The sequence below is a fragment of the Bombina bombina genome, chromosome 4, assembly GCF_027579735.1.
Source record: "Bombina bombina isolate aBomBom1 chromosome 4, aBomBom1.pri, whole genome shotgun sequence".
Classification (NCBI taxonomy): Eukaryota; Metazoa; Chordata; class Amphibia; order Anura; family Bombinatoridae; genus Bombina; species Bombina bombina.
In genome coordinates, this window is record NC_069502.1 from 614,730,810 (window position 1) to 614,802,898 (window position 72,089).

The following is a 72,089-nucleotide window of genomic DNA, read 5'->3' on the forward strand; positions in this document are numbered from 1 at the left end:
TGAAGGGGACACCTAACAATGCGGCAGTCCTAAGACCCAACATTTCCATGCATAAGGCTACCAAAGGGAATGATTGTGACTGAAGGTTTTGACAAGCTGATATCAATGTTAAACTTCTCTTGTCTGACAAGGACAGAGTCATAGACACTGAATCTATTCTAGAAACCTAAAAAGGTTACACTTGTCTGAGGAATCAATGAACTGATTGGTAAATTGATCCTCCAACCATGAACTTGAAGAAACAACACAAGTCGATTCGTATGAGATTCTTCGAAAATGAGAAGACTGAGCAAGTACCCAGATATTGTCCAATAAGGAAATACCAAAAAACCCTTTTCTCTGATTACAGAAAGAAGGGCACCGAGAACCTTTGAAAGAAATTCTTGGAACTGAGGCTAGGCCAAACGGTAGAGCCACAAAACTGGTAATGCTTGTCTAAAAAGAGAATCTCAGACACAAAAAGTGATCTGGATGAATCGGAATATGTAGATACACATCCTGTAAATCTATTGTAGACATATAATGCCCTTGCTAAACAAAAGGCAGGACAGTCCTACAGTAACCATCTTGAATGTTGGTATCCTTACATAACGATTCAATATTGATAGATCCGAAACTGGTCTGAAGGAATTGACCTTCTTTAGTACAATGGAGAGATAAAATAAAACCCCAGCCCCTGTTCCAGAACTGGAACTGGCATAATTACTCCAGCCAACTCTAAATCTGAAACATATTTCAGAAATGCTGAGCCTTTGCTGTGTTAACTGGGACACGGGAAAGAAAAAAATCTCTTAGCAGGAGGCCTTAACTGAAGCCAATTCTGTACCTTTCTGAAACAATGTTCTGAAACCAGAAATTGAGAACGGAATTGATCAAAATTTCTTTGAAGAAAACGTAATCTGCCTCATACCAGCTGAGCTGGAATAAGGTCCGCACCTTCATGGGTACTTAGGAGCTGGCTATAGGTTTTCTAAAAGGCTTGGATATATTCCAAACTGGAAATAGTTTCCAAACTGATACCGCTCCTGAGAATGAAGGATCAGGCTTTTGTTCCTTATTGTGAAGAAAGGAACGAAATGATCATTAGACCTAAATTTACCTTAGATTTTTTATCCTTTGGTAAAAAAGTTCCCTTCCTTCCAGAAACAGTTGAAATAATAATTTATTACCCTGAAAAGAAAGGGAAAGCAAAGTTGACTTAGAAGACATATCAGTATTCCAAGTTTAATCCATAAAGCTGTTCTAGCTAAAATAGCTAGAGACATATACCTGACATCAACTCTAATGATATCAAAAGATGGTATCACCAATAAAATTATTAGCATGTTATAGAATAATAATAATGCTATAAAATTATGATCTGTTACTTGTTGCGCTAAAGCTTCTAACCAAAAAGTTGAAGCTGCAGCAACATCCGCTAAAAATATAGCAAGTCTAAGAAGATTACCTGAACATAAGTAAGCTTTTCTTAGAAAGGATTCAATTTTTCCTATCTAAAGGATCCCTAAATGAATTACTATCTGCCGTAGGAATAGTAGCACATTTAGCAGGAGTAGAGACAGCCCCATAACCTTAGGGATTTTGTCCCAAAAAAACTCTAATCTGTCAGATGGCACAGGATATAATTGCTTAAACGTTTAGAAGGAGTAAAAGAATTACCCAAATTATTCCATTCCCTGGAAATTACTTCAGAAATAGCATCAGGGAGATTAAACACTTCTGGAATAACTACAGGAGATTTAAAAACCTTATTTAAACGTTTAGATTTAGAATCAAGAGGACCAGAATCCTCTATTTCTAATGCAATTAATAATTCTTTAAATAAAGAACGAATAAATTCCATCTTGAACAAATACAAAGATTTATCAGCATCAACCTCTGAGACAGAAACCTCTGAACCAGAAGAACCATTATCAGTATCAGAATGATGATGTTCATTTAAAAATTCATCTGAAAAAAGAGAAGTTTTAAAAGACTTTTATGTAAACTAGAAGGAGAAATAACAGACATAGCCTTCTTAATGGATTTAAAAAATAAAATCTCTTATGTTTATCAGGAACACTCTGAAAATTAGATGTTGACGGAACAGCAACAGGTAATGTAACAGTACTAAAGGAAATTTTATCTGCATTAATAAGTTTGTCATGACATGCAATACAAACAACAGCTGGAGAAACAGATACCAAAAATTATAGCAGATACACTTAGCTTGGTAGCTCCAGCAGTAGATTTTCCTGTAGTATCTTCTGACTTAGATGCAACGTGAGACATCTTGCAATATGTAAGAGAAAAAAACAACATATAAAGCAAAATTGATCAAATTCCTTAAATGACAGTTTCAGGAATGGGAAAAAATGCCAAAGAACAAGCTTCTAGCAACCAGAAGCACTGAAAAAATAAGACTTAAATAATGTGGAGACAAAAGCGACGCCCTTATTTTTTAGCGCCAAATAAGACGCCCACATTATTTGGCGCCTAAATGCTTTTGGCGCCAAAAATGACGCCACATCCGGAACGCCGACATTTTTGGCGCAAAATAACGTCAAAAAATGACGCAACTTCCGGCGACACGTATGACGCCGGAAACGGAAAAGAATTTTTGCGCCAAAAAAGTCCGCGCCAAGAATGACGCAATAAAATGAAGCATTTTCAGCCCCCGCGAGCCTAACAGCCCACAGGAAAAACAGAGTCAAATTTTTGAAGGTAAGAAAAAAATGATTAATTCAAATGCATTATCCCAAATATGAAACTGACTGTCTGAAAATAAGGAAAGTTGAACATTCTGAGTCAAGGCAAATAAATGTTTGAATACATATATTTAGAACTTTATAAACAAAGTGCCCAACCATAGCTTAGAGTGTCACAGAAAATAAGATTTACTTACCCCAGGACACTCATCTACATGTTTGTAGAAAGCCAAACCAGTACTGAAACGAGAATCAGCAGAGGTAATGGTATATATAAGAGTATATCGTCGATCTGAAAAGGGAGGTAAGAGATGAATCTCTACGACCGATAACAGAGAACCTATGAAATAGACCCCGTAGAAGGAGATCACTGCATTCAAATAGGCAATACTCTCCTCACATCCCTCTGACATTCACTGCACGCTGAGAGGAAAACCGGGCTCCAACTTGCTGCGGAGCGCATATCAACGTAGAATCTAGCACAAACTTACTTCACCACCTCCATCGGAGGCAAAGTTTGTAAAACTGAATTGTGGGTGTCGTGAGGGGTGTATTTATAGGCATTTTAAGGTTTGGGAAACTTTGCCCCTCCTGGTAGGAATGTATATCCCATACGTCACTAGCTCATGGACTCTTGCTAATTACATGAAAGAAAATAAAAATATTGCATGCTCCATTTGAATTAAAAACATTTTTTTACTGTCCCTTTAAGAGTAGAGGAAAGGGGATTTTACCTTCAAAGATTTTTTCTAAATAAGACCAGCCAAGTTGTGGAACTCAATGCCTGAAGATTAATTGTATAATGTTAAAAGGCTATTTGTATATGTTTACACATGAACATTTTATAAATATACATACAGTATTACTTAAATAAAGTACATGATTATGACATGAGAGTCAAATTATCAAAGTTCCATCAATTCTCTTGACAAAAAAAAACAACAGGTTTTTCCAAAAACAGAAAATGCTGGGAAGAAACTATACGACGTTCATAATACAAATAAATCATTATACAAGCAGACTATTTGTTATTTGAAAACATTATCAGTTTCCCCATCTATGACATTGCTTTTAATATTGAACTTAAAACCAAGATGTGTCTAATGTAGAGCATTTTTTTAGGCACTTTTAAAAGAAAACAAACCAATGTAGTCATATTTGTATTTATTTATTCAAAACAAAAAAAAATTAACTTTGTATCGTATGAAATTATACGTCTTTGATAAGTTAAAGGCATTTCGATTTAGAAGAGGAATAAAGCATGTCAGTTTCTCAAAAAGCTTAATGAAGTGCTGAATCGGGACTTCAAAAAGGCATAGCAAAGTGCAATCTCAAAGGAAGGCCACATAAGATCATACTTCAATACATTTGGCACAAGAGTTCCTAATCAGAATTAACATGGAATAATAACAATACAATAAATTGCAGGAGGTTATGCAGGAGGTTACACCACATCTAGTCTTTGTAGTATGTGCACCTCATTTACTGATACAACCTGGAGCAGTAGTGTTTCTGTGCAAAATGTAAACATTTTATAAATATTTTAACCTATCTATGATTGTACAAGCTGTGTGAATGCAGTTTATAGTAGGCTTGGCACTTTATGAAAAAATAAAGCAGTTGTGCATGTGTATTAAGAAAATAGTCAGTTGAATTGTGTTTTTTATAATTAGAATATTGTAATACATTTATAACTGGAACAATTTAGATATCTTAACCTACATGTCATTTTTTTGAGAGCATGGAAGGCACCAATGCACTCCAAGAGTGCGTCTACATTTGAAGGGCAGTAGTGTCTCCCATGAGTCCTTTATTCTGCTCTGTTCGATGCCCAGCAAGCTGATTGTGGACTTGTATCCATTCAAATAAAGAAAGTCACTGAAAAGTTTATTAAACAACTCAATATGCATGCAACAAAATAACTGGTTTTAAATCTACATAAGCAAGTTTAAAATTTGTATACGTCATGAAATACAATAAATAAGAACATAATTTGACCTTGCTGTTTGGAGTGTCTTCCTGTACTTTAGCCTGCTAATCTGCAAGTAGAATAAACAACATACTCATGCACAGATCTATTACTTATTTGTATAATAGAATGTCCTATTCCACCACTTACTCATGTCTGAAGGCACTTAGAATTTGCAGATATATTGCATATTGGTGCAAATTCTATTTTTTATTCTACAATCCAGATTACTGCCGAAGAAAATCTAAACTAAAAACATCACAGGCTTTGACTTGAAGGATTCAACAGTACTTTCTTATATTATGTGATAACTTTATCTGGAGGTAACCGGAGGTAGAGTGGATTGATTCAGAAGAATTAAATATAACCTTATTTTACCATGACATTGGTTGTTACACAGTTCACTACAACACAGTATCTGTAATTCAAGACAAATCTATTCACATTTGGACAACTTGCTTTAAAATAAAAACAGAATTACCCCTGGGTAACCAGAAGGAGGAGGAAAAATTCACCAATTAAAAAAGGGAAAAAGAGGAAAGAAAGAAAATGGCATTTTGCCAAAGTAAGTTTAAAAGTCTTCAGTAGACAACTATTTTTGTCTGCATCCTTTTTTGGCTCCTTCATATATTTATATACACTAATGGCTAAAGCAAAGTTTCAGTCAGAAACTTTAAAGAATACTTAATTCATTAAGGTAGCAGATATTGAGAATAAAAACAGGTTCATATTTGGGAAAGACAAAGCAAGTTATATCTGTTCCTGATTATTAGAATAAATTTACGGTTACATTAATTGAAATGAGTATAAGAGCACATAAACTATACACAAAACATAGGAAGGTGAAGGACTTTCGGGGCAGAAGGTCATTTAGTATTGCATAATCAAACTAGGTGCCCCTACAGATCTACAGAATATGAAATCCGAAAAAACAACATTATACTTTAATGTTTCTAAGGCACAATATTTCCACCTTCACCTTTAAGAAAGGAGAATCACTTTTAGAAAGGGCAGCACTGTTTGTAATTATCAGGTGTATACGTAAGATTTTATGAACAGGGCGGGGAGGGGACACAAAGGAAATAGAAACTTCATTCAGGCCCATAATGCTACGATATGCCTAGATGCAACATTGTTCTTAAATTACGTTTCATATCCAGTCTAGAAGATCAACTCCTGGCATATTAGTTTCTCTGTATTACAATCGGGTATGGGAAAGCAAAAATTCCAGATCAGTTTTAAAAAACTTTAGGAAGCTGTTGAGATACATGCAGCCGATTGCAAATACAGAGGAGTTTACTTTCTTTTTAAGTATGATGGCACATCATTTGCTAGATTCAGATGAGAAGAAAATCCATTTTTCTTGGAAAGTCTTCCATTAGAAATCTCAAGGCAAAACATTTTGGTTTGAGCAAGGTAGGCGAGCAGTCTGGGAGCAGTGTCAGTTTTTAAAGAGTATGATAATTCCTGTCCTTGGCTTTACAGAACTTGTAGATGAAAAATATGACTGCCTGTAAACCCAAAACAAGGACTATGCCACCGATGAAACTTGCAGCATCAAATGTGCCTTTTTTTGGAGAGGGTGTTGTTGGAATCACAGGCGTGGTGTTTGTAGAGTCTAAAAAGAAAACAAACAAAAAAATTTTTACAGCTACACACAAACAGAATATATTCTATGTAGACTTAAAAAAAGGATATCAAAACACACGGAAAAAAAAAATCTGTTGCATTGCAATAGAATCTCAAGATATCAACCAAGTCTAAACATTTTATAACAAACTTCTTATTTGCTGCAACTGTTTTTTTAACAGCCAAAATCCACCTACAACTTGTCTTATTTGGAGGAACAAATCCTGGCTTGAGTCTGCAGATAGCAAAGCTAGGCACAGTCATTATCTTAGTATAACATCCTCTGCTTTTCAGTTGCAATCTGCCAAAACCAGTAAGGGAAAGATATGTAGCAGGGTTTGTCTAAGTATTATGTAGGCCTATCTGTAGATAGTAGAACAAGCACACTGTCAAAAGGTATTTTTCAGGAAAGGCAGACTAAACAAATATATATTGCAATCTTGTTTTATTCTCTTTGAATAAACTTTTTCTGGGGAGATTAAAGGGACAGTCTAGTCCAAAACAAACTTTCATGGTTCAGATGTGGCTTGTGATTTTAAAAGAATACTAAACCCAATTTTTTTATTTCATGAATCAGATAGAGCATGATATTTTAAGCACCTTTCTAATTTACTCCTATTATCAATTTTTCTTTGTTCTCATGCTATCTTGATTTGAAAAAGCAGTACTGTAAGCTTTTGAGCCAGACCATTTTTTGTTCAGCACCTGGGTAGCACTTGCTGATTTGTGGCTAAATGTAGGAAACCAATCAGCAGCTCTACCAAGGTGCTGAACTAAAAAACTGGGCCGGTTCCTAACCTTTTATTACTGCTTTTTCAAATCAAGATAACATGAGAACAAAGCAAAATTGATAATAGGAGTAAATTAGAAAGTTGCTTAAAATTGCATGCTCTATCTGAATCATGAAAGAAAGAATGAGGGGTTAGTATCCCTTTAAACAATTTTCCAATGTACTTCTATCACCAATTTTGCTTTGTTCTCTTGGTATTATAAGTTGAAAGCTAAAGCTAGGAGGTTCATATGCTAATTTCTAAGCCCTTGAAGGCCGCCTCTTATCTCAGGGCATTTTGACAGTTTTTCACCACTAGAGGGTGTTAGTTCATGTATTTCATATAGATAACACTGTGCTCACGCACATGAAGTTCCTAGGAGCCAGCACTGATTGGCTAAAATGCAAGTCTGTAAAAAGAACTGAAATAAGGGGCAGTTTGCAGAGGCTTAGATACAAGATAATCACAAAGGTAAAAAGTGTATTATTATAACTGTTGGTTATGCAAAACTAGGGAATGGGTAATAAAAGGGATTATCTATCTTTTAAAACAAAAATTCTGGTGTAGACTGTCCCTTTAACTGTTGCATTTAATGTCCCTTTAAGTATCTTTAAATTATCACTCCAGAAAATCTGAGCAAAATTTCAACTTTGAAACACTTATAAGTGAACTATCTTCAGATGTGAAGTTACTATATTTCAGGTTCACTGTAAAAGCAATCCCTGTACCAGAATTCTGCATGGCAGCCAATTGTTACTGCAGAACATAGATAGAAAGGTCAAAATGTAAATGTGCATGGGTGCATTTTAGGTTTGTATAGAAGCATTTTTAAAATATACTTCCATTAACAAAGATGTTTCTAATAAAAACAAAATGTATGCTTACCTGATAAATGTATTTCTTTCTTAACACGATGAGTCCACGGATCATCTATTATTACTATTGGGAATATCACTCCTGCCCAGCAGGAGGCGGCAAAGAGCACCACAGCAAAGCTGTTCAATATCACCTCCCTTCCATCCAACCCCAGTCATTCGACCGAAGTAAAGGAGAGAAAGGAAGCAACAATGTCCAGAGGTGTCTGAAGTTTATAACATAACCACAACCTGTCTAAAGAACAGGGCGGGCCGTGGACTCATCGTGTCAAGAAATAAATAAATTTATTAGGTAAGCAGAAATTTTGTTATCTTTCTAATGACACATTGAGTCCATGGATCATCTAATTACTATTGGGAATCAATACCCAAGCTAGAGTACACAGATAAGGGAGGGACAAGACAGGGAACCTAAACGGAAGGCACCACTGCTTGAAGAACTTCTCTCTCAAAGGAGGCCTCAGCTGAGGCAAGTGTGTCAAATTTATAGAATTTTGAAAAAGTGTGAAGAGAGGACCAAGTTGCAGCCTTGCAAATCTGTTCCCCAGAAGATTCATTTTTAAATGCCCAGGAAGAGGAAACAGCCCTTGTAGAATGAGCCGTAACTCGCTCAGAAGGCTGCTGTCCACCAGTTTTATAGGCAAAGCGAATGATACTCTTCCGCCACAAAGAAAGAAGTAGCTTTCTGCCCCTTACGTTTCCCAGAGAAAACCACAAACAGAGCAGAAGACTGACGAATATCTGCTCTGAAGGATTAGGACACAAGGAAGGAACAACCATCTCCTGATTAATGTTCTGTTCTGAAACTACTTTAGGGAGAAACCCTAACTTAGTACGCAAAACTACCTTATCTGAATGAAAAATAAGGTAAGGAGACTCATACTAGAATGCCGAGAGCTCTGACACTCTACGAGCAGATGAAATAGCAACAAGATAACAACTTAATATCTAAGGAATGCATAGGCTCAAACAGAGCCCCTTGAAGAACCTTAAGAACTAAATTAAGACTCCAGGGAGGAGTAACTGGTTTGAACACAGATGCAACAAAATAGACAAGGCAGATATTTGACCCTTTAGGGAACTTGCCGATAAACCCTTCTCCAAACCTTCTTATAGATTGGACAGAATTCTAGGAATCCCAACTACTCCAAGAGTAGCCCTTGGATTCACACCAATATAGATATTTACGCCATATGTTGTGGTAAATCGTTCTAGTTGGAGGTTTACGAGCCTGAATCATGGTCTCAATGACCGATTCTGAAAATCCACGCTTGGATAAAATTAAGTGTTCAATCTCCAAGCTGTCCGCTTCAGAGAAACTAGATTTGGATGAAGGAAGGGCCTTTGAAGTAGAAGGTCCTTCCTCAACGGAAGTCTCCAAGGTGGAAGACATGTCCACCAGGTCTGCATACCAAAATCCTGCGAGGCCACGCCGGTGCAATGAGGATCACCGACGCCCTCTCCTGCTTGATTCGAGCAACGACCTGAGGTAGAAGAGCGAACGAAGGAAATAGGTATGCGAGACTGAAATGCCAAGGTACCGCCAGGGCGTCTATCAGTACAGCCTGAGGGTCCCTTGACCTCGACCCGTACTTCTGAAGCTTGGCATTCTGCCTAGATGCCATGAGATCCAATTCCGGCTGACCCCATTTGAGAATCAGGCTGCAAAACACTTCTGGATGGAGTTCCCACTCACCCGGGTGAAAAGTCTGCCTGCTCAGGAAGTCCGCCTCCCAGTTGTCCACTCCTGGGATGTGGATCGCCGACAGACAGCAATTGTGGGTCTCTGCCCACTGAATTATCTTAGCTACCTCTGTCATAGCTAAGGAACTCCGCGTTCCTGCCTGATGGTTGATGTAAGCCACTGAAGTTATGTTGTCCGACTAGAACCTGATGAACCGGGCCGAGGCTAACTTAGGCCAGGCCAGAAGAGCATTGAAGATTGCTCTCAGCTCCAGAATGTTTATGGGTAGAACAGACTTTGATCGAGTCCATGTTCCCTGAGCCTTTAGAGAGCCCCAGACTGCTCCCCATCCCAGAAAGCTGGCATCTGTTGTCACAATCACCCAAGAGTGTGCGAAAGCAGGTTCCCTGGGAGAGATGATCCTGAGACAACCACCAAAGAAGAGAATCCCTTGTCTCCTGCTCCAGCTGTAATCGCGGAGACCGATCCGCATAATCTCCGTTCCACTGACTGAGCATGTTTAACTGCAGAGGTCTGAGGTGGAAACGGGCAAACGGGATGATGTCCATTGCCGCTACCATCAGACCGATTACCTCCATGCACTGAGCCACTGATGACCGAGGAGAGGACTAAAGCACTAGGCAAGAATTGAAAATCTTTGATTTCCTGACTTCAGTCAGAAAAATCTTCATTGATAAGGATGTCTAAAATAAAGAATGAACAAGGGGCGCCAACATAGTGTAAATCGCATACACAACAAAAATATAAATGTGATGTGCAGTGAACTACTCACAAAAGAAGTGGCACCTTACGTGAATAAGGTGCAAGGAAGCAGGCTGACGTTCAATAACCAGCAGTCAGTACGCTGGAGGTCTCACCCAGGGGACCTATGGAATCTGGACGGGCGTCTGGAGGGTAGCATTAACGATCCTAGGGGCCAATAGCCGGAAAAGTGCTCTGGAAGCTGGTATGTTCTCCCCCACTCTGCTCACACAGCCGAGATACGTCTCCAAAACTGACAATGTCAGTGCGCAAAAGTTCAGTAGCAATTGTCCTGTCAAAAGGACAAAAACAGCAGAAAAACCGGGTTGTGGTTTAAAACAAGCAGTGTTTTATTTGCAACGCGTTTCTCAGTCTATTCCAGACCGTTTCATCAGGCATGATAAGGAATCTATTATGGTTCCCAAGAGAATTACCCTTGTGTCTAGAACTAAGGAACTCTTTTCCAAATTTACCTTCCATTCGTGATAAAATATCGCAGGAAAGATAACATTTCCGTGTAGGATCTTGCTTGTTGAAAGGATGGCGCCTGAACCAGAATGTTGTCCAGATAAGGCGCCACTGCAATGCCCCGCAATCAGAGCACCGCCAACAGGGATCCCAGAACCTTTGAGAAAATTCTGGGAGCTGTGGCAAGGCAGAATGGAAGAGCCACGAACTGGAAGTGTTTGTCTAGAAATGCAAACCTTAGAAACTTGTGATGGTCCCTGTGGATGGGAACATGCAGGTACGCGTCCTTTAAATCCACCATTGTCATAAATTGACCCTCTTGGACCAAAGAAAGAATGGAACGAATAGTTTCCATCTTGAAGGACGGAGACTCTTGAGATCTAAAATTGGTCTGAAGGTTCCCTCCTTTTTGGGAACCATGAACAGATTGGAATAGAACCCCAGACCCCGTTCCTGCATCGGTACAGGAACTATCACTCCCAGGTCGGAGAGGTCCCGAACACAGTGTAAGAACGCCTCTCTTTTTGTCTGGTCTACAGATAGTCTTGAAAGCAGAAACCTGCCCCTGGGAGGAAAGGTCTTTAACTCTAGTTTGTATCCCTGGGACACGATGTCCACCGCCCAGGGGTCCTGAACATCTCAAACCCAAGTCTGCCCCCCCACAAGATCCGGTCCTGGATCGGGCCCTTCAAGGGACACTGAACCCAAATTTTTTCTTTCATGATTCAGATAAACTTTCTAATGTACTCCTATTATCAAATTTTCTTTATTATCTTGGTATCTTTATTTGAAATGCAAGAATGTAAGTTTAGATGCCGGCCCATTTTTGGTGAACAACCTAGGTTGTCCTTGCTGATTTGTGGATAAATTCATCCACCAATAAAAAAGTGCTGTCCAGAGTGCTAAACCAAAAAAAAACCTTAGATGCCTTCTTTTTTAAATAAAGATATCAAGAGAACAAATAAAAATTAATAGGAGTAAATTCGAAAGTTGCTTAAAATTGCATGCTCTATCTGAATCACGAAAGAAAAAATGTGGGTTCAGTGTCCCCTTCCATGCTGTTTTTGATTCAATAGCAGGCTTTTTGGATTGTTTTCCCTTGTTCCAAGACTGATTGGGCCTCCAGGAAGGCATGGATTGCTCCTGCTTGGAAGAGGGAGTGGAAGGATTTCCCTTGAAATTTCGAAAGGAACGAAAATTACTCAAACGTTGCTTTTGTTTATTTCGCTTATCCTGAGGGAGGAAATGACCCTTTCCTCCCGTAATGTCAGAAATTATTTCTGTCAAACCCGGCCCAAACAAGGTCTTTCCCTTGTAAGGAATCGCCAAAAGTTTAGACTTAGATGACACATCCGCAGACCAAGATTTTAACCATAAAGCTCTGTAGGCCAGTATGGCAAAACCAGAAATCTTAGCTCCCAGCTTAATAACCTGAAGGGAAGCATCCGTGATAAAGGAGTTGGCCAACTTAAGGGCCTTTATCCTACCCTGGATTTCTTCGAGGGGAGTGTCTGTCCGAATAGAATCAGACAATGCATCAAACCAGTATGCTGCCGCACTAGTGACAGTAGCAATACAAACAGCGGGTTGCCATTGTAAACCCTGGTGTACATACATTTTCTTGAGTAACCCCTCTAACTTCTTATCCAGAGGATCCTTAAAGGAACAACTATCCTCAATGGGAATCTTAGTTCTCTTAGCTAGTTTGGAAATTGCCCCTTCCACCTTGGGTACCGTCTCCCAAGACTCCTTGATAGAGTCTGCTATAGGAAACATCTTTTTAAACATAGGGGATGGAGAAAAAGGGATACCCGGTCTCTCCCCTTCCTTAGCAATAATCTCTGTAGCCCTATCTGGTACAGGTAATACCTCCACCATGGAGGGCACATCAAAATACTTGTTTAGTTTACTGGACTTCTTAGGATTGACTACGACGGTAGTGTCAGAGTCGTCCAAGGTAGCTAAAACCTAATTAAAGGGCCACTGTAAGTAAATATTTTCTATGCCTGTTACTAACTAACTACCCCAAATACGCTTTTTATCAATAGCATTTCATTAACATATCTCTACCGTATATCAGAAATCTTGTCTGCAAATTTAATAGTTTTCCAAACCCACTCCGTGGGTATCCTTTGCTCTGTACCAATCCGTTTACAATACCTAGGTTTCAAAATGGCGCTTTAAACACAAAGTTATTGGTTTAAGTATTTTGAACATACAGTGCTGAAAATAGTGGGCAGGATAACATTACATCATCGGCGAATAAAAGATATAACTTTTAGAATGTTATGAAACTTCGTTTTGGAGAAAATATAGGTCAGTAGGTTTTAATTAATGTTTATTAACTTTAATATGTTAGTTGTTTAGCTTAAAAATTATAACAGAAAGTAATCCTTTAAGTAACAAACGGAGGTGTTCGAGCTTAAACCTGAAAGAAACAACTTCAGTATCAGCTAAAAGGTATTACACTGTCTGAATCTGAGATTTCTGCTGATGCAGATTGGCTGCTGTTCATTTCTTCATTTTTTTTTTATTTTTTTACACAGAACTTACTCTGCTGAGCTGAGGAAATTGTGAGGAGCTCACAGTGATTGGTTGTATCACGGACTTTCTGTCTCCCTGACGCTCCTACCATCTGTCGCTGTGGATTGGTCTCTGGAGTTCCGGTTACTTACTCCTATTGGTTCGTCTGGTGGGCGACTAAGGTTCCGTCCTGCTCAGTTAGGCATACGTTTATGCCACAACTCTTGTGAGTACCCTGTCATTCAGTGTGTGCTATCCTCTGTATCTCTGATGCTGTACAACAATACTGTCCCATAAGGCGCCTCTCTTTTTTCTGCTTCTACAGATTTATATAACAGTCTACACCTTAGTCATTTTAAAGTCTTACCTTAGATGAAGCTGCAAATAGCCTCCTGCACCTTTTTTTATATCATGCAGCAGGAATAGTAAAAAAAGTTATTTTAAAATGAATATTGTTCTGCCCACTTTGAAATGGCTGCCAAGCTCAGCCCACTGATGACATCACAATCTGGGATGCAAATGGCGTCCAATCACAAAAGGTTCACTAGTTGGATTCAACAGACTGTCAAAGCTATTCAGCAGAGTGCCTAGAGGTAGCCCAGATTGTGATGTCATCAGTGGGTGAAGCTCGGCATCCATTTCATAGTGGCCAGAACAAATATTGAGAGAGAAGAGAGAAAAAAGGTGCAGGAGTCTATTTGCAGTTTAATCTAAGGTAAGACTTTAAGATGACTAAGGTGTATGATGCAATACACACCACCGCCAGCTCTAAGAGGAGACATGGTGTTTTAATATTGATCTTTTAGTCACACACAGCACATGGGCATATGCTGCCAAAAAAATATAAAATTACATTTCCAAGAAGCATTACTAATGGAAGTATATTGCAAAAATGTTTCTATCTAAATATTTATGCATAGCGACATGTATGCTAAGTAATCCACCACACAAGAAATCTATTTCATATATTGATATCATGTATGGAGGTATATAACTTTTGAATATTCTGCTTTAAAACATTTGCCATTTCCCTTGCTTTGCTTTTTAAAACAAACCTCTATAATAGATAACTATGAACACAAGGTGGTATATCACAATGAAAAATAGCAGAAAGCCAAAGGTAGGATCACTAAAAACATCTGAAGAGGACTTACTGGTAGTTGAAGCAGTTGCAGTAGAATTGGCTGTGGGTGGTGGTGGAGTATCTGTGGTGTTTTGTCCTGTCGCATTAGCTGTGGGAAATAACACAATTTTTTTATATATATATATATATATATATATATATATAGAGATATAGATATATATACACACACACGATTTGTTTGGTACCCACACAGCAATAGTAAAGAGAAGGCAGTGAGAAGGAATACAAGATGCACTCTAAGCACAATAGTAGCCTATGTGGGACTGTAGATGAGTGTTTTAACAGATTGCACACAATAGGGTATGTTTGTGTTTAAAATTAAACTGTTGGGAGGTGGAGTCTAGCCACGGAGCCGAATGGTTGCACACTAATAGTGCTCTTAGGCCCGGTGGCACAAAAAAAGGCTGAAAAAAAGCATGTAATTGCTAACAATCGTACCACATCCTTGAATAAACCTAAGGGACCAATATTTGCATTGGATAAATGAGGCACGGGGAGTTTGGCAAAAATACACTACAGGTTTGAAGAGACTGGAGCGCACCTCACACAATACCTATAAATACCGGGATCGATCACATGTGAAGAAGTTATCATCTGGACTGCTCGATCTCATGCTTGAGATCACCGTACCAGGACCCGGAGCCTGCATCCACCCTGAGCTGAGCACCGCACTTGTAAGTGCAAGGCCCTATGCCGCCATAACACGTGGGTGACCTCCATCACTCTACAGTACATAACGCAGTCCAAGGAGCCACATGATGGACAGAATGTTGTGCAGAGCCAGCACTAAGACAGCAGGGGATCTCTGGCACCACAAATAGCACACACAACCCCAGAAGGCCCGGGACTTTAACAGTTATAGGGGCAAGGTGAGGGTGACACACCTAATTAACTAACGGTCGTGGCCTAACACGCACCCAACTAAACAGATTGGGAGCGCTTGGCAATACTGCTAATGCACACATAATAAAAACATTACAAACGTGTCCCTCATCCCTCAGACATAAGTACCCCTCTCCTTTAAACTATACGCCATAGGGCAGGACAGGCCTAAAACCGACACCTAATCCACAGCTCTTGGCCCAATCCGCAAGGGACTTTTTTCACCCAGCACAACTGGGCATCCAAACTAGATATGCCAAACAAGAAACTTCAGAAAATTGAGAAAAGTTCTGCCACTAAAACTATGGGACATTACCTAAAATATACTGAGCCACAAATACCCCCACCATCCAATACTGCAGAAAGCAGGCAGCAAACAGTAGTAGCGCAAGCGTATACCCCTGACCAGCTACCCAGTGACTGTTACCAAAGCTGATCTGAGTTTGTTGTCGTCCAAAGAAGATAAAAGTGGCCATGCACGAAGTAAGAACTCTATATAAAGAACTCCATAGAGATGTCTCCTCACTTAAAGACAAGGTCACCTTAACAGAAGAACACAATTCTTCCACGACAACTAACATAAACCAGTTAACTACTAAAATAACCTCACAGGAAAACATCATTCACTCGCTCAATGAAAAAATTGAGGATTTGGATAACCGCAGTCGCCGTAATAACCTGCGGGTTTAGGGGGTGCCAGAAAGAGTTGCACCAGCTGCTATTGCAGGATATCTACAGGACCTTTTTAGAACAGTCAGAGGTACACCTAACGCACCTGATATCCCCATAGGGCCTTACGGGCCAAGCCCCCCCCGCCAAAGGCCCCACCCAGAGATATCATCCTAAAACTGCTCAACTTTCCCGACAATGAAGTTATGAGGAATGCCAGAGCAAAGCAACCGATATGGCATGCAGGAATTGCCATTCAGATCTTCAGAGATATCAGCCCCATGACCCTGCAAAAACGCAGGTCCCTGTCATATATCACATCTGTGCTGCAAGATACCCTACAGATGGGGCTTCCCTGTCTCAATTATAGCATCTAAGGACAACAAAACGGCAACTTATAAAACAGAAGAAGACTTAGCACAATTCTGCTCACAATTCTCCATCGAGGTATCTGCATCACCACCAATCTCACAGGCCCACCTGCCCAACGGGCAGACCATGGAACAAGATGAATCCACTCAACGAGTAACATCGCCTACTGGGTGAAGGATGACTACAGCTACAAGCACACCTGAGAGACTGGTAACAAAATTCCTGACACTGACAGCTGGTCTACGACTAGTAGGCAAATGTAGCTGCTCTGATTAATGTACTGCATGGTTATTTGTTAATGATAATACCTCTTTTACCAAAGTATAACTACCAAGGTATCCACAGGGCTGGCCTAATCTCAGTGACCTGCCCTAAACATATATATGTATAACCGTATTGTATGTTGTATTACACTGTTATGAATTAATGCTGTTACCTCTCTCCTACCTTAATGAGACAGATGGTATAAGTTTGCAGCACATCTTTAGAGCACCGTTATAGTTGCACTGAATTTACCTTTTTGACCTTAACTGCCCAACAGGAAAAAGATTTAGCGGCCTTGGAGTAGGTATACTTGCCATACATATCTTGCCCTATATAAAGTGTATCAGTATAGTTATTAAGTGTGCGAGGCCCCCATTCACAGGGCATCTTTATAATTGCAATAACTCACTTGGCCTACCTCAATTGTCCTATATAGGATGGACTATCTACATGACCTGCCCCACAATGCCACCCCAATTGCTTTGCTGGTGATATATGCTAAAAAGATTGGTAATAGGAATCCTCAACTAGATATCCAACAGGCGAACTATCGGCAGATTTAAGTGCTCTAAATACAGCACTGTAGAGATATATTCTAGAATAAAGGCCGCTTTAACCTAGTTCTCATTCACTTATCCCTGCAGTTCTACCGAATAATATTTAGACAGACTTGCTTTTCACCTATGTCATATAGGAAGGACACTGAGAACTTCCACTTAAACCGCCCACCCCTGGTTAGATTGCAGAAACTAAAGCTTGTTTGTCATTTAACCAAGTTACAGCACAAATGTCACGTAAACCCAGAATCACCCAAAAAGGTCCTAAGGGAATTGTACTGATTTTTACTGTATGTTCAGTTCTGTTTAGATAAACGTGTTTGAATTTTATATGTTATGTATCAAAAATTCATACAAACAGCAGAAGAGCAGTTATCTTCTCTTTTTTCAGGAACTTATGTAACCATCATAATGATGGAACCAATAACACTCTCTACTCCTCTTTAAAACCACTTCATGCCCATAAGCCCCAAGTAACACATCCTTACAAATAGGAACTATTCCTGCTCATATATCCCCTCACCTATAGGTTTCCCAGCTTCAGCAACTCATGCCATTCAGAAGCGAGTTAACACACTTTCTTGCCTCTAAATACATAACACTATATGGTGGACATGCCCAGTGATTGTCAACTTTTGGAAAAAAGTATTCACAGCCAAGTCAGAAATAATCGAAGTAGATCTCGCATTCAAAATCCAAGTCCTCATGTTACAGGATCTTCCCAAAACAAAATTGCAAATTCCCTACCGTTATTGGATGATAAACAGCGCAAAAAAAACGATTCTGAGACATTGGAAATCCACTAAAACCCCAACTTTGACAGACTGGCATTCACAAACGACAGAGCTCCTCACCTTGGAACGTTACCATTTCATGAAAATTGATAAACTTGATGTACACCATCTTATGGTGGAACTTTATACTCTCCCAACTTAACTGAATAAATATAGATAGACAGACAACATCACAATTCGAATAATTCCTACACCATCCTCTTGAATAAACCCTGGATGATGCCAGGCATCTTACCTATCCCGCCTCATACTCCCCACCTCCCCTTACATGAGGTCCCCCCCAACGATCCCCTCCCCCCCCTTTTTTCCCCATTCCCCTCATCCCCTTTATCTTCCCCCTTTTCTCAAAATATGTCTCCCTGTTCTTCTATTTTTCTTGAACCTAGATAAATCAAACCCTATAATCACTCTACAAGACACATGGCCATACCCTTCTTTTGGCACTCTTCACTTTCTCTTCTAAATTAAAACCTTTATTTAATAAATAATTACTTCAATTGAGAATTACTTTATATACAGAATGTTAATTGTTTTTGACCACAATCTGTATTACTTTAACTGAAATCAATGGACTTTGTAACTCAGCACCTGAATGAAAGAGGAACCAAAACATCTTTACGTTAAAATATTCGTCCTCTCTCACATTGGACTGAAGCATGCAAAGAACATTCTATGTGGATCTGAGCTTTTGTAGTAATAAGTCCTCTTCTCCTCTGTTATTCAAATGTTATTGGCAAGGCTATCTTGTTCAAAGTCAATGTGTTTTGAAATTAACAATGTTATACTGAAAATTACCAATAAAATATTTAAAAACGCAAAAAAATAATAAAAAAAAATTAAAAAAAATTAAACTATTGGGAAGCTCCTAGCACTTTCATAACAATTGTATTACTTAAAGTATGGAAAGCTAAATATTAGTCCATCCTACTGAAACAGAAAATCCAAAATATTTGTACTAAGAGGGGAAAAACAAACAAAAAAAACCAGGAAATTCTTTTTGTTAATGTAAAACATTTTCAATAAAAATAGCTTCACTCAAAAGAGAACAGGGAATATTACTCACCTGTGGTTGATACAACAGTGGTTATAGTTTGAGTTGTGGTGCTGGCAGCTACAATAAGGGAAACATTAGCATTAATTGTAGAATCAAAAATTACCTTTATGCAGTATACAGCTAGGTAAATACTACATTCCCAAGACTATGCAGAAATAATTAAAAATGTTAGTCAATTATTTTTTTTTTAAATTCAGTCAGCAAAATACCTTAAAAAGTATTGAATTTGAAATGAGCAGTAGAATATTTTCTGGCAAATTTCAAAGTTTATCTAATTTTACCTCCCCCTGTATTATGCGACAGCCATCAGCCAATTACAAAATGCTGCATTTTTAGTTTAAACTTCCTTAGATACGTGCAAGAGGGCCAAGCAGCGCTAACTAATGTGTAAGGACAAGAAGGTAAAGCAAATAGAATACAAAGGCCCCAGAACATAAATATATTATATAAAAAATATTTCTACATAGAGAAGCTTAAAGGGATAGGAAAGTCAAAATTAAACATGCACGATTTAGATAGAGCATGTAATTTTAACACACTTTCAAATTCACTTTATTCTTAAATAAGCTTTGTTCTCTTGGTATTCCTTGTTGAAAAAAGTAAATGTATGCTTACCTGATAAATTTATTTCTTTTACGATATGAGGAGTCCACGGATTTCATCCTTACTTATGGGATTACGCCTCCTGGTTAGCAGGAAGTGGCAAAGAGCACCACAGCAGAGCTGTATATATAGCTCCTCCCTTCCCTCCCACTCCAGTCATTCGACCGAAGTTAGGAAGAGAAAGGAAAAGCCAAAAAGGTGCAGAGGTGACTAAAGTGTTTTTTTGTTACAAGTAAATACCCGTCTTAAAAATGACAGGGTGGGCCGTGGACTCGTCATATCGTAAAAGAAATAAATTCATCAGGTAAGCATAAATTTCCTTTTCTTTTACAAGATATGACGAGTCCACTGATTTCATCCTTACTTATGGGATACAATACCAAAGCTATAGGACACAGATGAAAGGGAGGGACAAGACAGGAACTGCTGCTTGAAGAACTTATCTCCCAAAACCAGCCTCAGATGAAGCAAAAGTATCAAATTTGGAAAAAGTGTGAAGACACGACCAAGTTGAAGCCTTGCAAATCTGTTCAACAGAAGCATTATTTTTAAATGCCCATGAGGAAGCCACCGCCCTAGTAGAATGGGCCGTAATTCTTTCAGGAGGCTGCTGTCCAGCAGTCTCATATGCCAGACGGATGATACTCTTCAGCCAAAAAGAAAGAGGTGGCGTAGCTTTCTGGCCCCTACGCTTTCCAGAAAAAACAACAAATAGAGCTGCAACAACTAATCGTCATAATCGATTATGAAAATAGTTGTCAACGAATCTCATAATCGATTAGTTGGTTTGCAATTAGTTGGTCTGTGCACAACACCAGCTGCTTCACTCCAATGAACTCCTGCATATGGTATTGTGTTTTATGGTTATGTCCTTAGCCTAAAGGACGTCTACTTTTCACTTTTTCAGGACAGTATACGTTTACAACTACCCCTGGCTTATGTGCAACCCAGATATAATAGTCATAATTTGGATTGTTTATATTAAATCTGGTGATTTAGAACTATGCTTTTCATGATATAGTGCCAAGCTTGTTGTTTACACCTTGCCTCTAGATTGATGGGAGTTATTTAAATTGATGTGCACTATTATCTGTTTGTACAATTATTAGCGTATTGCTTGCTATTGCTGATTATATGTACTGTATAAATAAATAAGTAAGGCTTTGTCCTGTTATTTATATACAGTCCTTAGCGCTTTTGATTTTGTTTTTTTATATTTTTAATAAATTGTGATAATATGTACCAGATTCAACCTTTATAAGTATATATCCGTTATTTTTAGAGCGGACTAGATATTTTCCCTAACCTTATAGCTGGTTATTTACCATTGCATATAGATATTCAAGATATTTTTATGTTAGAATGAAGTCAAGGGTTACTTTATTGAGAGGCCCTTGCCAAGGTAGAAAACACTTAGCATTGGTGAAGAGCTAACAAAGATAAGATATCCCACTTTGGTGAAACTGGCAAAACCCTACTTAAACACCTCAACAGCCTTTTCTCTGCTGCATGAAATATAGCTGCAAACAGAGAACCAGCCTTAGCCAGAAGCATATGGACATGTTGAGATTTTTGCATTTCAATGCAAGTTTCTGAAAGAGTGAATAACAGAATGTTATTAACAGTGATAGTCTAACTCTTTCTAGTTCTACCTCTTTTCAAACAGTTTGTGGTTTTGTTTTGTTTGATTATAAAACTGTGCTCTGCTGCTTAAAAATTGAAGAAACAGTTGTGTTAATGTAAAGTTTTAATCTGAAGTTTATATTTGTAACACTCATTATGTGGATTTTATTTAAAACATAGAAAACTATTATTGAGTCTCTTTTTATCCGATTAGTCGATTAATCGAAAAAATAATCGGCCGATTAATCGATTATGAAAATAATAGTTAGTTGCAGCCCTACAAATAATGAAGATGATTGACGAAAGTCTTTAGTCGCCTGCAAGTAAAACTTCAGGGCACGGACCACATACAAGTTATGCAACAGACATAATCTTGGAAGAAGGATTAGGACATAATGAACGAACAACAATTTCCTGATTAATATTCTTATTAGAAACAACCTTAGGAAGGAAACCAGGTTTGGTACGTAAAACCACCTTATCAGAATGGAAAATAAGATAAGGCGAGTCACATTGTAACGCTGAAAGCTCAGAAACTCTACGAGCAGAAGAAATAGCAACCAAAAATTAAAGCTTCCAAGATAACAACTTAATAGCTATGGAATGCATGGGTTCAAACGGAACCCCTTGAAGAACATTAAGAACTAAATTCAAACTCCAATGTGGAGCAATTGGTCTAAACACAGGCTTGATTCTGGTCAGAGCCTGACAAAAAGACTGAACGTCTGGAACATCTGCCAAACGGTTGTGTAGTAAGATCGACAAAGCAGAGATCTGTCCCTTTAAGGAACTTGCTGATAACCCTTTCTCCAATCCCTCTTGGAGAAAAGAAAATCCTGGGAATCCTAACTCTATTCCATGAATAGCCCTTGGATTCGCACCAATAAAAGATATTTACGCCATATCTTATGGTAGCTCTTTCTAGTGACAGGATAATGTGCCTGAATCAAAGTATCAATGACCGAATCAGAGAACCACCGCTTAGATAAAATCAAGCGTTCAATCTCCAGGCAGTCAGCTGCAGAGAAACTAGATTCGGATGTTGGAAGGGTCCCTGAATGAGAAGGTCCTGCCTCAATCGAAGCTTCCACGGTGGCAGAGAGGACATGTCCACTAGATCGGCATACCATGTCCTGCGAGGCCACGCAGGCGCGATTAGAATTACCGAAGCCCTCTCCTGTTTGATCCGTGCAATCACCCGGGGAAGGAGAGCAAACGATGGAAACACATAAGCTAGGTTGAACGACCAAGGAATCTATCAGTTCGGCCTGAGGATCCCTTGACCTGGATCTGTATCTTGGGAGCTTGGCATTCTGACAAGACGCCATCAGATCCAATTCCATCTGAGAATCAGGGTGGCAAAGACCTCCGGATGAAGTTCCCACTCCCTCGGATGAAACGTCTGTCTGCTTAAAAAGTCCGCCTCCCAGTTGTCCACTCCTGGGATGTAGATTGCTGACAGATAAGAGTGAGCCTCCGCCCACCGAATTGGATACTTCTGTCATCGCTAAGGAACTCCTTGTTCCTCCCTGATGATTGATGTAAGCCACAGTCGTGATGTTGTCCGACTGAAAACGGATGCATTTGGCCGAAGCCAACTGAGGCCAAGCCTGAAGCGCATTGAATATTGCTCTCAATTCCAGAATATTGATTGGAAGTAGAGACTCTGACCGAGTCCACACACCCTGAGCCTTCAGGGAATTCCAGACTGCACCCCAACCTAGCAGACTGGCGTCCGTTGTCACTATCACCCATGAGGGTCTGTGGAAGCACGTCCCTTGGGACAGATGATCCGGCGACAACCAAGAAGAGAGTCTCTTGTCTCCTGATCCAGATCTATCTGAGGAGACAAATTTGCGTAATCTCCATTCCACTGCCTGAGCATGCTCAGTTGTAGCAGTCTGAGATGAAAACGAGCAAATGGAATGATGTCCATTGCCACCACCATCAATCCTATTACCTCCATGCACTGAGCCACTGATGGTCAAGGATTGGACTGAAGGGATCGGCAAGTATTCAGAATCTTTAACTTTCTGACCTCTGTCCAGAAAATTTTCATGGATATGGAATCAGAGTTACCAAGAAGGGGACCCTTGTTTGTGGAATTAGTGAACTCTTTTCTAGATTCACCTTCCACCCGTGAGTCCTCAGAAAGGACAGAACCATGTCTGTATGAGACTTTGTCAGATGATAAGACGCCTGGATCAGAATATTGTCTAGATAAGGCGCCACTGTAATACCCCGCGGCCTGAGAACCGCCAGAAGGGACCCTAGAACCTTCGTGAAGATCCTGGGTGCTGTGGCCAACCCGAAGGGAAGAGCCACAAACTGAAAATGTTTGTCCAGGAAGGCAAACCTTAGGAACTGATGATGATACTTGTGGATAGGAATATGAAGGTATGCATCCTTCAAGTCCACGGTAGTCATATATTGACCCTCCTGGATCAATGGTAGAATTGTTTGAATAGTCTCCATCTGGAAGGATGGGACTCTGAGAAACTTGTTTAGACTCTTGAGATCTAAAATGGGTCTGAACGTTCCCTCTTTTTTAGGAACCATGAAAAGATTTGAGTAAAACCCCTGCCCCTGTCAAAGTATTGGAACGGGACGAATTACTCCCATAGTAGAGAGGTCTTTTACACAACGTAAGAACGCCTCTCTTTTTATCTTGTCTACAGACAATCGTGAAAGAAGAAACCTCCCCTTTGGGAGAGAATTTTTGAATTCCAGTTGATACCCTTGGGACACGATTTCCAGTGTCCAGGGGTCCTGAACATCTCTTATCCAAGCCTGGGTAAAGAGAGAAAGTCTGCCCCCTACTAGATCTGGTCCCGGATCGGGGGCCGCCCCTTCATGCTGTCTTGGGAACAGCAGTGGGCTTCTTGGGTTGTTTACCTTTGTTCCAAGCCTGGTTGGGTCTCCAGACGGCCTTGGCTTGAGCAAAATTCCCTTCCTGTTTAGCGGAAGAAGAAGCGGGGACTCCTTTGAAGTTCCGAAAGGAACAAAAATTATTTTGTTTACCCCTCAGTTTAGCCGCTTTATCCTGAGGTAGGAGATGACTCTTACCTCCCGTAATGTCAGAAATTATTTCTTTCAAATAAGGCCCGAATAGGGTTTTCCCTTTGAAAGGAATAGCCAAAAGCTTTGACTTAGACGACACATCAGCAGACCAAGACTTTAACCATAACGCTCTACGCACTAGAATGGCAAATCCGGCATTCTTAGCCGCCAACTTGGCAATCTGAAAGGCGGCGTCCGTAATAAAAGAATTAGCCAGCTTAAGAGCCCTAATTCTATCTAAAATTTCCTCTAATGGAGTCTCAGTCTTAAGAGACTCTAAGGCGTCAAACCAGAAGGCTGCCGCAGTTGTAACTGGCACAATGCAGGCCGTCTGTTGTAAAAGAGAACCCTGATGAATAAATAGCTTTTTTAGAAGACCCTACAATTTCTTATCCATAGGGTCTTTGAAAGCACAACTGTCCTCAATAGGAATAGTTGTACGCTTAGCCAGGGTAGATATAGCTCCCTCCACCTTAGGGACTGTTTGCCAAGAGTCCCGAACAGTGTCAGATATGGGATACATTTTCTTAAAATTAGGAGAAGGTGAGAACGGGATACCCGGTCTTTCCCATTCCCACGTAATAATTTCAGAGATTCTCTTAGGAACCGGAAAGACATCAGAGTAAGCAGGCACTTCTAAGTATTTGTCCATCTTACACAATTTCTCTGGTGGTACCACAATAGAGTCACAGTCATCCAGAGTCGCTAAAACCTCCCGAAGTAACAAGTGGAGGTGTTCAAGCTTAAATCTAAAGGACATGACGTCAGAGTATGTCTGAGGTAAAACACTTCCCGAATCAGAAAGTTCCCCTTCAGACAGAATGTCCCTGACCCCCAATTCAGATCCCTGTGAGGGTACATCGGAAATAGCCAACAAAGCATCAGAGGTTGCAGTATTCAAGTTGACTTCTGTCCTACTGCGTTTGTCCTGTAACACTGGCAACTTAGATAAAACCTCTGTAAGGGTAGATGACATAACTGCAGCCATATCCTGCAGAGTAAATGAAGTAGTTGAAGAACCCTGCGTTGCTTGGGTGGGCGTTAAAGGTTGTGACGCTTGGGGAGAAAGTAGCGGCATACCCTGATTCTCATCAGACTGGGAAGCATCCTTAGACACACTTTCATTAAAGAAAATCTGCCCTTTACATTGTAAGGCCCTTTCAGTACATGACGGACAAAAAGTAAGAGGGGGTTCCACAATGGCATCTGAACACATAGAACAAGTAATTTCCTCAAGTTCAGACATGTTAAACAGACTAGCAATAATAGGCGTTCTTTACTTGATATATTGAGCTCTGAAGTCAAATTACATAGACAAAAGCTTTGAACTAAGAAGTGTACCGCGCCTTTAAATAATAAAGCGCAACAATTTTTCTGTTATCAGCAAAACAATGTTTGTGGCAATAAAAAAAATGCCCTTATGTGACCAAATAGACTTGACAATATTGCACCGCTTGTTTGGTAATGTTATTTATCAACTTTTATGAAGTTTATCGAATTTATCAACACTTTAGGTCCCTGCACCTCGCCACAGCTCTGCTGTGGCGCCTACCTGCCCCCAGAGCACACTGCTTCGGCTTAGATAGCATTCCTAAGTCTCTCTGTACCCTTCGAGTACAAAACAACTTAGGCCCCACCGGAGCCCAGGACCTTGCTGCTTGATCCAGATGAATACTGCGCGGCTGAGTGTGCAAAATTAGGCCCCGCCCACCGTGGGCATACTCGAGACGTACTGAGGCCCGCATGGGCCGAAAAACATGTTGGTTATCCCAACTCAATGTTAAAAACGCCATGTGCCCCTCATAATACTCACTTTAAATAATAAAAGCGCAACCACCATAAAATATTGCTCTCTCCCAGGCCTGTTATTTCTTGACATAACGCCAGCCCACAGCAAACCGCATCTCCCAGCGTCAGCCCACATATGAATAAGTGAAAAATCAAACACACTGATAAATATCAAGATAAAAGGAAATTCCAGGTACACCCTTTTTCCTATAGTACCTACTGAATATCCCTTCCCAGTTAGGGAAAAATGTCAGCCTGTTCTGATGTATCAAGTCTCCCCAGAAACAAATGACTGAACATACCTCAATGCTGCTTGTAGCATGACACGGTTCTCCACACTGAAGATGTTTCTTTACACTACCTTCAACTGCTCAGTGGAAAACCAACCGGATCTTAGATAATGTTTGCTAAGATCATTAACATCAGGGCAGAAAAATAAGATGTCTCACCTCCTCTTAGGGGTTAAGTGACTTATGATTTCTCCCTGAGAAAAATAGTACTCACTGGCACCATTTTAAAATAAAAAAAAAAACTTCTTGATTGAAGAATCTAAACTAACACCTCACTTTACCTCTTCCTATCACTAACACAGGCAAAGAGAATAACTGGAGTGGGAGGGAAGGGAGGAGCTATATATACAGCTCTGCTGTGGTGCTCTTTGCCACTTCCTGCTAACCAGGAGACGTAATCCCATAAGCAAGGATGAAATCTGTGGACTGGTCATATCTTGTAAAAGAAATAATATGCATATATACTACACTAGTGGAAGCTAGCTGCTGATTGGTGCCTGCTCACATTTGTCTCTTGTGATTGACTGTGTGTGTTCAGCTAGCTGCCATTAATGCAATGTTGTTCCTTTAGCAATAGATAACAAGAGAATGAAGCAATTTTGGTAATAGAAGTAAATTGGGAAGTTGTTTGAAATTGTTGTTTGGTGTATCCGAATCACAAAATAAATTGTTGGGGTTTCCTGTCCCTTTAACAATATAATATTTTAAAAAGGATGTCATAATTTAGTCCGCACTTCCTTCTCATCTGCTTAGTTATAAATGTACTCACCAGAGCACACTATTCTGGAGCTATAAAAGCTACTTACCCCCCTTTTGAAAAAGAAAAAACTTCCAAGATCTGCACTAGATGCTGACTAAGCTAATAATTGCTATGCAGAATTTTGTAATGAAATGTTTTAGCTACTGTGCTTAGTAAACTATCCTGCCCCCAAATAGTTTTATGTATATTTTCTAGTTGAAAAGACATTAGAAAGTTTTACATGATCTTTCAAGTAGAAAGGTCACAACAACTTTTAACTAAAGTTATCACTATCAAAACTAGTAAAGGAGACAGAATTTTCAACTTTTAATACATTTGTGTGTACTTCCCACTTTGACATAATTAAAGGGACAGTGTACTATAAAATGACTTTCCACTTAATATGCTTCCGAGGACTTGTTAAACCAGTTGCAGAGTATAAAATGTTGGGAAATTGCTCCTTTAGCTTTATTTTTGTATAGGAGGTATGTGTTTTTGCTAGATGAAACCACAACCTAGTCAGATGGATTGAGCCTACAGAGATCGTCTGGGGTTGTCATGTTCCTTGTTCATAGGAGGATTGCCTGGTATTTCAGTGCTGAACTGACCTTGCTAGATGGGATCAGACTGATATACATAAAGGGCCACTAAACCCAAAATCTTTCTTTCATGATTCAGATAGAGAATAGAAATTTAAACAACGTTACAATTTACTTCCATTATTTATTTTGCTTCATTTTTTAGATATCCTTAGTTGAAGAAAAAGCAATGCACATGGTGAGCCAATCACACGAGGCTTCTATGTGCAGCAACCAAGCAGCAGCTAGTGAGCATATCTAGATATGCTTTTTTATCAAAGAATATCAAGAGAATAAAACAAATTAGATAATATAAGTAAATTAGAAAGATGTTTAAAATTGCATTCTCTTTCTAAATCATAAAAGAAAAAATGTGGGTGGCATGTGCCTTTAAGGAAAGTTCTCCTCTGTGAGAAGCACAATTGGGCTAAAAGAGGCTGCTCCTATATGGTAACTTGCCATAGAATACATTACTGAGCTGTTGTTCATTCCTAGTAATGTGCTTCTTTTTCTGTATGAGCTTACAGGGGGAGCAAACATCCTAATTGTTCGTTTCTCTATATTCACAATTGCCTCGTATCTCCAATTGCACAAAAGCAATTAAAAATCAACATTTTAGTACAAGTATCGAATTGAAGAACTGGGAGTGTAAATTCTTCTGCAGCTTCTTGTTTATATAGAATGAATATATCTAATACTTAAAGTGACATTAAACACGGGATAAATGCTAGAAAGAACGATCCATTCAAAGAAAAGATTAGTATGAGAATAATAAGTAGATGTATGTTTTTAAAGTTTCATTAGTTGTTTAAATATTGACAAAATAAGTAAAGTTTTAGTGTCTATAAAACAATGAGAGCTGCCATGTTGTAACTTAGGTTACCTTCTCTGCAGTGGCCAATTAGGGACAGCTATAAATAAGTCACTAGAGTGTGCAGCCAATGACTGTGTGGAATATAACAGTGTTCTGCCCTTCCATTTCTAACAGAAACTGAAAAGCTCACAATTTCAGAATGGATTTACAGGAAAAGGGGACAAAATAAATAAAGAAAGTATATTGTAGAGTTTTTTTTTTTATGTATACCATTTATCATTTTATATTACTAAAGTGTTTAATGTCCCTTTAAGAACTGAAAGTTTCAGTCAAAAGTAGCTATTTTAAATATCAAAATAAAGGCAAAGGAGCTATTTGTAAAGAATGCAATACACTCCAAAATGTAAAATGCATCATTGAGAACACATTAAAGGGGAGAAATTTTTATGTTATACTGTCCTTTTAAGGTAATCCAATCATGTTTAAAGATTTATTTTTTGTCTGTTTTTGTTTTTTTAAAGAACTATACATAGATATAGTACAATGTCTTCCCAATTAAATGATTCTTGAGATAAGCAGATCTTCGTTCTAAGCTGCCTTACAACTTTTGACCATGTTCAAAAAGAGAAAGTACCTGGAAAAAGACCCGACAACAAGCTCTTTAATACAACACATCCAAACCTGTAGATCTGGAAAATATTAAAGGGATTTCCTAATCTCTCTTTTGTAAATTGCTGCATGTAAAGAAACATGGGGGGGGGGGGGAGAAGCAGCATTCTTCATAATGAGGAATATGACACATACATATTACAAGCATTTAAGGGGTCAGATTACTGTATGCATACTTTCTGAAAGTCAAGGGGTCAAATCAGAGCAAATGTCACTTTCAGCTAAGACATTTACCAAGCATTGAATTCTGTGTTTAAACGTTTTAAATATTTGCCTTCAAAGGCTATATTATATCCTTAAAGGGAAAGAAAAAGTAAACTTTCATGATTCAGACAGAACATGCAGTTTTAAACACTTAAATAAAATTCTATTATCTTATTTGCTTTGTTCTCTTGGTACCCTTTGCTGGAAAAGTAGGCTTTGCAGCAGCAATGCAGCAACTACTGGAAAAGGATATTGGTGGCTGCACATATAGACTCACTGGCCACTTTATTAGGTGTACCTTGCTAGTACTGGGTTTTACCCCCTTTTGCCTTCAGAACTTCCTTAATTCTTTGTGGCATAGATTTAACAAGGTTTTGGAAACATAACCCAGATTTTGGTCCATATTGACATGATAGCATCATGCAGTTGCTGCAGATTTGTGGGCTGCACATTGATGCAAATCTCCCGTTCCACCACATCCCAAAGGTGCTCTATTGGATTGAGATCTGGTGACTGTGGAGGCCATTGGAATACAGTGAACTCATTGTCATGTTCAAGAAACCAGTTTGAGATGATTTGAGCTTTGTGACATGGTGCATTATCCTGCTGGAAGTAGCCATCAGAAGATGGGTACACTGTAGTCATAAAGGGATAGACATGGTCAGCAACAATACTCAGGTAGGCCGAGGTGTTTAAACAATACTTAATTGGTACTAAGGGGCCAAAAGTGTGCCAAGAAAATATCCCCCACACCATTACACCACCAGCCGAAACTGTTGATACAAAGCAGGATGGATCCATGCTTTCATGTTGTTTACGCCAAATTCTGACCCTACCATTTGAATTTTGCTGCTGAAATCAAGACTCAGCAGACCAAGCAATGTTTTAACAATCTTCTATTGTCCAATTTTGGTGAGCCTGTGCGAATTGTAGCCTCAGTTTCCTGTTCTTAGCTGACAGGAGTGGCACCCGGTGTGCTCTTCTGCTGCTGTAGCCCATCTGCTTCAAGGTTCGACATGTTGTGCATTTAGAGATGGTATTCTGCATACCTTGGTTGTAACAAGTGGTTATTTGATTTACTGTTGCCTTTTTATCATCTCGAACCAGTCTGCCTATTTTCCTATGACACCAACAAGGCATTTTCGTCCACACAACTGCCGCTCACTGGATATTTTCTCTTTTTCGGGCCATTCTCTGTAAATCCTAAAGATGGTTGTGCGTGAAAATCCCAGTACATCAGCAGTTTTTTAAATACTCAGACCAGCCTGTCTGGAACTAACAACCACGCCACATTCAAAGTCACTTAAATCCCCTTTCTTCCGCATTCTGATGCTCGGTTTGAACTTCATCAAGTCGTCTTCACCACGTCTAGATGCCTAAATGCATTGAGTTGCTGCCATGTGATTGGCTAAATTAGCAATTTGTGTTACCAAGCAATTGAACAGGTGTACCTAATAAAGTGGCCGATGAGTGTATGCCTAGTAGTGAACTGCTATATGTTCTATCTGAATCATGAAAGAAAAATTGTGGGTTTCATGCCCCTTTAAATAGGGGAAAGGTAATCTTAGAGAGAGGAAAAAAAAAAAAACTTGCAAATTATTCAAAATATGATGGAGAACTAGCAAACTTTGGTCTCATGATTTATGAGGTCTTTAGTACTCAATGATGATATTTTATTTGCATCCTCTGTTGTATTTATACAGCTCTATTTATAAACACAGAACAGAAGCCAACATTTGGATAATAGAAATAAAAAGTGCAATACATTAAAAAAAAAAAAGCATTACCTGAACAGTTTACTTTAGTGCAGTTACTTTCACTTATTAAAGTTTCATTTATACAGGAAGGTCCACTTGCTGAAAAGACAAATAAAAAACATATGACATTAGCCTCTGAACAATATATGTACACATGTAAAATAATGTAAAAGAATCCAAGCAATTAGGATCCAAGCGACATTTGTCAGAGTCTTTCACACACCGTGGTTTTAACTGCGCAGTCTAGATAACATTAAAATTATGTTTGCATGGACAAATAATTTTTAAATAAATATACCTATTTGAAGGGCTACATTTTAACAAATGTAATAGAAGCATGCACTGTGAGGGGCACGAAGGATACAATTATCATATACAATTCATATTTTTTATTCCACTTATGTTCCATTACAACGGCTTTGAAACATACATACATCTACTGTAATTGCTGGGAATATGGGTGATAGTTCATATTCTTTCCCATGAGTCTACAGAATACTTGGAGTAAAAAATTACTAAAAAAAAAACAGAATTTATGTTTACCTGATAAATTTCTTTCTCCTACGGTGTGTCCGGTCCACGGCTTCATCCTTACTTGTGGGATATTCTCTTCCCCTACAGGAAATGGCAAAGAGAGCACACAGCAAGAGCTGTCCATATAGTCCCCCCTCTGGCTCCGCCCCCCAGTCATTCGACCGACGGTTAGGAGAAAAAGGAGAAACTATAGGGTTCTGTGGTGACTGTAGTGTATGGAATAAAATTTTCAAACCTGACTAAAAGCCAGGGCGGGCCGTGGACCGGACACACCGTAGGAGAAAGAAATTTATCAGGTAAACATAAATTCTGTTTTCTCCTACATTGGTGTGTCCGGTCCACAGCTACATCCTTACTTGTGGGAACCAATACCAAAGCTTTAGGACACGGATGAAGGGAGGGAGCAAGTCAGGTTACCTAAACAGAAGGCACCACGGCTTGCAAAACCTTTCTCCCAAAAACAGCCTCCGAAGAAGCATAAAGTATCGAATTTGTAAAATTTGGCAAAAGTATGCAGAGAAGACCAAGTCGCTGCCTTACAGATCTGATCAACAGAAGCCTCGTTCCTGAAGGCCCATGTGGAAGCCACAGCTCTAGTAGAGTGAGCTGTAATTCGTTCAGGAGGCTGCCGTCCGACAGTCCATTAGCCAATCGGATGATGCTTTTCAGCCAAAAAGAAAGAGGTAGCAGTAGCTTTCTGCCCTCTCCTCTTACCAGAATAAACGACAAACAAAGATGATGTTTGTCTGAAATCCTTTGTTGCTTCTAAATAGAATTTTAAAGAACGGACCACATCTAGGTTGTGTAACAAACGTTCCTTCTTTGAAACAGGATTCGGACATAGGGAAGGAACAACTATTTCCTGGTTAATATTCCTGTTGGAAACTACTTTTGGAAGAAAACCAGGTTTGGTATGTAAAACTACCTTATCTGCATGAAATACCAGATAGGGAGAAGTACACTGCAAAGCAGGTAATTCAGAAACTCTTCTAGCAGAAGAAATAGCAACTAAAAACAGAACTTTCCAAGATAGTAACTTAATATCTATGGAATGCAAAGGTTCAAACGGAACCCCTTGAAGAACTGAAAGAACTAAGTTTAGACTCCATGGAGGAGTCATAGGTCTGTAAACAGGCTTGATTCTGATAAATTTCAGAGCAGGCAAAGAGAATGACTGGGGGGCGGAGCCAGAGGGGAGACTATATGGACAGCTCTTGCTGTGTGCTCTCTTTGCCATTTCCTGTAGGGGAAGAGAATATCCCACAAGTAAGGATGAAGCCGTGGACCGGACACACCAATGTAGGAGAAAAAGTGTGAGCGCGCGTGCTAGAACATAACATTGCATTGCATGGGATGGAGGGAGAGGGTAATTAAATGTAAAGAAAGGGATCTGGGAGGGGGTAGGCAATTGAGGGGGGGCAGCTACACTACAGAAACACATAATTTATGTAAGAACTTACCTGATAAATTAATTTCCTTTCATAATGACAAGAGTCCATGAGCTAGTGACGTATGGGATATACATTTCTACCAGGAGGGGGCAAAGTTTCCCAAACCTCAAAATGCCTATAAATACACCTCCCACCTCACTCATACCTTAGTTTAACGTATAGCCAAGAAGTGAGGTGTATAAAAAGCATACAAAAAGAAACTGGAAAAAATAATGTAAGTTCTTATATAAATTATGTTTTCTTTCATGTAAGTGGCAAGAGTCCATGAGCTAGTGACGTATGGGATATAATACCCAAGATGTGGAAGTCCACGAGTCACTAGAGAGGGAGGGATAAAATAAAAACGGCTATTTCCGCTGAGAAATTAAATCCCAAAAAAATTAAGTTTTCTTAAAAATTTCAACAACAAAAAAAAAAAAAACTCAAATCAAAAAGGCATTATAATTAACCTGAGACAACTGCCTGAAGAACCTTTCTACAAAAGGATGCTTCCGAAGAAGCAAAACATCAAAATGGTAACATTTTGTAAAAAGTATGCAAAGACCACCAAGTTGCTGCTTTGCAAATTTGATCAACTGAAGCTTCATTCTTAAAAGCCCAAGAAGTGGAAACTGATCTAGTAGAATGAGCTGTAATTCCTTGAGGTGGAGACTGCCCCGCCTCTAAATAAGCTTTGTGAATCAAAAGTTTCAACCAAGAAGCCAGAGAAATGGCAGAGGCTTTCTGACCTTTCCTGGAGCCAGAAAGAATAACAAATAGACTAGAAGTCTCTCTGAAATCTTTAGTAGCCTCAACATAATATTTCAAAGCTCTTACCACATCCAAAGAATGTAAAGACCTTTCAAGAGTATTCTTAGGATTGGGACACAAATAAGGAACAACAATTTCCTTATTGATGTTAGAATTCACAACTTTAGGCAAAAAGTTAAATGAAGTTTGCAGAACAGCTTTATCTTGATGGAAAATCAGATAAGGAGACTCACAAGAGAGCCGACAATTCAGAAACTCATCTAGAAGCGAAAGCCAAAAGAAATAACACTCCCAAGAAAGTAATTTAATGTCCAGAGAATGCATATGCTCAAAAAGGAGGAGCCTGTAAAATCTTCAAAACCAAAATTTAAACTCCAAGGAGGAGAAATAGATTTAATAACAGGTTTAATATGAATCAAAGCATGAACAAAACAGTGAATATCAAGAAGTTTAGCAATCTTTCTATGAAATAAGACACAAAGAGCAGAAATTTGTCCTTTTAAAGTATTTGCAGAAAAAACCTTTATCCAAACCATCCTGAAGAAACTAAAATCCTAGGAATTCTGAAAGAATGCCAATAATAATGAGTTGAACACCATGAAATATAGATTTTCCAAACCCGATAATAAATTGTCCTTGAAACAGACTTACAAGCCTGTATCAAAGTGCTAATAACAGAGTCAATGAAACCACTATGACTAAGCGTTCAATTTCCATGCCTTCAAATTTAGAGATTTGAGATCCTGATGGAAACACGGCCCTTGAAACAGAAGGTCTGGCCTTAAAGGAAGTGGTCAAGTCTGGCAACTGGACTTCCTGACAAGGTCCGCATACCAAAACCTGAGAGGCCAAGCTGGTGCTATCAGAAATACATCAGGTCGTTCCATTATGATCTTGGAGATCACCCTTGGAAGAAGAACCAGAGGCGGAAAAATAAAAACCAAGAAACTGCTAGAGCATCCACCATCTTCGCCTGAGGATACTTGGACCTGGAAAGGTATCTGAAAAACTTCTTGTTTAGACGAGAGACCATCAGATCTATTTCTGGAATTTTGAAACAAAGCTCCTAAAAAAGGAAGCCGAACTGATATATACCATGAAAACACTGCACCCATTAGGCTTAAACTCAGAACTTGATGTAGCTCCTTTTATGTTTGACTAAAACTTCCCCTAAGGGTCTCTATTAGATATGCCTTTTAAAAACAATCGGAACCTCCTTTCATTATTTGCCCAAGTATGCAACCACCAAATGCAAAACTTTGGAATAGTCTGTCTACATTTTTTATGTCATATACACATGTGTTTAATTTTTACCTATGTGTTTAATTTTACCCCTAATACACTAAGAACCGTTTTTCATAACTAACTTCCGTTTGCAAGTACCAAATGTAAAACTTTGGAATAGTCTGTCAATGTCATATACACATATGTGTTTAACTTTTACCTATGTGTTTAACTTTACCCCTAATACACTAAGAACCGTTTTTTCATAATTAACTTCCGTTTGCAAGTACCAAATGTAAGATTTTATAATATTTATCAAAAAGAGAACAAATATCGACATATGTGTTTAACCTTTAACTATGTGTTTAATCATACTATCATCCCCCAAACAATACTGACTCTTGATCAGATAAGTATGCCCCAATATGCAACCACCAAACGTGAAATATCTAGAATGTCTGTCTATTTTCTGTATCATATACACATATGGGAAAAATTCTTTACCTATGTGTTTAACTTTAACTCTAAGACAATGAGAACCCCCAGTTCTCTCTTTTTGTCCCTAATTTACTTCTGTTTGTAACTATCAAATGTAAAACTCTGTAAAAACTTTATATTCCCTGTACAATGCTGACATATGTCTTTTACCTCTACCTATGTGTTTAATCAAATTGAGGACTCCAAAAAATACTAACTCTTGAACAGACTTTACTCATAATTTAAAGTTGATTTCACTTGACACCATGGATGTGACCATATTACACGTATGGTTGTTCCTTTCCGGAGCAATATGTACTTTTAGTATACTAGTTGTTAAACTAAAATTAACAACGGGACATTTCCAAAAAACTACAAGAGACAATAAGGGATATAACTCAAATTCCACCTTAACTGGGATCACACACCCCTTTGAACTAACCAATAAGGATGCAGGATAGCCCTATAAAGGAATACCTGCCGGCAATGAGAACACATCTTGAAAAAGCCCCAAGTGAGGGGAGAAACCGGTTGATGACTGTGTCTCATTTCCTACAAGAACTACTGCTAAGCTGAACTCCTTTAAGGCTTGTGAACTTGATACAGCCGCCGAAAGGATAGCTATTGTGTTGAAAAAGCACACAGGACAACTACCAACACCTGGCTCACTACCCCCAAGGCCTGTGAATTTGAATACAGCCCTCTGAGGGAGCGCACCAGTCTACAAATTGAATATACTGCCAGATGATCTAGTACCTGCACTAAGCACCACAGAATAAGAGTGCCTTGAAGTTACTATCTACCATCATCTAAAGGATTGCTATTACCCCAGAGATCGTTTACATTCTGTTCCTCCCAAAATCAACTGGACATTTTCAGAAAGGGTGATGTAAGTGAACTACGCTAGGAGTACACACCCACCTCAGGAGGAGGTACAGGACGAACAATATTCAATCTGTGCTCCACAGATTAGCGCAAGGTACCTCACTCGCCCATTAGTATGATCATCTAGTCACGAGTGTTTTTGTTCACTATAGTGCACTTTCAGGTTAATACTGTTTTAACCCCAGATTATTACTGTTTTAACCCCTGGTTTTTACGCTGGACGTCCAGTTATTAAGTCTGTTTGTATTGCTATTTGTTTTTATTTATACTGTTTGAATATCTCTGCCATCTTTATACTTATATTTATTTGAGTATAGTTTTCTTCTATCCTCAATCACAGTGTATATATATATATATATATATATATATATATATATATATATAGATATATATAGATATATATAGATATATATATAGATATATAGAGATATATATATATAGATATATAGAGAGAGAGAGAGAGAGAGAGAGAGAGAGAGAGAGAGAGAGAGAGAGAGAGAGAGAGAGAGAGAGAGAGAGAGAGAGAGAGAGAGAGAGAGAGAGAGAGAGAGAGAGAGAGAGAGAGAGAGAGAGAGAGAGAGAGAGAGAGAGAGAGAGAGAGAGAGAGAGAGATTTGTGGTTAATCTTTCCCCTTTCTGTATGTTTTTTCAAACTAATTTAAAGGGCCCCATTAATTACTTTTTAGTATATATGTACTGATTTTATTAACACTGATTTTTTAATCTTGATTGTATTGTAATTTTACACTATTAAATATATTTTCTTAGATATATATTAGGCTATAACCATTTATTAACTTTTATAACGATTATATTCCTGCTAAGGTAGACCCTTTTAGGTTACCCGTATATTGTATTTGTGTACTACCCTGCTTTCAGCGCCAGTATTTCCGCTTAAATTATTCTACTATCCTCCTCAGGGTTCTTAGAGAGAGACCCTTCTATACTTGGCATTAGGGTTGATATAAGCGCCAATTCTCACCTATCCTCCTTACACTATTTCTGGAAGACTCCACATCTGTACAAGATGGAAAAAACACATCTGGATGGAGACCACTCCCCTGGATATAAAGTCTGACAGATGAGATAATCCCCTTCCCAATTGTCTACACCTGGGATATGAATCGCAGAAATAAGACAAGAGTTGGATTCCATCCAAGAAAGTATCCGAGATACTTCCTCCATAACTGAAGGACTGAGAGTCCCTCCTTGATGATCGACATATGCCACTGTGTTGATATTGTCTGTTTGAAAACAAATGTAAAATTTCTCTCTTCAATAGAGGCCACACCTGAAGAGCCCTGAAAACAGCATGGAGTTCTAAAATATTGATTGGTAACCTCGCCTCCTGAGGTTTCCAAACCCCTAGTGCTGTCAGAGACTCTCAGACAGCTCTCCAACCTGAAAAACTTGCGTCTGTTGAGAATACAGTCCAGGTAGGATGAAAAAATGAGGCCCCCTGAACAATAAGGTTATAGTCCAACCACCAAATCAGAGACAAAAGAGTGTTGGGATTTAAGTATATCAGTTGTGATATCTGAAAATAATCCCTGCACCTTTGGTGCAACATGCAAAGCTAGAGAGGCCTCAAACGAAAACAAGCAAAGAGGATCGCACCTGATGCTGCAGTCATGAGACATAAAACTTTCATGCACATAAGCACTGAAGGAAAGAATAGAGACTGAAGTTTTAGACAAACTAAAATTAACTTCATTCGTCTCTAGTATGTCAGAAAAAGAATCGGATACTAATATCTGGAAACCAAAAAAGGTGACCCTTGTCTAAGGAATCAAGAAACTCTATTGTAAATTGATCCTCCAACCATGTCTTGAAGAAATCACACTAGTTGTTTCAAGTGAGATTCTGCTAAATGAAAAGATTAGAGCTAGTACCAAGATATCGTCCAAATAAGGAAACACTGCAATACCCTGCTCCCTGAATACAGATAGAAGGGCACCGAGTATCTTTGAAAAGAATCTCTGAGCTGCCGCTAGCCCAAAAGGATGAGCGACAAATTGGTAATGCTTATCTAGAAAACAGAATCTCAGAAAACAATAGTGGTCTGAATGAATTGGAATGTCAAAATAAGCATCCTGTAAGTCTATTGTGGAAATGAAATGACCTTGCTGAAATAAAAGGCAGATTAGTCCCTATAGTCACCATCTTGAAAGTTGGGACTCTTACAAAACAATTAAAAAATTTCAGATCCAGAATTAGTCTGAACTAATCTTCGTTCTTTGGGACAATGAATAGATTTGAATAGAAACCCAAACTCCATTCCTGCAGAGGAACTGGAACCATCACCCCTGAAAACTCTAGATCTGAAACACATTTCTGAAAAACCTGAGCTTTCACAGGGTTTGTTGTAACATGGGAAAAAAGAAAGAATCTTCCCATGAGGTTTTATTCTGAAATCTATTTGATACCCCTGAGAAAACAATATTCTGAATCCAGTGATTTGGAACAGAAAAACTGTCCAAATGTGTAGAAATAAATTCCATCTGCCCCCCCACCAGTTGAAATGGTTTAAGGGCCTCACCTTCATGCAGTCTTAGGGGCTGAAATTAGTTTAATTTATAATGCTTGGATTTATCCAAATTTGGAGTAAATCTCAAATTAGAGCCAGAGGCCCTAGGGGAATGAAAAAACAATTGGGAGCTAAAAAAAAAAAAAAAATTACCCTTAGATTTCTTATCTTGGGACAGAAAAAACTCCCTTTTCCCAGTAATAGAGGAGATAATAAAATCCAATAGAAAACCTAAAAAATTGCTATCCTAAATAATAAGATAGTAATCTAAATTTAGACACCATATCAGAGAATTAAGCCATAAAACCTTTCTAGTAAAAATGGCTAAAAACAAAGATTTAATAACAATTAAAATTACATAAAATATAACATCACAAATTAAATGTTAAAGTGAAAGAACAATGCTTAGACAGTTCAGGATCTGATAATTAAACTGTCCAACCAAAAAGTTGAAACAGCAGCAACATCAGCCATAGAAATGACAGGTTTAAAAATATAGCCAATATGTAAACATGCTTCTCTAAGACAGGAAACAAACTTCCTATCTAAAGGATCCTTAAAAGAAGAAATATCTTCCATAGATAGAAGTACGTTCGGCAAGAGTAGAAATAGCCCCACTTTAGGGACTTTTACCCAAAAACTCTAAAATAGCCATAGGTAAAAGGATATAGCTTTTTAATCCTAGAAGAAATGTAAAAAGAAGCACTAAGTTTAGATTCCTTATTAAACATATGATAAATAGCATCTGGAAAAAGAAAAAACTTCAAGGAGTAACCTCGGAAGCTTTAAAAAAACAGAATTCAAACATTTGCTATTCTTGTTATCAAGAGGACTAGATTCCTCAATACCCAAAGTAAACAATACTTCCTTAATAAAGAATGAATACATTCAATAGAAAGGTTGATTTATCAATATCAGTCTCTGAAGTAGGATCCTCTGAGTCAGAGAAAACCTCAAAAGCAGAAATACTTCAGTATGCTGTCGATCAATACAAACTTCATTAGATTTATGAGGAGTTAGGAGAGATTGTTTACGTTAATTTGAAGGCGGAATAGCAGTCATAGCCTTCTCTTTTTCTGTAGCAATATAATCCTTTATACAGTATCTAAAGGAATATCATGTACATTAGACAATGAAGGTTTAACAGTAGATGTATTTGTACTATAGAAACATCAGTATGAAATAATATAACATAACAAGTGCCACATATTTGAGCTTAAGAAATAAAATCAGCTGATTAGCAATATACACACGTAGCTTTGGTAGATTGTGTACAGGCAGCTTAGTTCCTACAGTAACATCAGGCAGGATCAGTTTGAGACATCTTGCAAAATGTAACAAAAAAAGAAAAAACAACATTTAAACAAAATACCCAATTTCCTCAAAATAGTTTCAGGAATGGGAAAAAATGATTATGCTAAAATACTTAAATAAAAATAAAATCAAAAGCAAACATCATAACCCTCTGTAAACAAATGAGAGCAGAGATCAAAAGAGGGAGAGACTTAATATAACACATTTTTGGCGCCAACAATGACGCAAACAAAGATGACGCAAATGCAGAGAAAAAAAACTTGCCGCCAAAGTTAAGAAATTACACCACTCGCGTCATAACAGGCGCAACTTTGCGGCAAAAAAATCTGCGTCTTTGTTGACAATAAACGCAACCTCCACGCCAAAAGTATTCATGCCAAGAATGATGCAATAAATAGAAGCATTTTGCGTCATTGCGAGCCTAATTTGCCCGCAAACTGCAGGTAAGAAAAAAATTACTACATTTCTCCCAAAAACATAATTTCCATGCTGAAACGGTTAGACCTGACTCATGGAAAATATATGCAATATATATTAAAACTTTAAAACATAAAGTGCCGAACATAACAGAGTGTCTTAAAAAATTATATATACTTACCTGAAGACACCCATCCACATATAGCAGACAGCCAAACCAGTACTGAAACATATCAGCAGAGGTAATGGTAGAAGAGTATAATGTCGATCTGTAAAGGGAGGTGGCAGATGAATCCCCACAACCGAATTTACAGAGAGCCTTAGAATAGATTTCCCAAAGGTGAAAACATGGCATCATCAGGCAATACTCCCTTCACATCCCTCAGACAAACACTGTACTTTGCGACGAATTGGGCTTCAAAATGCCTTGAAGCGTCTTTCACAGAAGAAATCAAGCACGACTTTCTTCACCATCCTCCAACGAAGGCAAAGTTTGTAAAACTGAAGTAGGAGTAAGGTGGGAGGTGTATTTATAGGCATTTTGAGGTTTGTGAAACTTTGCCCCCTCCTGGTAGGAATGTATATCCCATATGTCACTAGCTCATGGACTCTTGCCACTTACATGAAAGAAATTGGCTTTTTTGGCAATATATATATATATATATATATATATTTTTTTTTTTTTTTTTTTTTTTTTTTTTTTTTTTTTTTTTTAGCAAACTGCAGGCAGACAGCTGCCAGTACCCAAGATGGCAGCAAATAGGTAGAGGAGGGAGGGTTAGAGATGTTTTTGGGGGGGATCCAACACTGCAGAATAATATATATATATATATATTTTTTTTTAAAGTGTTTTATTTTAGTACTGGCAGACTTTCTGCCAGCACTTAAGATGGCGGTCACAATTGTGAGTTGGGGAGGGAAGAGAGCTGTTTGAGGGGGGTCAAGGAGGGTTCAGGGGGTGGGATATGTCAGGTGGGAGGCTGATCTCTACACTAAAGCTAAAATTAACCTTATAAGCTACCTAATTAACCCCTTAACTGCTGGGCATAATACAAGTGTGGTGCGCAACGGAATTTAGCGGCCTTTTAAAATTACCACACAAAAAAAAAATAAAGCCATATATATGTTTGCTATTTCTGAACAAAGGGGACCCCAAAGAAGAATATTTTTTTTTTTTTTTAATTTCATCGCATTTGACGGTTAAATGGTGGCATGAAATATACCAAAATGGGCCTAGATCAATACTTTGGGTTGTCTACTAAAAAATAAAAATCTATACATGAAGGGTTATTCAGGGATTCCTGACAGATATCAGTGTTACAATGTAACTAGCGGTAATTTTGAAGAAAATAAATATGGTCTGGAAATAGCAAAGTGCTACTTGTATTTATTGCCCTATAACTTGCAAAGAACATGTAAACATTGGGTATTTCTAAACTCAGGACAGAATTTAGAAACTATTTAGCATGGGCGTTTTTTGGTGGTTGGAGATGTGTAAGATTTTGGGGGTGAAATTCAGAAAGTGTTTTTTTCCATTATATATTTTTTTAGTAAATTATAAGATATGTTGAAAATAATGGTATCATTAGAAAGTCAATTTAATGGCGAGAAAAACAGTATATAAATGTGTGGGTACAGTAAATGAGTAAGAGGAAAATTACAGCTAAACACAAACACAGCAGAAATGTAAAAATAGCCCTGGTCCCAAACAATAAGAAAAAATTGAAAAATGGTCTGGTCACTAAGGGGTTAATTAAAACTTTATGATGCTTTCATTTTAAAATATTTACCTTTGCATTATTGAAAACAGACCGCTGATCCTCTGCCCGCATCTCCTATTGTAGTTAGCATATCGGTGACAAACCCGACTCCCTCCAATTGTTGTGTTCCCCCATATGGAGTCCAGCTCGTGGGGCACGCAACGATTGGAGGGAGCCGGATTCTTCATCAATATGATTACTACAGTAGGAGATGCGGGCGGAGGATCGGTGGTCTTACTCCATAACGCAAAGGTTTTTTTTTTTAAAAAAAAAAAGCGTCATTGTAAAGTTTAATTAATTAAAGTGCCCCTGCTTAAGATTACTTTTAGATACCAGGCACTAATTCCTTAATACTTTACAATCACTTTAAAGTGATTATAATCACTTCTTACATAACTACAGCATAATAACAAACAATGAGGTTTTTTTTCTGAATAGGAATCAGACTATGCATGCATCCATCCAATACAAGAGAATGTTTTCCAATAAGATATACAGTAGATACAAACTAACAAATGACAATACTGCTGTGAGTGGAACTCTCTTCTTATATTTTTTGTCACATAAAAGCAGTGGGTTTTATTTTATTTTTTTTTTTTTTACTTTCTCAGCTTTTTGACTAACATTTTCTGAAACAGATCATCAGGCTTGTCTTAAAACATTTTTAAAAGGGAGATGAAGCACAAAATTGCAATGATCACATTAAAACATAGGAGAGTCCAAATGCAATGCTGTATCTTATTTGGCTTCTTCTTTAAACTTTTTACAGCAGAACTCTCCCTTATCTACAGTCCTTTTTATGAGGCTCAATATTGCAAGCCAATCACGGAAGTCATATCTATATCCCCATCAGGAATGCGCACAAACAATCCACATGCAGGACAACATACCATAATAGAGTGTAATGCATCCAGGGTTTCGTCAAAGCAGCGCATATGCATTACAAAGCGGACACTGGGCATATAAAAAGTATCGAGCCCTGACACTCATCAATATGCAAATTGATCATTATAATAGGAGCCGATATTGCTGGATTTGTTTAGGGCAACAAGTTGGATTCTAAAAAGGGGCGAATAGAGAACTATGCTGGATGATTGTTTTGCTGTGAATTAGGAAAAAACATGCTTATTCATTTAAATAAAAATACATTTGCTGCAATAATGCTTTCTGCATAACTAGGGAAAAATCTGATGCTTTTACTATAAACATTGTTTTATGTCTCTTTACATCTGTGAGTTAACTGAAATTAACCTAAATTCCCTTATGCGCATCAACATAACTGTCACACACATCTCACTTAGGCCCTGATATTCAAAGATTCTCCAGCTTGGAGAGAAATTGTAGTTCAGACTTCAAAGGCTAAACTCACTGAATTTTTAAACGAAAAACTCTCCAGCATGGTGAGATTTCTCTTATTTATGTATGTGAAGCAGAGACAAGCCCAGTGCAATATAGCACGGCATGATATGAGAGTTTTGTTACACTTACACTTTGTGCAATGCATTTTATATTACTATACATTTCAGATTGGGTCCTTTCTGTATTATTGCATTTAAGCTTTGCACTCTCTCATTTGCAATTTTATACATTTCAATTTTGATCTAGCAGTGATTTTACACATTCCGATTATGCTTTGGTGAAAGTGTCTGTGTTACTTTAATAATTTAGGATCATACTTTGTATAAAAATTACATTGCACTTTGTATTTTCTCCATTGAAAACTGACAGCTTTAAAAAGTGGGAGGGACAGAGCAGTTCCCAGGGTATGTCTGAAGCACTTACAAGTCTTGTGAAATTTTCTAAGCATTTTAAACAAGCTGGTCTCACTGATTTGTCTCCCCAGCTGTATGCAGATGAAGTTTGTTCAAAAATTCCCAATACACTTATTTTAACAAACAGAAAAGTAATATATAGTAAAATATAGACAAAAACAAGTTGAATTGTAGTGAAAACATTTCAGTTTAATTTGCAATTGCAAATGGAAACTCTATTTCAGTCCCAGGGGATCTCCAGTTAGCTTCTCTCTCCCATGTGAAATGTTGAATCCCAGAGAGCTTCATTACTTTCTATAGAAGGCAGCTCTATGGGATTTCCAGGATCCTCCCCTTTTCTTAGAAAATTCAGTGAGTTCTACCCCTGTGAAGTCAGAACTATAATCTCTCTCCAAACTAGAGAACGTTTGATTATCTGGCTCATAGATGTAAATGACACTCTGGTAAACTGAATCTGACAGTTTTTCAGTTCTAATTTAAATAAAAACATGCAAAGTGCAATCTAATTTATAAATGCTACAAAATACTATAAAATTATACAAAATAGAAAGTGAAATAGTTTACATGTAATAAAATGTTATCTGAAGTAAATCAGAACTGTCAGGTCATGCAGTTTTATATTGCACTGGGCTTGTCTCTCCTTCACATACAGAAATGCAGGGAAAGCCCCTTTGAGAAGTAAAGCAAAATCTGCCTTTTGAAAATATCACTAGGGATCTCGCAGTGCTGGAGGATCATTTTAGATTATCTGACCTGAGCAGAGAGGTTTTGTATATCAGGGGCTTAAATTAATGATCATCAATGCAAGATACACTTTTGCTCAAGATAAAATTACAGATAAATACCATAACTATAACAGTCTTATCTCAAAAGAAAGAAGTGAATTTATGGCATAGGCAAAAAGTCTCAGCTGTATTCCCTGGAAGTGTAAGAGTGCAGGTTATGGAGTGGAAACGCAATTAATGTGCACTTTTCCAGTTAAAAGGGACATTAAACACTTTAAGTTGGTAATATAAAATGATAAACAGAATAAATAAAAAAAACAGCAATATACTTTCATTATTTATTTTGTCCCCTTTTCGTGTGATTCCATTCTGAAATTGTGAGTGGAAGTGCAGAACACTGTTATATTCCCCACAGCCATTGGCTGCACACTCTAGTGACCTATTTATAACTGTCCCTAATTGGCCACAGTAAAGAAGATAACCTAAGTTACAACATGAAAGCTCCCATTGTTTTAAAGACACCAAATATTGACAAAATAAGTGTAAAGTTTTAAACGGCTAATAAATCTGTAAAAAAATGCATCCCCATGTTACTCTTGGACTAATCTTTTCTTTGAATGCATCATTCTATCTATAATGCCCCTTAAATATAAATCAAAAGATTCATTGCTTGCTATACTTTGGAGGTTCAATTTTTATTGAGGTGGGAAATACAAAATCCCAAATGATTGCAACTTCACACCTCAGAGTTCTACTGTATGGTATTTAAGAGATTTTAAAGCTGAGAAGTGAAAATTATATTTCTAAGAAGTGGAAAAACTAAAATAGAATTCATGGTCATTACTGATCTAAAATTATTCCAGTTACACTTTATTTTAAACAGATAAAGTCAGTAAATCATGGGTTTCTTTGGGGTGATCTTCCTCATTTACTGATGTATTGACTATCTAAAATGAGGTCCTTATCAGTTACTGAACTCAATCTCTCATAAGATGCCCCACCCATTGTGTCCACCAATCAGAAGCTGCTGTCTCCAAAGCATATAAAGCTTACACACACTTCTATCTTTTCTTTGTTGTGATTTCCTTTTGGGCATTTTGTTCCGCAAGCTGTATATGACAATGTTCAAGCAGCCCCATCATCTTATCTAATTAGATGCAACATTTAAAGTCAGATATATTTTATCTCCTAGGAGGGTGATTCTGAGTAAACTGCAAATTTGTGCTCTATCTACCCAGTGAGAGCACAATAGTCTTCACCGCTGTGGATTACGTTGGACTTTAGTTTGCCTGCTTCTTGATGCAAAATGACAGTTTTCTCCAGATGGATTTGTCCACCAAGTAGAACTCCATAAAGACTTGAAGTGATGGTAAATCCTAGCGTTTCAAAAACACTAGGATTTTCCAGCACTAAAAATAAATGTGACCTTCAGTGATGACTTTTAAAAAAGTTATGTTAAACATTTCTTTTGTTTGCCGCTGCCTCTTTGCTTAAACCAAGAGCCTTTGGCAAAGCTTCCCCCCACCCCAATGAGGTGACATTTTTACCTCTAAGCCAATAGCCGTGCTACCATACGGCTATTGGCTAAGAGGTGGAAACGTCAACTCACTGAATAATAATAAAAAATAAAAAAATTGTAATATACCTTTTTAATACGTTATCACTGAAGGTTCCATTTATTTTTAGGGCTGGTAAAACCTAGTGTTTTTGAAACGCTAGGATTGACCACATATCTAGATTATTATTTGAAAAGCGCATGTTTCTAGTTTGCAGTGTGCTTGAGCAAGGAACTCTAGAAATCAACTTGTTGGTGTCCCTTTACAAAAGATGTATCTAATGACTTAGAATGTAGTCCTGGGGCTGTACGGCAGGATGGATTAGTCTGCTAAAAAGGTGAAATTAGTGGGCAAGATTTGGGTGTAGTCATTTTGAGCAAAATAAACTATGGGCCATGGTGTATACACCTGCATAAGGAAATCAACAAACAAAATCTAAATATCTTTGTTAAATATTTAAGGCATGTCCAAAGTTGTCACTTTAAACAAAGACTTTGTTTTTTTTCCATGTTGAGAAGCAATACTGACACTGACTCTGGCATCCCCCACCCAAGTCTCTACCTATAGGCATTTGGCCTCAAGAAGACAAATCAGTCTTGTAAACACAGTTTCAAAATGTACAATGTAGACCGCTTTATTAAGAATATAAAATATATGACATTCTCACTGATGTGGTCTTGCCTCCTCATAAAGAAGCTTGTGGGTGAGGTATGTAACCCTATCAATAAGCTTCATTATAGGACGAGTGTCTGTTCGAACCAGATCTATATTACGGAGTGAAAAGGAGCCCCGAAATACTTAACATGTTGAGTAATATTTCGAGAACGATTCCCAATGACAGTCCGCAACCCTTTACCCATTCACAATCGAAAATTAACTGTGCCAGTAAATATCTATATGGTGGAGGGGAAGGGTTTGATTTGGAAACTCCTGTTCTAAATTAATGAGAATCTTATCATCCAATTTAGCAAGGTTTCAATAAGCTGTATTTTTTCTGAGGCCAAAGCTAATGTACAACAGGTGATCACTTGGAACAAATAAAGGAGGTTTCAGCATGACGTATTTTATACTTCATGAATGAAAATCCCCTTTATTTGTTCCAATAGTAAATCCTAGCATTTCAGAAACGCTAGGATTTACCATCTCTTTAAGGGCAGCAAATACAAACCAAGTCTCTAAAGCCCTAATAAGGAACATGCAACATACACAGGCTCATACAGGATTGGACATAAACATGCAGACATTGCATCCCGCAAAGAAGATGTGCAGAAACATTTAACACTTTCCTTACCTACTCACACTGGGGAAATGCTGACTTATTGGGTGCCCCTTAAAACCAGTGATGCACCGAAATGGAAATTCTGGACCGAAACCGAACATCCAGGATGTGCTTGGCCGAAAATGTTTTGGGGTTTTTTCAAAGTATTTTAAAATTCTTATTTTTCTTTTTTTTGCATAATTAGACAATTTAATGAATTAATCTGAATTGAAAAACTGCAAGCCAATGAATTCAAACAGCAGCTCTAGGCTAGCATCAAATTTGAAATATGCTACACAATAATTTTGCCGAAAATAATAGGCAAAAAACAGAAAACTGAAATAACCGAAAATGCAATTTTCAGCCGAAACGTTTGAGGACAAAATGTTGGTGCATCCCTACTTAAAACTAAATAGTATTAAAAACATAGCTCATGGGAATAAACACAGGGGTACTCTGATGTGCTGAGGGGCCTGAATGGTCAACCCAAACTGGATGTAATTAGCAGTAGTAAGAGGAGGTGTACCCGGTGTTTTTTCAAGCACAAAAAGCTAGCAGATGAATGTATATGAGAAAAAAAAAACTTGTAGTCTTCTAGGAAATGTTACAATTAGCACAAGGCTTCATACCTTAACATTGAATATCATAGGATATCACAAACATATTAAACACAATTTATTTTAAGGGTGTATAGAGTTCAACAAACCCATATGGGTACCCGCAAGTAGTAACTACTAGCATTCTACAGAAGTTAGCAGGCATCGATTTTAGCAGTTTTACATAAAAGTAGCATTGGAGCTTGTATAAAATTGGAGTTAGGAAATTAAGTACTCTAAACCAATAAAGCAGACTTACCATTACTACATTCCACCCAGGCACACTGTAGACCACTGCTTATATTTGTTGTACAAGTGTCACAAGTTTCAAATTCTCCACAGGTATCAGCTGAAATTAAAAAAAAAATGTCACAGTAAGAAAATATGCTCACAGTGCATGATAAAGTTTGTAGCCTTTACCAACTTGTTTCGTATTCATCACTAAAAATGCACAACCATATGATTAAAATAATAATGAATATAATATTTCCCATCAAATTAAAGCAATGCAATTCCAAGCCCCAAGTATAAAACAACTCTTTGAAGTTTTGGACAGTAGTTGTGGCTTGTAGTTTTGATTCTCCCCTCAAGAGTTTGCTACCTTTAACACTGAAACTTGTTCTTATCTAGAGGAAACTAGAAATACTTTAACTACTGCAGTCCAGGCACAATGGCAGTTTTGCAGATAAAAGAACTGCAGAAATAACTCCATCCACACTCATCTTTCTTCCTCTTGTCAGTCCAAACCAACAAGTCATCTATGTGTAAAGAGAGCTGAGTCGGGCATAGTCCTAACTCTGATCACTCCGCTAAACGTAGTTACAACATCCCATAATCCACCTTAACTCCAGATACTACCAAAAATGTAATTCACTTTTATCACCTGACATGACTGTTGCACTTACAGAAACTTAAATGGATCACTAATCCTCTTAGGATGCAGCTGTCCCAGTAGAGTGAGACAGGGGAACATACAAAACCACTTACATGCTACTTTAGATAGCAGGTGATTATCAAAGAAATTGACATCACCTGTATGTTGGGTGCCTTTTATGGTACTCTGGGTTTTAAAGGGAACCCTAGCACCTCAAAATAATCATCTATTTTAAAAAGAGGACCCACTTCAAAGGAGGGGTTCACATGGCCAGGTGTCTATCAGTTGATAACCATGGCAACAGTGATGAGTTGACAGAATAGGCATATGAAATATCATCAGGAGGGTGAGGTATTGCTTTTGTTGCTCTGCACCATACATAGCCAAACTTCAGATCCCATTTTGACATAATAAGGTATTCCTGCAGTCATTTTCCAAAACTGCTTGATCTCCTGAAAATGAGGTGTAATTAGTGGAGGTACTTCACAGAAAAAAAAAAAAATTGTGTAAATGCATTGAGAGCCAAGCTATTAAAAACTCTAGCACATGGGTGTGAAATGAAGCAACAAATGGGTAAAAATAGTTATTAACAAAACAAAAAAAAGTTTTATTGCTCAAGGCTCTGAATCTATCAGCATAAAAAGTCACTGAATTCTAGGACAGGTGTAAGAACTTTCACTGTGTCATGGAACCAACAAACACCACATTTATGGTGGTCAGAATGATTATATACAAGAAATACCTTGCAGCTACACTTAAAACTTACAGTACAAAGATAGCCAGACACTATTTAACTTTAATATATCACCAATAAACAAGACCTAAATGTATTATCTATGAAAAAGTGTCAAAATATAAAGACCTGTGCTTTGGAATAACTTTAAAGTGAGGGTAGAGTTGCAGCTGTTGCTCAATATATTTTAAATCTTTGTTATATAATGTGCACACACATATAAACATTGAGTGGATTAGTAATTTTTCCTAAATATCCCCCTCCCTATTTAAAAATGTTGCCAGCCAGGCGTCATTATGAAGTAGCTGGGTGGGGAGAAATGTACTTTGCAGCATTATAACATTTTCTGCTATTTGTAAAAGGCATTGATGCTATCCAAACTGTCAAACATTAACTACTTAATTAACATACATTGATTTAATGATAATTTGTACCACAAACATTTAATATTTATAATGGTAGATTAATATTGGCTTAAATTTTAGCAGGGTGGTGTGTCTGTTAAATAGGTCCTAGGGAGAACATGGCATACATTAGGTACAAAACCATTTATCCAAACTGCTTGGGACCACAAAATGTTTGCATTTCAGGACAGTTAGGATGTTGGAATATTTGTATAGATGTTCTGTAAAACTGAACAGCTTGGGAACAGGATAGAACCAAGTATAAAAAATAAATTATGTAGTTTAGGCAATATTTACATGTCATAATAAAGCTCTTATACATGCAACCTAGCGGAAGTTTTAGATTATTTTCAATATTTCTGTATACATTGAACCATCAGAAAGATAGTACAGTTCTGTAATAAGAATAGGTAATAGTTATACAGGTACAAAATTGCCAATTCCAAACTATGAGTTCCCTATCAACCAGTGAATGAATATATATATATCCCCATATTGAGGGTTAAAGTAGGAAAATCTGCCAACATGTCTGCAAAGGGGTTTTTAAAGAATTAAACACGGGTGCCCTAAATTTACAATTGATAAAAATAAAAATGTAAAAAATGTTTTGCTTTTATGTAAAATAAAAGATGGAAAAAAAATGCATCTTTCAGAGCGTATAAACCTCTAAATCAATGTAAACAACAACAAAAAATTGGCATTAGTAAAAGCAGTTGAATGTGAGGCTGGAAGGTAAATGGATCACAAACTGTACCTACTGGGGAAAAAATAAAGTAAAAATAAAGTCTGACATTCTGTAAAAAAAAAGTCCATGATTATTTCACTATATATTCATTGTATTGTCTATGTTTCTTTTTTTCTTCTATTGTTTTTTAATATATATTATGCAACATTTTCTCTCCCCCCCCCTTTTGTTAAAAAAAAAAAAATATCTGTTCACCATCAACCTTGTCTGAGTTATTAAACCTGAGCATTATATATCACTACAATTACTATTGCATACTTTAACAATAGATCAGTTATCCTTCCCACTTTCTATTCTCCATTATTTGACAAACAATGACTGCCCTTTCGTTAGTGTAGGTATTAATTACAGTGTAGTTAATCCTCCCCCAGGCCCTATTTAATGGACACACTACCTGGCTGTCTTTTCTGACCACCCTGCTAAAATGTATGTAAATTTTACTCTAAAATTAGCTAATTTTCAAAATAAGTTTCACAAATCAATTTATGTCAAATTATGCAATTAATCTGTGCTTTGGACAGCTTGCACCACACCGTCTAAGACTTTGAAAACTCCTGAGTAACAGTATGCACTTAGCTAAATATATTATTTATAATATCACACCACATCTCCGTTATCAAGTTTTTTTCATTGAAAAAGCTTTAAGATGTGAGCAATCAATACTTAAACGTTTTTTATTGTTAGGTCATAATAGTTTGGGGGTTATTTTACAAAAAAAAGGGGAGGGGGTATTTTCTTTAGCCAGACAGGAGCCGCTAAACCTACCTACCTATTACAGCATTCGACATAGACGATGGAGCTAGCTGCATATAGACGGGCAGTGGGGTCCGCTGATAAGCAGTGTAAGGGCTCACAGTGACACCTAACTGTAAGATTGGACAACCCTATGCGACAAGCACTAAAACACCTGATCCAGGAACTTGCTATATGGTGTAAAGCCCCTCCTATGACGTAGGTTCAGGAAAAGTATTCTTTCTAGCCAATTGACGCTTCATGTGTTTATAAATGTTCAAAACCAACAGGTATGGTGCTGGAGCACTTAGTTCCCAAATCGAGATAACAAGGCGCAGTTTTAGTTAAACACGTAAGCAACAAAACCCAGGAAGCACTTACCGGCAACCGTCACAGTAATCTTCCCAAGCAGCAGTAGCAAGAGCGCCCCAGGTACAAGTACCCGGAGCAGACCACCTCCGGTAGCCAGGCGTGTGTTCATGGTGCGAATACTTTAGAGCGTAGGGCTGTGCAGCGATTATCGTGTGTCAGCTAGAAATGTGTATGACAGACCGCAGCTAACCTCGGCTCGTCACGTGACTCGCGGCCACCGCCTCGGCCAACTGGATACAAGTGGGCGCGGCTTTCTGTCAGAATGTACCAAATAGAACAGGGGAGGAGTTGTTGACTTTAAACTGTGACGCTATAAAAAGTGAGATATGGTCTAGGTTACCATACAAAAATCATCCAGAAACTGTCCAATGCCCAATAAGAAAAAAATAATCGTTTGCTGCTGTGGAACTTATTTTCATCTGTCTAATGATGACGCCACAGTGCACGTGGCAGTACAACAAATGACTCAACCTTTCGCTTCCAAGTTGATAGTAGTTGTGGCTGGTGGTTGAGCTAAAGGGAGGGGCTGGAGCGTGAGTCACCTGCGCGTGAGCCTGAGGTGTGCGCTAGGCTAGCTAGTACGCTGTGGCGGGTTTTACAGTCAGCGTGAAGTGATGCACACTGCGCAGTCTGCATTGTTTGTTTTATTTACCACGAATCTGCACACTCGGTATTTATTTGTCTGAGATGTGTGAAGAACAGTTGCTGAATTGTTCTTTTGGTATCAGATGGAAAAATCACCGGTTTTCTTAAAACTATTTTCTATTTTGGTGACTGTACAATAAGGTGACCAGATTTTTATAAAATGAAATCCGGGGACATTTTTATTTTTTTTATTGGCAAATGGTAAAAAACTATTAGTATATTTATAAGTTATTTATTAAACTACCAAGTTGTAACCAGGGGTCAAGTCATACAAAAAAAAATGAGTGTCACATTAGTGTTGATAGTCTAGAATGTTGCTATTTTAATGTAAACACACACACAAACTCACATGCATTTCCTAGACAACAATTGAAACTAAGTACTGCAATTTAAAAGAATGAAAAAAACCTTGGCTTTGGGAGTATTCATGCGCACTATGAGTTTAGTGGGGGGGGGGGGGGTTATATGCCAAAAGCCCTCTTTTATTGGGGTCAGCAAATGTTTCTTTTTAAAAAAATAAAAGCCCCCTGTTTTCATTGCAGTGGCACGTGGAAGGGGTGTTCATAGTTGCCAACATTTTAAAAAAAATTCCAGGGACACTTTGCAGCAGAGAAAGCAAGCGGTTTACTGGAGTATTGACGACCTACTGTTCAACTGCTCCGTCCACTCAGTTCTGCAATCAAAACACACCCATTTGAAAGTAATAGTATAATTTAGACTTATCCATAGTTTATTATACAGATTACAGCACCAAGCTCTTACACCTACCCAGTCTCTGGAACACATTCTGGGCATATGGTTATTTTTACAACACAGCATCAAAATTAGAAAGACAAATAATATGTGAACCCATTCAATAATAATAACAATATTCCATTAGGAATGAATTATATTTAAATAATACACTATATCTATTTATCATCTATCTATCTGTATATGTGTATATATATATATATATATATATATATATATATATATATAAAGGTGGCCCTCATTTTACAACGGTTCAATTTATACAGTTTCAGAATAACAACCTTTTTTTCCAGTCATGTGACTGCTATAGAAAAGCATTGAGAAGCAGTGCATTTATTAAAATAGCCAGTTGATGGAGCTGTCCGCTTGTGTTGCAGCAAAGCCAAGAAAGCTGAAATTAATCAGTTTAAGCAGACATGAGCTATCGAGCAGATTTCAGAGGAACAAGATCTTCCTGTCTATAAATCAGTCCAGATTGAAATGCATAAAAAGAACTGTTTGCAGAAAAATAAAAGTGAAGTCTGTATTGTGTGATTATTTTTTTAGGTTTATAATGCTGTTTGGCAAATGTTTTTGTTCATTTAACTTAGTTTAATTATATATTCTGTGTTTTGTGATTATTTTATTAGGTTTATAATGCTGTTTAGCATTTAAAGTCTTCATTTCAAAGCTTTAAAAATAATGTATTAGGTGTTACTTATGACAATTTTGAGAGGGGCCTGGAACCTATCTCCCTCACTTCCCATTGACTTACATTATAAACTGCGTTTCAATTTACAACCATTTCTTCTGGAACCTAACCCCGGCGTAAACTGAGGGCTACCTGTATGTGTATATATATATATATATATATATATATATATATATATATACAAACAACAAATGTTGTGCAAAAGAGATTTTCAGGGACATTTCCAGGGACACAAAAAATCCAGGGACATACAACAAAATCCAGGGACTGTCCCTGGAAATCAGGGACTGTTGGCAACTATGGGTGTTCATTTGCTGATCCTCACATTTATGGAACCCATATTCCTCTCATCAGAAGAAGAATACTAATGCCTGATTTTTCCTTTTTTTTGTACATTTATTATGTTTGGTATTTATTGTCAAATGTATACCTATTGGAAAGACTAATTAATACCACAATATATTCAGACTTAGCTGGTGTATCCTCAGCTAATGTGTATTGAATTCTGCTTGCTAGCCAATTAATCATCAGGGGACCTCTCCCAGAGTATAACCCTTCTCATTTTGCAATATATTTAAACAAACTGAGCTAATAACCCAAAAGAAAAACAGGGAGCACAGGTATAGAGCTAGCCTCAGCATAGACAGATCACACAAATGTAGTATGCACAACATACATGTTTTCTTCATAGACAGCTTCTTGATTAATGATGACGACCTGTGCACTCTGAAGTAGGCAGAGTTTGTGGTATTTGTTTTCACGGCAGCAAGAGAATAACATACTTAAAGGGACATGAAACCCACATTTTTTCTTTCATGATTCAGAAAGAGCATGTGATTTTAAACAACTTTCTAATTTACTTCTATTATCTAATTTGCTTCATTCTCTTTATATCCTTTGCTGAAAAGCATATATATATATATATAGCATCAGTAGCTGCTGATTGGTTGCTGCACATAGATGCTTCGTGTGATTGGCTCACCCATGTGCATTACTATATCTTCAACAAAAGGATATCTAAAGAATGAAGCAAATTAGATAATAGAAGTAAATTGGAATGTTGTTTAAAATTGTATTCTCTACCTGAATCATGACAGAAACATTTTGGGTTTAGTGTCCCTTTAACCCCTGCAAAGGGATTCTACTCACCCTCAGCACAATGTTCCTGCACACGTTAGTGAGGCAAAGATAACAGTTTTCAGAAGCTACACTGCAGGTCATGATGGATCACATGACCGCAATAACAGGCAAGCTAAAGGGGAGAGGGGACTGCCCTTGTTACAAAACCACATCAAGCAATTACCATATCATCTCAGTATAACAAGCTGCAAAACCCGTGCCACTTTCTCATCTAAACAGTAAACACTTTTAGCTGTGACAGTGCTCTCACTAAGCTGAACACATTTCAGAATTGTTTGTTTGCATAAACATACTGATGTGTGCTTCAGTGTCTTAGCCAGGGTGCTGTCTTCGCAAATCTACCTGCTCTGTGCTTAGTGTAGACCAGTGGTGGCTGGTGAATTTTTAAGATGGTGGTGCACAAGACCCCGCCCCTTTGAGAAAGCCATGTCCCTCAAATGGCCCCATCCATTTGAACCAGCAGTGTTTTTGGTCATTGTCTTGTTGAAATATCCATGGGTGGGTGTACACTATTCCTTAGAGATTGCAGGGCAAGCCTCCTAACTATTCTAATTTCTCACAAATTAGAATAAAAGTGGTAGATAGAAAGTGGCGTGTTGTTAGGGGCGCCCCAAAAGGCTGACTGTGAATGTGGCTATACTGTGAGTATTTCTACTGAAAATGTAAATTCTTAAAAAATTGTTGATAGTACTATGTACGAAAAAACTTTTGGTGAAAGTTATTTTGTTAACTCTATGTTATAAACCTAGGTTGGAGTAATCAGAATTGGAATCTAAAGCTCAAAGGTAATTTGACTTACGGACCCAATGTTCACTCTAATTGTACTTGCCAAATAAAGGGTATATTACCATTGATAGATATAAATGAATTTATTATATACTTAAAAATGGAAAATATAAAAAGAAATTAACATTCAAATATCTTGGTAAATACTAAAATTATTTAAATTATAGACACCGGTGTCCCCAACAATTCGATGTTCAGTTATTTATAGCTTTGCATAAAAACATATAGATACATTCATCTAATGATTAAGGCATTTCAAAATTTTGCTACTACTGGCCATGTATTACATGCATAAAGTAAATAGTAGGCACTTGTGATGTATTACACAATGCTCAATTTTATCTCAATATATATGTTCTTATGTTCAGTGAATTATAAGTATTACGTTAGTCCATTAATTTTGACTCTTTTCTTCAGCGTGTGAATGATGAATATTTAATATCCAGGTCTGTATCATAGTGTGTTTGAGTGCAAAGATTATGAACTATTCAATTGTATCGATAGATGAGCAGTTATTTTGAGATGTAGTTTGTTTTATATTCCAGGTGGTTGCTATGTTGTTGCTTCAATTGATACTCACTGTTGTTTCTTCGGCTTCAGAGCTGTTGGTATTACTCGTGTACTTACTCTTAGAAGCTACTTTGTTTCATTTGATGCTTTGACCGACTGGTCCGCTTAAAGTCTGTTTGTGATGTGTCGAATCTTTATCCAATCCTTGTGAAGTATGATGAGTGTGCGCACTTTTTGAAAATTGTCGGTTGATTTCCCGTCTCCTACCGCTTCTCTCTGTATTCAGAATTGGTTCTGGGAGTGGGATCTAACAATCTCCTACCAATTCAGTTCGCACCTATATATGTTAGTGCAATACTGATAATGGTCCTGGGAGATCTATTTGCCTTGTCTTTAGATCTGGGAGCTTAGTAGTATGATCTACGCGTTTCAGCTAAGAATAGCCTTTATCAAGATCTTGATAAAGGCTATTCTTAGCTGAAACGCGTAGATCAATTAGAGTGAACATTGGGTCCGTAATTCAAATTACCTTTGAGCTTTAGATTCCAATTCTGATTACTCCAACCTAAGTTTATAACATAGAGTTAACAAAATAACTCGCACCAAAAGTTTGTTGAAATATCCAGCCCCGGCATAACTTCAACTTTGTGACTGATTCCTCAACATTATTCTCAAGTATCTGCTGATATTGAGTGGAATCCATGCGACCCTCAACAAGATTCCCAGTACCGGCACTGGTCACACAGCCCCACAGCATGATGGAACATCCACCAAATTTTACTGTGGGTAGCAAGTGTTTGTCTTGGAACGCTGTGTTCTTTTTCCGCCATGCATAACACCCATTGTTATGACCAAATAACTCAATCTTTCATGAGTCCACAGCACCTTCTACCAAAAAGAAGCTGGCTTGTCCAAATGTGCATTTGTATACCTCAAGCGACTCTGTTTGTGACATGTGTGCAGAAAAGGCTTCTTCCACATCACTCTCCCATACAGCTTCTTGTGCAAAGTGCGCTGAATTGTTTAACGCTGCACAGTGAGATTAGATCTCTACAAACAAGATAACTATGTTACCTAGATCAGGAGGCCCCCTGGGGTGACAGAGACACAATTCTGTACTTTAGTTCAGATATGCTCAGAATCTTCAGGAAAGTATGTAATTATCACTTGTATAATATACAAATGATAGGACAAAGAATACTTTTGAAGGTCTGAATCCACATATACGTCTGGAAAGGTTTTCTAGCTCAGATGCAAGCATATAGAAGACAACACTTCATATGAAATGACTTGTGTCTAATTTTCATATAGTTTAATATACTCCTATACTTTATTAAGGAATGACTTCAAATATGGAATATATTTATATTAAAGTGGGATAATAAGCAAATATATATATCATTATAATAAATTAATCACTACAGAATTCTAATTAAATGCAATGTAATATCAGAATATGAAATGATTAATCTATTGAATTTAAATACTTAATAGTTAATAGTATAGCTGATTATTAGTATCATACTGAAAGTATTAAATTACAATCCTTTTAAGTCTCCCAATATTTAATGAATCATCGCGTTCATCATGTCCTCGAAGTGCAAGCTCAAATGCGCCGCAAAATAGAATACAATTAATAATTTTGGAAAGAACATAACGATTAGTGGTTACTTGATCATTGTGTTTTTTAACATTCAAACAATATGCACTGACAAGTTGTTGGCGAATATCAACCCTTCCTAGCAAATTAAACTCTAATGGCGAGTATAAATGTGATTGGGAGCAATTATGTTTATTTTTTTAGTTAAATGTGATAAATCGGCGACACCATAACTCACCCAACTTGAATCACCACTTTGTTTTTCAAACAGGAGACAATAAAAACAATATCCTGTTTGCAAAATGACTATTAAGTGCATCTCTTAAGATATTATCAGTAGGAACTATATATATATATATATATATATATATATATATATATATATAAAAGTAACAAAAACTTGCACTCACTAGTCTTTCCTTCAAAAAACACACATTTATTGTAACGTTTCGGAGATATAGTATCCCCTTCCTCATTGTAACTAGCACCCTGGCATATTTACCTGGAAGTGAGAGTGCTCTTCTATGGGATTATATATATATATATATATATATATATATATTTAATATTATGACCAGGTCTAATATTTAAATATACAAGCATCCATACTCTATCAGTATACCCATGTCTAGTCTAAAAATATACATGCTCAGTTAAATTATATAATAACATATTTATTAACCAAATGATTAATTAAAGCTTAGAAATAATAAGTATATTGAATGTACATTTATGAAAATATATATATTCCTGGATTTAAAGAACCTTCCACTTTATAGAGAAATAAAACCACATTTCAATTATTGTTACCCCCCAGTGTTCGATATTAGGCAATGCAGTCAAAGGGTATTTGGTTGTCAGGAGAGCTACATTTTCAGTAGCCAATGAGAGCTAACGGTGTACACAGACTATTTCCTGGAATGATTTAGAAATGAAGGTGGTGTTTGTCACAGACAAAAACACTATGCAATGAAGGGAAGACACACCAAAAAGACACACTTTGGTTTTGGGGCCTGACTTTGAACAACTCTCTGTTCAAACTATACCTCTGTGTTTGTGATACCCTGTTTGCAAAATAGTGATACCTGGCTTCACGTATGAGTGACTTTTGAAAACCTCCGATTGGAAAAAGCTTAAACTCAGAAATATTGATATTTGGTATTAATGTATTGGCAGTTTAATGTCTTTATATTTTTAATAATGTTATAATTTAATAATTTATAGCAATGGTATTCTTTATTGCAAGAGTTAAATTGAAGCTTTATTTAAAGGTGTAATGTATAGTTATAATTGATATTTCATAGACCTGTGTAGTCCATAAATAATTATATTAGTGCTAAGTAAATTTATTACTAAGAGGAAAGGATTTAGTATTTAAATTTTCATTACGTTAAACCAAAGCTACTGTGATATATTTTAAAAATTGCATATATTATTGTGGTTAGATTGAATTTATTTAATTTGATATTAATTGGTATATGTTGAATTGATCATCAACGTCATGTGAAATCTCTGGTTGATTATTTGAAGTACTATAAGACTATTTTAGGCCAAATAGTAAATTATATCTTTCAGGAAATTCCATTAGGCTTATTGAATTTGAACTAAGACTCTTAGTATAATCTAAGGATTTATTTGCTAATTTTGCTATTAAGTTAGTAATCCATATTTGGCATCTACTGTATTAATTGGAGATATTGCTGATGATAATTTTATGATTTTTATTAATTATTAATGAATATAATAATATAATTGGTGGAAACATTAAGATAAATACTCCAACATTTTACTTTCTACAAAAGAAGATTGTATTACACTAGTGCTTAATAATTTACTTCAAAGGTAAACATTAAAACAGAATGTTGATAACTCAAGTACAAGTTTTGTAAATTAAGTGAATCCGCCTGTCTTTTTTTGAGGCAAATAAATCAATAACATTTTCGTTGAATTTAGGCATGTCATTTATCAATTGTTTTTCAATTGTGAGCATGGCTAGAGCGGTCAGTCTTTCCTCAGTCATGATGCTCCTTAGAAATGTCTTAACTCATTTTAAAGTTGAGAAACATCCCTCAGCCTCAGCAGTTGTCACGGGAATAGTCGAAATAATTTGCAACAGTTTGTAGGTCCCAGAGAAAGTACTGTCCAAGTTATTTTCTATTAGAAACTGTAGAAGACTAATGGCACCATTCATATTTCTGAAATCTGGTCTTCTGTAAATTACTCCTAGTTCAGTTTTCAGACGATCTTTCTGTAATATGTGATAAACAGCTGATGTTTGGTCAAGAAGCTGATTTGGAAAAAATTTCTAATAATCCGCAAAATTTTCAGCTTGGAGGAGAGAAACAGCCGAGTAGTGAGTTATAAAAGAAAATCTATCTTTTACTTGATTCATGATAACATCACATATCTCTTTAGCTGCCACAGTCTGATTAATGTGAATATTTTCTCTCTTCCTTTTCCTTGATGTTTCCTCTGTTTCTGATATCATCATGGTCACTGTGTCCATTCTTTTCCTTTCTTTTTTCATTGTCTGCTGGAAAGTGTTAACATGTTTTCGAATAAGTGCTGCATCTGTTAGTGTTTTCTGAAGTTGGTTGTATAACACATCTACATGTGGCATAATATTGTAAAAAACTGTAAGCCAAAACACAAATACCGAGTCTTCTAACATACGCCGAATAGCCCCTGCTTGATTTATTGCTATTTCTTTTTTCGATGTTGACTCTATTTTTTCCATGCATTCAATTAACTGTTCCCTGTTTTCAAACACTGTATTAACGGGTCGACTCTTGAAATTCCACCTGGTGGCTGAACTATGAGGTATCCTTCTTCTAACAGTTTCATCTAGAATAGCTATCCTTTGTGGCGAGTTACTAAAAAAGTTAGTAACTTGTTGATTCTGACTGCTTGCTTGGCTGACAATCAAATTGAGCTGATGTGCGTAGCAATGCACAAAATGTGCATTCTTGTAGGTACATTTAATTATAGCCTGAACACCTGCATGCTGACCACTCATCACGCTTGCACTGTCGTAACTCTGGGATATCAATTTTTCGGGTTGTGTATAACTTTTTCCAAAGTAGCTTAAATACATGTAGCTATAGATCCTCTATCACTGCTACAAAACTTGCATTTGAGATTTACTTTTTTATTTGGTTCTGGCAAACAGTAAGCATACAGTCTAATAAATCATTTTGAATTCTTTTGACCAAAAAAATCGGAATTAAGGTAGGAAAAATCCTATTGGCTGATGCAATCAGCAAATAGGATTGAAATTCAATCCGATTGGCTTATCCAATCAGCCAATAGGATTGAGCTCGCATTCTATTGGCTGTTCCAATCAGCCAATAGAATGCAAGGTCAATCCTATTGGCTGATTGCATCAGCCAATAGGATTTTTCCTACCTTAATTCCGATTGGCTGATAGGATTCTATCAGCCAATCGGAATTCAAGGGACGCCATCTTGGATGACGTCACTTAAAGGACCAGTCATTCAGCCGTCGGATGAAGAGGATGCTCCGCATCGGATGTCTAGAAGATGGACCCGCTCAGCTCAGGAAGGATGAAGATAGAAGATGCCGTCTGGATGAAGCCTTCTGCCGGTCTGGAGGTCCTCTTCTGGGTGGATAGGATGAAGACTTCGGACCCTCTGGACATCCACTTGTGCCTGGCTGGGTGAAGACGTCTCAAGGTAGGGTGATCTTCAAGGGGGTAGTGTTAGGTTTTTTTTAAAGGGGGATTGGGTGGGTTTTAGAGTAGGGTTGGATGTGTGGGTGGTGGGTTTTAATGTTGGGTGGGTATTGTTTTTTTTTTTACAGGTGAAAGAGCTGATTACTTTGGGGCAATGCCCCGCAAAAGGCCCTTTTAAGGGCTCTTTGTAATTTAGTATAGAGTAGGGAATTTTATTATTTTGGGGGGCTTTTTTATTTTATTAGGGGGATTAGATTAGGTGTAATTAGTTTAAAATTCTTGTAATTCTTTTTTTATTTTCTGTAATTTAGTGTTTTTTTCATAATTTAGTTTATTTCATTTAATTGTAATTAATTGTAGGTAGTTTAGGTAATTAGTTTAATTATAGTGTAGTGTTAGGTGTAATTGTAACTTAGGTTAGGGTTTATTTTACAGGTAAATTTGTATTTATTTTAACTATGAAGTTATTAAATAGTTAATAACTATTGTACCTAGTTGAAATAAATACAAAGTTGCCTGTAAAATAAATATAAATCCTAAGATAGCTACTATGTAATTGTAGCTATCTTAGGGTTTATTTTATAGGTACATATTTAGTTTTAAATAGGAATAATTTATTTAATTGTAGTAAATTTATTTAGATGTATTTAAATTATATTTAAGTTAGGGGGTGTTAGGGTTAGATTTAAGATTAGGGGCTAATAAATTTATTATAGTGGCAGTGACGTTGGCGGCGGCAGATTAGGGGTTAATACATTTAATATAGTTGCGGCGATGTTGGGGGGCAGATTAGGGGTTCATAACTATAATGTAGGTGTAGGCGATGTTGGGGGCAGTAGATTAGGGGTTTATAAGTATAATGTAGGTGGCGGCGGTGTCCGGAGCAGCAGATTAGGGGTTAATAATTATAATGTAGGCGTCAGCGATAGCGGGGGCAGCAGATTAGGGGTTAATAAGTGTAAGATTAGGGGTTATGTTAGGGTGTTAGGTGCAGACATAAAATTAATTTCCCCATAGGAATCAATTGGGCTGCGTTAGGAGCTGAACGCTGCTTTTTTGCAGGTGTTAGTTTTTTTTTAGCCAGCTGAGCCCCATTGTTTCCTATGGGGAAATCGTGCACGAGCACGTTTAGCCATCTTACCACTACCGTAAGCAACGCTGGTATTACAGTGAGATGTGGAGCTAAATTTTGCTCAACTCTCACTTTTCTGAGGCTAACGCCGGCTTGCAGAAAACCTGTAATACCAGCGTTGGCTTAAGTGAGCGGTAAGAAAAAAAACGCTTGTTAGCCCCGCACAGCCTTACCGACAAAAACTTGTAATCTAAGCGTATGTTTTTTTAATATTCAAACGATATGCACTGTCAAGTTGTTGGCGAATATCAACCCTTCCTATCAAATTAAAGTCTAATGTGGAGTTTAAATGTGATTGGGAGCAATTATGTTTATTTTTTACTTAAATGTGATAAATCGGCGACACCATAACTCACCCAACTTGAATCACCACTTTGTTTTGCAAACAGGAGACAATAAAAACAAAAGAGCCTGTTAGATAATTCATAGCCACAAATCCATGGATATTTATCATATACCTCGGGTTTGAATTCTCTTTTGAAATCTCTAGTTTTACATTTTGTTACCAGGATAAGGTTAAGCCTAGGTGTTAGCCTGAGCATTTTAATTTCAATTTTTCTTTCCATGGGCAACGTTGAAAAATGTAATTGCTTTAGCTCAGACACACTGATTTTACTAAGTGCCATCTTAACTCTTAGCTTAAACACAAAGAACAGTCCTTTGCTGTTATAAAATATATAACTTTAAGGTAAGTTGTTTTGCGGTTCTTACAAATATATAACTTGTAGGTAAGTAGTTTTGCTGTTATAATATATATAACTTTTAGACAAGTAGTTTTGCTGTTATGATATATATAACTTTTAGACAAGTAGTTTTGCTGTTATAAAATATAACACATTTAGGCAAGTAGTTTTGCTGTTATAAAATATATATTGCGGTTGTTAGCAAATATATAACTTGTAGGTAATTAGCTTTGCAGCCGTTTTAAAATATATAACTTGTAGGTAAGTAGCTTTGCAGCTGTTATCAAATATAAAACTTGTAGGCAAGTAGTTTTGCGATTGTTATCAAATATATAACTTGTAGGTAAGTAGCTTTGCAGCTGTTATAAAATATACAACTAGAACTAGTAGGCAAGTAGTTTTGCGGTTGCTATCAAATATATAACTTGTAGGTAATTAGCTTTGCAGCTGTTATAAAATATATAACTTGTAGGTAAGTAGCTTTGCAGCTGTTATCAAATATAAAACTTGTAGGCAAGTAGTTTTGCAGTTGTTATCAAATATATAACTTGTAGGCAAGTAGCTTTGTAGCTGTTATCAAATATATAACTTGTAGGTAAGTAGCTTTGCAGCTGTTATAAAATATACAACTAAAACTAGTAGGCAAGTAGTTTTGCGGTTGCTATCAAATATATAACTTGTAGGTAATTAGCTTTGCAGCTGTTATAAAATATATAACTTGTAGGTAAGTAGCTTTGCAGCTGTTATCAAATATAAAACTTGTAGGCAAGTAGTTTTGCAGTTGTTATCAAATATATAACTTGTAGGCAAGTAGCTTTGTAGCTGTTATAAAATATATAACTTGTAGGTAAGTAGCTTTGCAGCTGTTATAAATTATACAACTAGGACTAGTAGGTAAGTAGTTTTGCGGTTGTTATCAAATATATAACTTGTAGGTAAGTAGCTTTGCAGCTGTTATAAAATATACAACTAGGACTAGTAGGTAAGTAGCTTTGCAGCTGTTATAAAATATACAGGGAGTGCAGAATTATTAGGCAAATTAGTATTTTGACCACATCATCCTCTTTATGCATGTTGTCTTACTCCAAGCTGTATAGGCTCGAAAGCCTACTACCAATTAAGCATATTAGGTGATGTGCATCTCTGTAATGAGAAGGGGTGTGGTCTAATGACATCAACACCCTATATCAGGTGTGCATAATTATTAGGCAACTTCCTTTCCTTTGGCAAATTGGGTCAAAAGAAGGACTTGACAGGCTCAGAAAAGTCAAAAATAGTGAGATATCTTGCAGAGGGATGCAGCACTCTTAAAATTGCAAAGCTTCTGAAGCGTGATCATCGAACAATCAAGCATTTCATTCAAAAAAGTCAACAGGGTCGCAAGAAGCGTGTGGAAAAACCAAGGCGCAAAATAACTGCCCATGAACTGAGAAAAGTCAAGCGTGCAGCTGCCAAGATTCCACTTGCCACCAGTTTGGCCATATTTCAGAGCTGCAACATCACTGGAGTGCCCAAAAGCACAAGGTGTGCAATACTCAGAGACATGGCCAAGGTAAGAAAGGCTGAAAGACGACCACCACTGAACAAGACACACAAGCTGAAACGTCAAGACTGGGCCAAGAAATATCTCAAGACTGATTTTTCTAAGGTTTTATGGACTGATGAAATGAGAGTGAGTCTTGATGGGCCAGATGGATGGGCCCGTGGCTGGATTGGTAAAGGGCAGAGAGCTCCAGTCCGACTCAGATGCCAGCAAGGTGGAGGTGGAGTACTGTTTTGGCTGGTATCATCAAAGATGAGCTTGTGGGGCTTTTCGGGTTGAGGATGGAGTCAAGCTCAACTCCCAGTCCTACTGCCAGTTTCTGGAAGACACCTTCTTCAAGCAGTGGTACAGGAAGAAGTCTGCATCCTTCAAGAAAAACATGATTTTCATGCAGGACAATGCTCCATCACACGCGTCCAAGTACTCCACAGCGTGGCTGGCAAGAAAGGGTATAAAAGAAGAAAATCTAATGACATGGCCTCCTTGTTCACCTGATCTGAACCCCATTGAGAACCTGTGGTCCATCATCAAATGTGAGATTTAAAAGGAGGAAAAACTACACCTCTCTGAATAGTGTCTGGGAGGCTGTGGTTGCTGCTGCACGCAATGTTGATGGTGAACAGATCAAAACACTGACAGAATCCATGGATGGCAGGCTTTTGAGTGTCCTTGCAAAGAAAGGTGGCTATATTGGTCACTGATTTGTTTTTGTTTTGTTTTTGAATGTCAGAAATGTATATTTGTGAATGTTGAGATGTTATATTGGTTTCACTGGTAAAAATAAATAATTGAAATGGGTATATATTTGTTTTTTGTTAAGTTGCCTAATAATTATGCACAGTAATAGTCACCTGCACACACAGATATCCCCCTAAAATAGCTAAAACTAAAAACAAACTAAAAACTACTTCCAAAAATATTCAGCTTTGATATTAATGAGTTTTTTGGGTTCATTGAGAACATGGTTGTTGTTCAATAATAAAATGAATCCTCAAAAATACAACTTGCCTAATAATTCTGCACTCCCTGTATAACTTGTAGGTAAGTAGCTTTGCAGCTGTTATAATATATACAACTAGGACTAGTAGGTACGTAGTTTTGCGGCTGTTATCAAATATGTAACTTGTAGGTAAGTAGCTTTGCAGCTGTTATAAAATATATAACTTGTAGGTAAGTAGCTTTGCAGCTGTTATAAAATATATAACTTGTAGGTAAGTAGCTTTGCAGCTGTTATAAAATATACAACTGGAACTAGTAGGTAAGTAGTTTTGCGGTTGTTATCAAATATATAACTTGTAGATAATTAGCTTTGCAGCTGTTATAAAATATATAACTTGTAGGTAAGTAGCTTTGCAAAGTGGGTGGGCGGCCATCGGTGGCCCTATGACGTTGAGGGGGCGGGATCGTGGGTGGGATAGCCGGGGGCACGCACAGGGTGGAAACGGGTGGGAAAGGCTACACTACAGAAACATTTTTGAATAAAAGTGGGATAGAGTGGGGTAAAATTTAATTAAAAAAAACATCTAAGGAATCTGGGAGGGGGTTGGTTTAAAAATACCTTTTATTTTAGTACTGGCAGACTTTCTGCCAGTACTTAAGATGGCGGGAACAATTGTGGGGTGGGGGAGGGAAGAGAGCTGTTTGGGAGGGATCAGGGGGTGTGATGTGTCAGGTGGGAGGCTGATCTCTACATTAAAGCTAAAATTAACCATACAAGCTACCTAATTAACCCCTTCACTGCTAGACATAATACACGTGTGATGCGCAGCGCTATTTAGCGGCCTGCTAATTACCAAAAAGCAATGCCAAAACCATATATGTCTGCTATTTCTGAACAAAGGGGATCCCAAAGAAGCATTTACAACCATTTGTGCCATAATTGCACAAGCTGTTTGTAAATAATTTCAGTGAGAAACCTAAAATTGTGAAAAATTTTAATTACTAATTACTATTTTAACATCAGGCATGATGTAATGCTGACCTAGTCAGTAAGCAAGCATATAACATATATGGATATGGGAGTGACAAGCATTGCAAAGGGCTTCAAATAACTCACAGTACCTAGTTTGGAACATGGCCAAAAGTGTATTCTCAGCAGTTTTAAAGGGTATAAGAATCAGGGAGAAATAATGGTAGACAGAGAGCCTATCTGAAGGGAAACATCAAACGTACACTCCATGACCAGGTCTCTCATAGGAAACAAACGGGTAATATCATTTTATTTACTATTTCTCTGTTAAATTGTTTTCTGTGTTTAACCTTGTAAACAATAACATGTAATTTGGTGTATGGTATATGAAATTCGTTTGCACAGGGCCGATTATTAATATATGTATATATTAATTTTTTTTGTCGTGAACTGTTTTTAACACAAGATCCTTTTGTTTAAAGGGCCACTGTAAGTAAATATTCTCTATGCCTGTTACTAACTAACTACCCCAAATACGCTTTTTATCAATAGCATTTCATTAACATATCTATACCGTATATCAGAAATCTTGTCTGCAAATTTAATTGTTTTCCAAACCCACTCCGTGGGTATCCTTTGCTCTGTACCAATCCGTTTACAATACCTAGGTTTCAAAATGGCGCTTCAAACACAATTTCATTGGTTTAAGTATTTTGAACACACAGTGCTGAAAATAGTGGGCAGGATAACGTGACATCATCGGCAAATAAAAGATATAACTTTTAGAACGTTATGAAACTTTGTTTTGGATAAAATATAGGTCAGTAGGTTTTAATTAATGTTTTTTTTTTTAAAATTCCTTTTTTATTAAAGAGGTTTCCGGTATACAGCATGTCTTAAGATACGAACATAAAGAACAAGACAAATAAAATGACATTTCGACAGTTGTTCAGTTTCACATTCACTGAGTTAAGAAATGATACAATAACTAGTCAATACAAGCTTGAATCTATGATTATTTACATTAACCCATTTATCCTTATGCTGCCTGAGTCCTCTTATAAATTTCCTTATTCCCCTTTTTTTTTTTTTTTTTTTTTTTTATAGATATCCTCTCCTTGGGTAGTAATACCTTCGGAGTAGTAACCAGGTTCCCTCTTTACCCTTCCCCCTCTGTTCCCTTCTCCTTGTGCCCTATCTAGGTATTAGATATTGGTTAGTGTATTTAGCTACCTTAATCAGTGAATCCTCTATGAAACAGAGGAGTAAAAAAATAAATAAAAAAAAAAAAATAATAATAAAAAAAAAAAAAAAAAACAAACAACAAAACCCAGAAAGAAAAATTAACAGAAGCACAGAAGCATAGTGATATAGATTTCCTTCTCCTCGGCCCCCCATTCCCCCCCCCCACGCCGCAGGTTATATAGACACTGATCCATTCTCTCTCAATCCTTGTACACCAAGGACCATTCACCTCTCAAGTGGGCATTAAGCATGTACTCAGTTTGTAGAAAGGGGAAGAGTATTTGTTTTTGTTTTGGTGTGTCTAACGTTTTTATGTAGCATTCCCATTTTTTAAGAAACTGTAGTGAGCGTTGTTTTGAGTCCAATTGAGCATCGTATTGCTCAGTGAGTAAATGTATCCACAGTTTGTGAATAAGGTGTTTTATCATAGGGCCTTTTCTCTCTATCCACCGAGATAGAACACAGTTCCTGGCTAGAAGAAAAATTAAAGATAGAATAGGACAAAGCCTGTTGAGACTAGTATCCCAATTTAAGAAGCAAATCGTCTCTAGCCCAATAGTGAGTTTGAGCTTAAAGGTTATTACTAGCCAGTATTGTAATCTGCTCCAGAAGTTCTTAATACGAGGGCAATCATAGAAATAATGATAAAGGTCTGGGGCAGAGGCTGCACATTTAACACACTGATTAAGAATCGAAGGTTTCCAATATGAGATACGTTTAGGGGTAAGGTAGTCTTGGTTCAACATGCGAACCTGAGACTCTCTCAGTTGTGAGGATAGAGTAGCTTTTTTAGTCTTGTCTAGGCTTGATTTGAGAAGTGACGTAGTTATATTACCAATCCTTAGCTTCCATTTGTCTAAAAGAGATTCTTGAAATTCTGATACATTTTTACGCAATAAAATTTGGTATATTAGTGTAATTGAGTATCGTCCACCTTTGAATGCAGTATGTATGGGTACAAATGGTGACGGAGACCAAAAGTTTTTATTTTTGTCTTTGAGATTATTAATGTAGTGTCTTGTCTGTAAATAGGCAACAAAGTGAGTATGAGGTATGTTAAATTGTTCATTTAATTCCTGAAAAGATTTCAGAGTGTGAGTAGACTGATCCAAAAAACAGCCAACCATGTTTAGCCCCTTACTCTCCCATACACGAAATGGAGCAGAATCTGTGCCTGTAGGGAAGTCCAGATTTCCTATTAAAGGTATATATTTAGGATCAGGTTGAAAGATACTCAAATGTTTAAGAGCTAGTTTCCAAGCTCGTAGTGGATCCTTGTATAAGATGTTGTTTCTAACCACTGGCGGGAGTTTAGTATTGTGCATGTAGGGTAAGGAAGATATATTGATATCCCCCAGAGCGGCCTGTTCCAAATCTTTGTGGTAGAAATGTGCAGTATTCAGTTGCCAGTCGAATACCAGTCTTAAAAGAAGTGCCCAGTTATAGAGTCTAAAATCTGGTAGACCCAATCCACCATCAAGGTATGGAAGACGGAGTCTTCCCACTGCTATACGTGATTTTTTATTTTTCCAGAGAAAACGTCTAATAGCTTGATTCAATAGTAGGAGATCCTTTCTATGAAGTGTAAAAGGAAGCATAGATAGAGTATATAAAATTCGTGGTAGTATGACCATTTTAATTAAATTAATACGGCCTGACAGGGATAGCGGTAACAACGACCAGCTATCAAGCTGCTGGGCACTATGTATGCATTGTTTGGTAATATTAAACTGATAGATAAGGTTGGGATTCTGATGGAGAGAGATACCTAAATAGATTAGAAATGGGGTGGCTTCTTTGAAAGGGTATGTTGTCTTACTATGCGGCCACTTTCTTAACCATAATATTTCAGATTTTGATATGTTTATTTTATAACCTGAAAAGGTGCCAAACTCTTCTATAATATTGAGAATTTTGGGAATGGATTCTGCAGGATTATTTACAAAAAGTAACATATCGTCTGCATAAAGTGCTAAGTGGTGATAGGAATCCTTAATGTTGATTCCTTCATATGTTTGACGTAGTTTATGGGCCAAGGGTTCAAGTGCTAAATCAAAGAGGAGGGGTGAGAGTGGACAGCCTTGTCTGGTTCCTCTTTGGAGGAGAATATCACCTGAATAAAAACCATTGGCCATTATTCTTGCCTTTGGTGCTGTGTAGATATTGGCAACAGCCTGTAAAAAAGGACCCTGTATGTTAAAGAGTCTCATGGTCTTCAAAAGGTGTTGCCATTCCACGCGATCGAAGGCCTTCTCTGCATCCAAGGATAGCAGGAAGGCCTCCTTGACCAGTGTATCTGATTCATTTCTGCTAGCCCAATAGTGATTAATTATATGTAGCACTCTACGCAGATTCACAACCGAGGATCTGCCTGTGACAAAGCCCGTCTGATCATCGTGTAACATAACTGGTAAAAGTGGTTGTAACCTAGAAGCTAGTATTTTCATGTATATTTTGTAATCTGAGTTAAGAAGTGAAATCGGCCGATATGCTTCGGTCATTGTATGATCTTTGTTTTTTTTTGGAATAAGAGTGATATTGGCTAATGAGAAAAATACAGATGGAGTGGCCTTTTCTATGAAGTATGTGTTAAACAGTTTAAGTAAAGAATCAGATAGCTGCGATTGTAAAATCTTATAAAATTCAATTGGAAGGCCATCAGGCCCAGGAGTTTTTCCCAGTGCGAGAGAAGATATTGTATTATTTACTTCTTGTATAGTGATAGGAGTATTTAAGTTAGATAATTGTTCTTGTGTTAATTGGGGTAATCTAACATTTTCCCAGAACGGTACCTTGCTAGTCTGATCACTATCTACCTGTCTAGTATATAATTGCTTATAGTAATCTTCGAAGCAGGTAAGGATATCCTGGGTTTTTGTGAAAGTTTTCCCTCTATGAGAAATAAGAGCAATGTTTTTTTTTGTAGATCTTTTATTTACTAAGGCGGTCATAAGCTTACCTGCCTTATTTCCATATCGTAAATATGCGGCATTTCTTTTAAGAAGTCCCTGAGCTGCTTGACATTTTACAAAGGTATCTAAGGATATCTTAGCTTCTGTGTATAGGTTAAAGTGAGATCTAGATTTAGTTTCACAAAACTTCTGATATGTATGTGTTACCTCTTTACTCAAGATAGTAAATCTTGTTTGTGCTTTTCGGCGTATGTGTGCTATATGTGAAACTATGTTGCCGGTTAACACCGTTTTAGCAGTCTCCCAAAACAACTCTGGGGATGCGATATGTTCTTTGTTGTCAGTGATGAAGTCTGTCCAGGCGTGCAATAGGAATTCACGAAAGGCATCTGATCTATATAGATGCACGGGGAATCTTAGTGTGTTTCTATTTGATATTGGGCCATTGTATGCAAGAGCAAATTCAACCGGTGCATGATCTGATAAAAAAACGTTATGTATTTTGTCCGAGTGTAC

At 37.5% G+C, this 72,089-nt stretch overlaps 1 protein-coding gene across 1 annotated transcript; it reads right to left on the reverse strand.

Annotated features, from left to right (window-relative positions):
• Window positions 1-3,839: 3,839 nt before the first annotated feature.
• CD164 (CD164 molecule) lies at window positions 3,840-52,548 on the reverse strand. The gene is made up of 6 exons (XM_053710625.1): window positions 52,343-52,548; window positions 48,733-48,822; window positions 31,259-31,327; window positions 19,113-19,160; window positions 14,522-14,599; window positions 3,840-6,274 (listed from the first exon to the last, which is right to left on the reverse strand). Exons 1-6 carry the CDS (start codon window positions 52,440-52,442, stop codon window positions 6,105-6,107), a joined length of 555 nt encoding a protein of 184 aa, XP_053566600.1. The 5' UTR covers window positions 52,443-52,548; the 3' UTR covers window positions 3,840-6,104.
• Window positions 52,549-72,089: the final 19,541 nt, after the last annotated feature.

Excerpts from the sequence above, each read along its gene's own strand:
- CD164 (XM_053710625.1), bottom strand. The coding sequence starts at position 52,442 with ATGAACACACGCCTGGCTACCGGAGGTGGTCTGCTCCGGGTACTTGTA. Across the intron at positions 48,823-52,342 it reads GATTACTGTGACGGTTGCCG|CTGATACCTGTGGAGAATTT; the intron begins GTAAGTGCTTCC and ends TTTTAATTTCAG. Across the intron at positions 6,275-14,521 it reads TGCAACTGCTTCAACTACCA|ACTCTACAAACACCACGCCT; the intron begins GTAAGTCCTCTT and ends TTTTCTTTTTAG.